Source organism: Spinacia oleracea, chromosome 4 (genome assembly GCF_020520425.1).
Source record: "Spinacia oleracea cultivar Varoflay chromosome 4, BTI_SOV_V1, whole genome shotgun sequence".
NCBI lineage: Eukaryota > Viridiplantae > Streptophyta > Magnoliopsida > Caryophyllales > Amaranthaceae > Spinacia > Spinacia oleracea.
This window is the reverse complement of record NC_079490.1, coordinates 11,794,478-11,866,566: the sequence shown is the minus strand read 5'-3', so window position 1 is coordinate 11,866,566 and position 72,089 is coordinate 11,794,478. Positions and strand designations below refer to the sequence as shown.

At 35.6% G+C, this 72,089-nt stretch overlaps 5 protein-coding genes, 1 long non-coding RNA gene and 1 pseudogene across 13 annotated transcripts in view; 3 read left to right on the top strand and 4 right to left on the bottom strand.

Moving 5' to 3' along the window:
* Positions 1–27,867: 27,867 nt before the first annotated feature.
* On the bottom strand, positions 27,868–28,784 carry LOC110801558 (uncharacterized). The gene is made up of 2 exons (XR_002536971.2): positions 28,468–28,784; positions 27,868–28,163 (listed from the first exon to the last, which is right to left on the bottom strand). It is a non-coding gene; the product is annotated as an uncharacterized lncRNA (long non-coding RNA).
* A 457-nt stretch (positions 28,785–29,241) lies between these two features.
* Positions 29,242–30,374, top strand: LOC110776436 (eukaryotic translation initiation factor 5-like; annotated as a pseudogene).
* A 4,236-nt stretch (positions 30,375–34,610) lies between these two features.
* On the top strand, positions 34,611–44,242 carry LOC110792700 (uncharacterized). 2 transcript variants are annotated; one of them, XR_008919105.1, is made up of 5 exons: positions 34,611–34,744; positions 37,815–38,072; positions 39,512–39,575; positions 42,179–42,269; positions 43,947–44,242. XR_008919105.1 is itself a non-coding variant. In XM_056827066.1 (4 exons), the coding sequence occupies exons 2-3, from the start codon at positions 37,839–37,841 to the stop codon at positions 39,566–39,568; spliced, it is 291 nt and encodes a 96-aa protein (XP_056683044.1). In that variant the 5' UTR covers positions 34,611–34,744; positions 37,815–37,838; the 3' UTR covers positions 39,569–39,575; positions 42,179–43,796. The 2 variants fall into 2 exon arrangements, 1 of the variants encoding a protein (XP_056683044.1); XM_056827066.1 differs by lacking the exon at positions 43,947–44,242 and having other exon boundaries at positions 42,179–43,796.
* Positions 44,243–48,199: 3,957 nt separating this feature from the next.
* On the top strand, positions 48,200–50,655 carry LOC110792701 (eukaryotic translation initiation factor 5). 3 transcript variants are annotated; one of them, XM_021997519.2, is made up of 2 exons: positions 48,200–48,450; positions 49,026–50,655. In XM_021997519.2, the coding sequence occupies exon 2, from the start codon at positions 49,124–49,126 to the stop codon at positions 50,405–50,407; it is 1,284 nt and encodes a 427-aa protein (XP_021853211.2). In that variant the 5' UTR covers positions 48,200–48,450; positions 49,026–49,123; the 3' UTR covers positions 50,408–50,655. The 3 variants fall into 3 exon arrangements, with proteins under 3 accessions (XP_021853211.2, XP_056683042.1, XP_021853210.2); XM_056827064.1 differs by having other exon boundaries at positions 49,008–50,655; XM_021997518.2 differs by having other exon boundaries at positions 48,201–48,450; positions 49,023–50,655.
* A 962-nt stretch (positions 50,656–51,617) lies between these two features.
* On the bottom strand, positions 51,618–56,207 carry LOC110792702 (B-box zinc finger protein 18). Of its 3 annotated transcripts, XM_056827065.1 has the most exons (8): positions 56,065–56,207; positions 55,790–55,897; positions 54,157–54,291; positions 53,777–53,876; positions 53,520–53,635; positions 53,243–53,434; positions 52,951–53,094; positions 51,618–51,988 (listed from the first exon to the last, which is right to left on the bottom strand). In XM_056827065.1, the coding sequence occupies exons 3-7, from the start codon at positions 54,247–54,249 to the stop codon at positions 52,951–52,953; spliced, it is 645 nt and encodes a 214-aa protein (XP_056683043.1). In that variant the 5' UTR covers positions 54,250–54,291; positions 55,790–55,897; positions 56,065–56,207; the 3' UTR covers positions 51,618–51,988. The 3 variants fall into 3 exon arrangements, with proteins under 3 accessions (XP_056683043.1, XP_021853214.1, XP_021853213.1); XM_021997522.2 differs by having other exon boundaries at positions 52,951–53,036; positions 54,157–56,149; XM_021997521.2 differs by having other exon boundaries at positions 53,780–53,876; positions 54,157–56,133.
* A 2,088-nt stretch (positions 56,208–58,295) lies between these two features.
* LOC110792703 (eukaryotic translation initiation factor 5) lies at positions 58,296–61,345 on the bottom strand. The gene is made up of 2 exons (XM_021997523.2): positions 61,186–61,345; positions 58,296–60,150 (listed from the first exon to the last, which is right to left on the bottom strand). Exon 2 carries the CDS (start codon positions 59,855–59,857, stop codon positions 58,538–58,540), a length of 1,320 nt encoding a protein of 439 aa, XP_021853215.1. The 5' UTR covers positions 59,858–60,150; positions 61,186–61,345; the 3' UTR covers positions 58,296–58,537.
* A 3,359-nt stretch (positions 61,346–64,704) lies between these two features.
* The window catches only part of LOC110792704 (uncharacterized protein At5g08430), an 11,586-nt gene continuing 4,201 nt past the window's right edge, over positions 64,705–72,089 (bottom strand). For all 3 annotated transcript variants that reach the window (XM_021997524.2, XM_021997525.2, XM_021997526.2), the window contains 3 exons: positions 68,899–68,969; positions 67,879–68,117; positions 64,705–65,629 (listed from right to left, as the gene is read on the bottom strand). In XM_021997524.2, the coding sequence (XP_021853216.2) occupies positions 65,007–65,629; positions 67,879–68,117; positions 68,899–68,969 (933 nt within the window). In that variant the 3' untranslated portion in view covers positions 64,705–65,006. The remainder of the gene's footprint in view (positions 65,630–67,878; positions 68,118–68,898; positions 68,970–72,089) is intronic.

The window sequence follows — 72,089 nt, the reverse complement described above, 5'->3', positions numbered from 1 at the left end:
AGGCATTTTTTAGGCACCCTTAGTGAAGGATTGAATAATGAAGTTAAGGGGTTGCCTCAAATCGATCATTAGACTTGGAAGACCATGAAAATAGGAACTACATAGTCCAGAGGACTTTCTTTGATTGTTTATGTTCATCATGTATATGGATATGCTTAGTTGAATGCCTTAACCATGAAACTAGGTATTTGGTTGGATATTAGGCCAACCTAACTAGCTTAAAAGAGTAGCTAGAGTACCCTTGGATGAACGATTCCCCTCAATTGATCCCCCTTTGTTTCTTTATCATTTTGATTGCTTGGTTTGTGAATTATTTGATTGGTGGATTCCCTTTCCCAAGGTTTTTTTTTATTATTTTTGTTCGTTTTAACCCAAAAATCATCACCCCAAAAAGACTTGGCCTATCTTATCATATGTCAATATTTTATCGGTGCTCCCTTTAGTCCCTGTGGATTGACCCTTGCTTGCCCTTTCTACCCATTAGAGAGACTTTCCACATTTTATAAATAAATAATTATAAATAAATAATTATAATTTTTTCTTCAAAAAAATCATAATTCCAACTTTTAAATGTATATATATATATATGTGTGTGTGTGTGTGTGTGTGTGTGTGTGTGTGTGTGTGTGTGTGTGTGTGTGTGTGTGTGTGTGTGTGTGTGTGTGTGTGTGTGTGATCAGATTCTGGTGAGAACCTCCTTTAAAATGAGAACCTACCTTATAATGAGAACCTCTCACAACCGTTAGATTATGATGAAACAGACGACTGAGATCATCTCATGCATTAATGATGCGCGGTAACTTCTCTCTCTTGATTGAGCTAACAACTTCTCTCTTGATTGAGCTAACAACTTCTCTCTTGATTGAGCTGACAACTTCTCTCTTCAACTAACACACTCCCTCACTCACTCACGTTAATTTCTCTCTCCTCACTTGAATTCAAACGCCCTCATATCTCTCCTCACCAAATTTTCTTCAAAATCACTTGAAAAAACGGAAAGTACATTGTAATTTCGCGAAGATTGTTGAGAATTAGAGGTATGTTTACATAATTCATTCGATTTTGTTGCTTTTTTTTAATGTCGAATTCGCACAAATTTCTGCAAATTCTGCTCAACTTTCTACGAATTTTGCTCTAATTTGTGCAAATTATACCACATCATATTAATCCTACTGTTTTGAAGATTTTGCAGCTTGAAAATTGCATTTTCTTCCGGAGCTTCGATTTCTATGGCGAATGAATTACTGAGGTATTTTCTCTCTCCTGCCTTTGTTTCAGAACTTTTGTTGTTTGTTTTGAATTTTTTTGGACTCTTTTTTTTTTTGTAAATTTCTGTTGTGAAATTTTTCGATGTAATTTGTTGTGTTTGATTTTTCCTGCTTATTTATTTTAACGGGGAAAATGTCGAAAAATGAGAAAAATCCAAAACAAGGTAATGTAGCCTAATTTTTGTTTACTTTTGATAATATTAAGTTTACCATTAAAATAATGTTTTTTTTACTTTTGAAAACTGAGATGATCTAATTTTTCTTATGTTACGTTTTCTGCTGTTATGTTTATTTGCTGAGAAAATTGCTTCTATGTAGCTATAAGTTATCACTTATTTTTTATGGTACATTATTACTGTTTTTAGACCTTAATTGATGATATTGCCGAGAATAATTGATTCTAGATTTTAGGTTTAATATTTTTAGCCCTGAATAGTTGGTTAAGTTTGGTGAGCTCTTCATATTAATGTTACATGTTTTTTTAGTGTCAGATTTTGATTTCTATTATTAGTATGTTGATATGTCTGCTTAGATTTTTCTAATTTGGTTACTGTTCAGATGTTACATTGTCTATTGTTCTGCTTATTTGCTTCACTTTGATGTGTCAATGCAGTGACCATTATCTTTTTGTTGAAGATTCGAGTAAATAAATCATCGATTTACTTTCCTATTTTGCTTCCATGAATTTTGATTGAAACTCCCACATGTTGAGTATCTTGCCCTGTCCAGTAGCTTTTGTTTATAAGCTTTACTTTTAAATTAGTTCCATTTACTTTTTTTTTTAGTTATTTATCTACTTTTAAGCAAATTGAGATTTTGTTTATAAGCTTTACTTTTAAATTACTTTTAACCCTGTTAGTGCCCTTTAATTTAGAGTCGTAATTCATATTTCCTTCCTCTAATCATGTAAGATGGACAGTGCCATAACCTTGGTGCTTATTTGGTGTTAGTAATTGTTTTTCTCTAATTTTAAAAACTTGATAGATTTTTGGTTAAAGTAAGTCAATTAGACTTAGAAGTAAATTGCAAATGATAAAATCCAGCCGAAAATGTTAACTTCTTTGCAATGTTTTTCTACTAAGCATTGGAGAATCTTGTATGTTGGTTTGTGTCTGGCAGTGGTTGTGTTTGGTTTAGAGGGACTGGCCTGCTGTTAGAGCTTCAGTTTTGGTTGTTAGCTGATGTAACATGTGCAGGAAGTTGCAGTTGAGCTATTGTTTGGCCAGTAGTTAATTTTAGGAAGTAGGCCAGAGGGTTCAACTAGTATGCAGTGGATATTTTTTGGTTTTGTAGTTGCTCTTGTTTGTTTAGTTTAGTTTTGTTCTTCTGGGTATGGTTTTTTTGTTGGGTGAATGCATAGCTTAGTAGGCCTTAGCATTTTTGTTTTGGGCTTGAAGTTTGTGGGTTAGGACTGGTGCATGACTGCAGGCCTAGGAGTTTAGTCAGCAGCAGTATGCTTAGAGTAGCGGTGTTGGTCCGTTGGTTCTCGATGTATAATACTATAGTGTTTATGTAAGTAATCGCTTCAAGTCCATAGGAAGGCAAAAACACAGTTATGCAATACCGCCAATTCCTTCTCTTATTTTAAAAGTAGATCAAAACTAGGTAAAAGTAAATAAATTAGGCTCAGTTGTGAATTCATTTGTAAGTCTGGATATGAATTCTTTTGAGCTTTTTCCATAAATTTCACATTTGACATCTTTGAATTTAATTGATATGGTGTTTTGACCAAATTACACCAAACATATAAAGTGACTAAATTGTGCAAGAGTAAACTAAATCTCTCTAAAAGTAAAGTAAATCTCTGTAAAAGTAAACTAAATGATAATGGAACTTTGGTGTAATTTTTTTCTTAAATACGAAGCCAAAACTGAAGGAAATAATGCCCTTGGTCCAAGTATGCATTCTATGTTAAGTCTAATAAATGCGGTTCAGTATTAATTAACAAGTTAATAATTCAGTGAGATCAAGTGAGCTGAATGCCTAGCTAGAGGCCGCTTCAGTTCAAGTGGAATTAATGATATTAATCCACAGCTTACTCTTGACTGAACCCGTAGGGTCACACAAATAGTACGTAAACGGATCAAGTATTTAATGGCATTAAATACTCCATCTATGAATATTCGGAACCGACGGATCTTGGTTTCAGTGGGAGCTAAGATCGTCACAGGCAAGAAATGAATACTCCGGAAACGATGATATTGCCGGAAACGGAAATATGGATCGTATCGGAAATATGAATATTATCCAAGTCGTAGATGTTGCCGGAAACGGAAACATGGTACGTATCGGAAAATATTATTGGAAATGGAAATATTACCAGAATCGGAAATATTGCCGGAAACGGAAATATTGTCGGAATCGGAAATATTACCGGAATCGGAAAATAATTCCGGAAACGGAAATATTAAATATTTGTTCGAAACGGAAATTAATTCCGGAATCGGAAATATTAAATATTGTTCGTAATCGGAAATAGATTCCGGAAATGGAAATTTAATCGGAAGCGTATCGTACGAATTAGCATCGGACGAGGTTGCCGGACGAAGGCCCAGCACGAAGCCGGGGCCATCGCCCAGCAAGCATGCGCGCCACAAGCCCAGCCAAGGCAGCGCCCAGGCCTACCGCAAGGCAGGCCCAGCGCGCGCCAAGGGCCACGGATGCGTGGGCCGTGCTGCGCGGGCTGCTGCTCGCACGCGCATGGGCAGCCCTTGTGGCTGCCGTGTGTGTGTGAGTTTGTGCTCATGCGTGATTCCTAAATCTACAAGAGTCAGTGTATGATTAAATTTCTATTCCTAATTGGATAAATTAATTAAATAGAATTCATGTAGGATTCTAATTTCAATTAATTCGTATCCTACTAGGATTACGATTCCTTTTCCATAACTCTATAAATAAAGGCCTAGGGGTCATAATTTATACATAAGTTTCAAAGTATTCAAAAGTGAGTTTTTTGAGAGAAAATTAAAACACACATCTTGCTCATAAAGTGCCGAAATTTTCTAGTACCTTAAGGGCGATTCTAGTTGGTCAATCTTAAGGCGGATCCGGACGTGCTGTGGACTATCTACGGAGGGACGACACTTGGAGTCCTAAAGACTTGTTCTTGTTCGGTTCGGGCGCAGCTAGGGAGGGCACGCAACAAAGAGTATGCATCTAAATTATGCTATATGATTATGTGTAAATAATATGTTGTCCTGGGTTAATGGTTGTTTCCGCATGATCTATGTAATGTCATATGTATCATAACCTAACAGTGGTATCACGAGCCCCTTATTATTTTCATAATCTAAATTGCATGAACATGGTTAAATATTACAAATTTGCAAGAATTAAAAGGGGTGATTAATTTTCGTAATTGTTAATTAATTGCAAATTGCGTTTATTTAATTATATGTACGCAGTTTTTCGGCAGTTTCTTCATTACTCATCCGAATTGAGTGATTTTTGTGTCAATTCCGCATGTAAAAGGCATTCTAAAATTTTGACAAAAATAGTTTTTTTCTGCCGAACCCAGAATTCTCAAATTCGAAGCCTAACTATGACTTTTCGAAGGTTTTAGTTTTTCGAATGCAAAATTTCGTAAATTTAAGATGTTAAATTAAATATTTGCGATTCTTGTTGATAAATCTTGAATTTTTGATTGACCTACTGCATATGTTTAACAAGTTTGAATGCCTAGTCTTGTTAATTATGCAATCTAATTCGTAATTATGATTAATTTGTTGAAAATTAGAACAATTTAGAATTAATTTGATTTTCATAATTAATTGTAATTTAATTAGAAACCTATGATTAAAAACCACCATAAAAATTGTAAATTTACGATAAATTTTAAATTTTTATGACCTAGACTTGAATCCATAACAATCGGAAATCAATTGGATAATAAATTTTCGATTTTTTCGCCCTAAAATTATGAAATTAATAATATTTATTAATTTGTCATTAATTTTAAATATAAATTTTAAATTTTATGCGATTCGTTCATATAACTTGCACGCACGAAGCAATGGACGCTTCGTGTTACCCTTAAGGGGTGTTGTATAATGCGGGCATGCGACGACGAGTAAGGGAGCTCGTCGCCCGTGCGGCACGAATGCAATGAGCAAGGGCGTAGTGCACGAGCACAAGGCAGCAGCCCTGCCTTGTGTCGTGTGCCACGAGCTATGAACGAATGGGCATGGGCGAAGAGCGAGCCAAGGCAGTCGCGTGTGGGCAGCAAGCGAGCTGCGCCACAACGCGCGCTGCCTCGCACAAGAGCGCGCAGCCTCGCGCGCAGCGAGCGCAAGCTCGCGTGCCACGAGCGCTGCGCCCAGCATTACTCGCGCGCACAACGCGCGATGTCGCCCGCCCAGCGAGCGATGTCGCGCCCCAGCGAGCGATGGCTCGCGCGCGCAGCGAGCGATGTCGCGCGCCCAGCGAGCGATGTCGCGCGCCCAGCGAGCGATGGCTCGCGCGCCCAGCGAGCGATGTCGCGCGCCCAGCGAGCGATGTCGCGCGCGCGCACTGCGAGCGATAGCTCGCGTGCGATGAGCGCTGGCGCGCGCAGCGAGCACAATGTGTGCGGAGGCTTGCGATAGGGAAGCAGCAGCTATGCGACGAGCGCATGGGCTGCGCGCACATGGCCAGCAATGGCTGTGTGCGTACGGTCCATGGGCGTGCAACGCGTAGGGTGTTTGCGTTACGATTAGATCGTTTTGAATGTTTAATTTGAAAATTTCAGTTCACGTAATTTTAATTGATTTTAAAATTAATAATTTGAATTATTTTCTTGGATTTTAATTTTGAATATTATAATTATAATAAATGTTATTTATTCTAATTATTTTACTAAAATTAAAATCATGAATTAATTTAAATGCGACTGAAATTAAATTAAACTTTTTGGATTCAATTATAAATTTATATGAGCTTTAAATTTTAATTAAATTTGTATGTTTCCGGTTAGACTAGAAATACATTTTTATGTTTAAAATTGGTAAAGCATATGAATTTATTGGTTTAAGTGGGAGCGTTTTTTAGTCATAAACTCTTGATTAGGTCTACAAATCCTTAAGGTTAAAACAACTTGATTATAATTAATAAGGACTGAATAATTGGTAGATTATTGGTGCCCTTGATTAATTGCTGCAAATGTTTACGTGATGCATAATGTGTTTTACTAACCAGCTATGTGGGCCATTCATGATAATGAATGGGTGAATGGTATATATTGTATATGTACTGTTTTGCAGGTTATGAAGTGACTAGTATGGCCCAAATAGGATAGAAAATATGGTCTGCGTACCATTAATTTGAATGTAATTGGTCTGAAGTACCAAAGTTATTTTTCAATTCAAATATGGTATGCGTACCATCAAATAGTTGTAATTAGTTATAGCTTATCCTATTTGAAGAAAATGGTGCCTCCCACGGAGATTTTCAAGACGGACTTTGAAGTCAAAGCTTCAAGATGAAGTCGGGCCATACTAGATCACAAATATCTTATGCATGTTTTAAGTTATTTATTGTTTTAAATATGTCTTAAAATGCATGAGATCAAAAGCTTGATTATGTTGCATGATTAAGGATTTTTAGTTCACTTAAAATCTAACCAACATAGTAAGAGCCTTAAGTTCCAAACTTAAAAATTGAGTTAAAAGGTGCCATGCCAAAATATACACTTGCTTGGATATCCTTTACATCAATCTAGTAATAGTTTTCGCTCAGCGAGGTGTTACTTATTGGTCCTAAAGGGGCAAGGTACACAAATAATTGTGAGTACATGTTAGTTTTGGTGAAACTCAACGATATAAGTAAGGAGTCCTTTTATGTCGTGGCAAATTCGATAGGTTTACCTAATAAGTTCTTAGACGTACCTATCAACCAAGAGTAGTTTCTAGACTATTAGCAAAAGGCTTTTGCTTACCTAAAATGTTTTAGAATTGAGTCGACAAACTGTGCTTAATTCTTCAATGGTTTTAGGATCTTGGAATCATTTTATTCACACCTGCCGGAACACATAATTCGAATAAAATGCTAATAACTTGTTTTGCATGGTTGCTTTAATTTCAAGTTATTATTCATGATAAATGTTTAGACTTTGCATGCTTCAATGTATGTTTTAATTATTGTTTATAATTAAATATCTTGCACTGCAATAGATCCTTTTAGAAAGGTAACAGTAAATTTCCTCGATTGGTAGTGAATCCAAGAACGATTCACGGAAAAGAGAGAAAGTGAGCAATTTAAAATGTACGTTTCTTATAGCGACTTTTATGGTTGTTTTCGAATATCAAAATCGAATGGCAAACCAATTGGTGCTTGTGAATTCAAAATACACTGTAGTTTTGAGATCATAAAGCATTGAGTTTAATACGCTCAGCTTTACCAATGGTTAACAACCTAATATCTTTGTCCATTTAATTCTCGAATGAGTCTAGTCCCTAGACATTCGAATAGATCGATGCTTAGAGAACTTTAGAAGCTTCTGGTAAGATCATCTAGTTGAAACAGAATATTCAACATAAAATGGTAAAGAACCTTGTTGATGACATTGGACATGTCTAACAAAGTATAAAAGTCAACACTAAAGAATTCAATTCTTAAGACTATAAGAAAGGGTACAAGAAATAGGAAAACGAGGAACAATGAAAGGAATTTACGATTCCGTTTCTACCTATAAGTTTATGTTTAAAGAGAAGTGACCTAGCAATCAAACTTCCTTGGTATCATATACCGCTTGAGGTTCTTACTTTGGTAATAACTCAAACAATGGAAGCTAGGATACACTAATGACCTACAAGTGGGAAATGAAGCATGGCAATGCTACATTAATTGTAGGGTCATCTAAGTTTGTTTTAAGTCCTTTCAAAGGCTGGAACTAAATGGCTATTTTGTTCCATAATCAACATACCTAAATTTCTGTTTTCAAACACAGAAAGACTCACATTCAAGAAAAACAAAAACAATGGTTGTTTGTTTATTTGAATGAAATGGTCAATTACAGGTTGAGTCAATATGCTTGATTAAAACAAACAACTCTTAAATAAAAACTTTACTAGGTTCAAATCAAACCCTTGATTTGAGTTCCACTAATCTTTGGCATTGTTGCTTAGACCATATCAACAAGTTAACATTCATAAGCTCTATTTTGATGAACCTTTTGAAAGTTGGTTGATTTCTAGATCAACTTAAGACAAGCTAGTCTTACTCGTTGAAAGTAACAAAGAATATGAACTATTGTTAGAACGCCTAGACGATAGAGTTCAAAGCTAAAGAAAGGTTTTATGACTTTATTATTTCACATGGATTTGAGTGAATATAGGTTTATTTACTCAAAGTGATATAAGTTTGAATCTGTTTGACTAGTTCAAAGATTCAGAAGTATAAAATCCACTTGGCAAGAAATCATAAAGATCTAGGTTAGATCATGTTGATGATTACTTGAGACCAAATATGATCATCAATGATTGTGTGTTGTAATTTCACAATCTAGGTCCATAAGATATGGCATATCTTAGTTGGAATAATCGAAGTCAATTAGCACTTGATTCGATCAATGATGAATCATAAAGACTTTTCCTATAATTTCTAAAACAAAATGCTCAACTACCACCAAACTAAACCAAATTCGCCAAAGCTATTGAAAAGTAATTTCAGAATAACTTTTCTAAAATATATCTAGAGAGTTGCAAAACTCAGTGGGAGCTTAGTGTTTGTCATTCGACAAACTAAGGCCCAAGTATAGATATATGTTTCATTGTGATTTATTCAAATGAGACACAAGGGTATTGTTTCTACCACGAATTTTTTGAGAACATAATGTTTGTTTGCTCGAAATAATGTCCTTTTGGAGATTCGTTTCCAAAATGACAAGTGGGAGAAAATAGACCTCGAAAGTTTTCGAAGCGAACAACAAACATAAACGGACATTCCGGAGGCTTTTCGAAGTGCTTCAGAAAATCCGAACTTATTCTGAAAGGACTTTAGAAGTAGCTTTTAAAGAATAGACATCTCTTAGAAGACTTTACAAGTGCTTCAAGGAGAATAGAATATTCAAAGGACTCTCAAAGTGCCTGTTGATATTCTATTGTTTGATGTTCTATACCCAAGTAGGCATAGAGTTCAAGTCACTGGAACTATGAGATTCTTCTATTAGATAGTAAGGAAACATAGAGTTCTGGTCAATGAAACTATGAGATTCTTCTATTCGATAGTGAAGAAACCTACAACTTGCAGTCAAACTATTATCATGTAGATTAATGAGTTTATGACTTGTAAGAAAGCTATGACGAAACCTAGATTCCCTAAAATGGTTAGAGGCCATATATAGACTCAAATGTTTTAAATGGTTAGAGGCCATAAAAACTCAATGTTTTGATGACAAAATTGAAATTTTGTTGATTTGCAAGAATAGTTTCACACCTATTGGTTGCAAGTTTGTTTTAAGGATAAAAACCATCAAACATGGAATTGTGTTCACACACAAAGCTAGATTAGTTGCTAAAGGTTACAAGCAAATTCATGGCATGGATTGTGTTGAAACCTCATGCAAAATCGTAATGCTTAAGTCTATAATTCAAGCAATGATTGCATATTGGTACATATGGCAATTGGATGACAAAACGTATTCCTCAATCAAATGTTGGAATAAACTATGTACATGGTATGTCATAGGATTTGTGGATCCAAATAAATGCTTGAAAAGGAAAGCTAGCTTATGAAATCTAAGATTTAAGCAAGCAATTGGGAATTAGAACTGTATTTTAGTGAAGCTAATAAGTATTTTAGTTTCATAAAATATACATGATTCTTATAGATATATAAGAAGTTTAGTGGGAGTACTTAAAACTTAATTGGTCCTATGTGTATTACACACATATCTCTCTATTGTGAAATAACATTCAAATGCTAATGACTTAGATTTGAAATTATTCATCAATGATGGACCATGGCGAAACTTAGTACATACTGGGTATTAAGATCTATTTACAAAGATCTTATGATATTGTTTTGGATTAAGTAATGGCATTTACTAAATCAAACACGAAAGTCTCCATTGGAGATATTCGACCCATGTGAATAAATCTAAGTAAAGGATGTTTGAACTATGTATAAGCATTTACTAAGTTAAACATCAAAGGATCTAAATAAGATCCTTAACCGATATTATATGTCAAAGAATTTAGCTGAATTTAGTATCTACTGAAACTAGATAAGCTAAAGTTACATGAATAGAATTCAATTGGGAATTATTCTGCAAAAGAATTTATCATGTATGATATAATATGAGGATCGCCAAAAATGTATCGTATGACTTTAGGCATGACGAACATATACCAATCTCTATTGATCTAAGTGAAGATCAACTAGATTGAGATCAAGAATACTTATGGTACTTGAAAAGGTACATAGGAATAGTTCTTGATTCAAGGAAATAAAGATATGCTAAATATTGATGCTACACGCATAAACACTGGCAAAGGATCAAGCAAGACCCTTTGGAGTTAACCATTGATAAGGACGAGCTATAGAGCATCGTGTTTTGAAAATGGCAACATGGGTTGGAGACCATGAGTTGTTGCGTGGGAAATTAAAATAATAATTTCTATGTTCCAAGATATAGTTGGAGAATCTTCCACATATCTATGAACTGCCTGGATAGGTAAATCCAAACAAAGCATCACTAGCAACCTATATAGTTGAAGTAAAAGTAATTATTGCCTAAGAAGCAATAAAACAGGGTTGTTTAAAGTTCTTCACTGAACTTGGGTAGATCACCTATCTGCTGGCTTGATGGTTCTTCATTAAAAAATGCGTAGAACCACTCTTGAAGCAAGAAAAACGTCTGCTAACTTGATGGTTAGACGTTCTTCATTGCAAAATGAGTAAAACCACCATCGAAGTAAGAAAGACTAGATCACATAATAAACAAACTCGAAAAGATCTTATCATCATATCTCGAAGAACATTCGATGAAAAGGATATTAAGATTGGCAAAGCATGATAACTAAACCTATGCAACAAGTGAGAAGCAACACTCACGTTGTAGCACTGGAAATCAAGCATAGCTTTGAATTCCATGAATTGTTTTAAAAGATGGGTTAGAGGCCCATGGTTGTAAAACATTGGGGTTGAACATTTATCATATATGAAATGTGTTTTCATATTCCATTTAATCTTGGTTTAGTATTAAATGATGAGTCCCTTCAATTTGACAATATATTCAAGATAGACTGTCAGGACCAGTCCTGTGACTAAGAAATGTCTATCAAGTGAACTTGAATGTCAAAGGTTGAAAATGGTCCCTAATCGGAGTTTTCTATAAAATTGGACGCATAGAAAACGTTAGACGATTAGAGTGCAAGATGACTAGTAGTTCTGTTTCTTGAACTATGTGGACATGGCAATGTCATAATCATTTGCATAGATACTTACTTTGGGAAGACTAGTATCGGACAAGACCTATGAAACTTTACTGTAAGAGATGAAAGTCTGTCATAAGTAAATTTCATTAAATTATTAGACACTAAATCCTCAATACCTGAGTGATTTGAGATTACTTGTTTGAGAACTGGTTGCTTTGACGTTGACCAACCGTCGCACCGTAAAAGGAGGCTATAAAGGCAACGCTCAGGTAATCACCTATCAAACGAAGTCTAATCTCAAGATCGCAAGATTGGGATTGTCCTCCCATAAATCGGGATGAGATGCTTAAAAGTTGTACAAGGCCACTCGGAGAGCTAGAAACTGTGAAATGCATGGCCGTGCTCGGATGAATCATAGGCTATGATTATCTGTTTATTTGATCAGTTGAACTCTGAAACCGAGGAACACCTCTGGACATAATAAGGATGACAACTCTTACCTTATGTTCAAGAGCAAGCATCGAGCGACAAAGGAATTAGGAAATGCACACTTGTCCCTAAGGACAAGTGGGAGACTGAAGGAAATAATGCCCTTGGTCCAAGTATGCATTCTATGTTAAGTCTAATAAATGCGGTTCAGTATTAATTAACAAGTTAATAATTCAGTGAGATCAAGTGAGCTGAATGCCTAGCTAGAGGCCGCTTCAGTTCAAGTGGAATTAATGATATTAATCCACAGCTTACTCTTGACTGAACCCGTAGGGTCACACAAATAGTACGTAAACGGATCAAGTATTTAATGGCATTAAATACTCCATCTATGAATATTCGGAACCGACGGATCTTGGTTTCAGTGGGAGCTAAGATCGTCACAGGCAAGAAATGAATACTCCGGAAACGATGATATTGCCGGAAACGGAAATATGGATCGTATCGGAAATATGAATATTATCCAAGTCGTAGATGTTGCCGGAAACGGAAACATGGTACGTATCGGAAAATATTATTGGAAATGGAAATATTACCAGAATCGGAAATATTGCCGGAAACGGAAATATTGTCGGAATCGGAAATATTACCGGAATCGGAAAATAATTCCGGAAACGGAAATATTAAATATTTGTTCGAAACGGAAATTAATTCCGGAATCGGAAATATTAAATATTGTTCGTAATCGGAAATAGATTCCGGAAATGGAAATTTAATCGGAAGCGTATCGTACGAATTAGCATCGGACGAGGTTGCCGGACGAAGGCCCAGCACGAAGCCGGGGCCATCGCCCAGCAAGCATGCGCGCCACAAGCCCAGCCAAGGCAGCGCCCAGGCCTACCGCAAGGCAGGCCCAGCGCGCGCCAAGGGCCACGGATGCGTGGGCCGTGCTGCGCGGGCTGCTGCTCGCACGCGCATGGGCAGCCCTTGTGGCTGCCGTGTGTGTGTGAGTTTGTGCTCATGCGTGATTCCTAAATCTACAAGAGTCAGTGTATGATTAAATTTCTATTCCTAATTGGATAAATTAATTAAATAGAATTCATGTAGGATTCTAATTTCAATTAATTCGTATCCTACTAGGATTACGATTCCTTTTCCATAACTCTATAAATAAAGGCCTAGGGGTCATAATTTATACATAAGTTTCAAAGTATTCAAAAGTGAGTTTTTTGAGAGAAAATTAAAACACACATCTTGCTCATAAAGTGCCGAAATTTTCTAGTACCTTAAGGGTGATTCTAGTTGGTCAATCTTAAGGCGGATCCGGACGTGCTGTGGACTATCTACGGAGGGACGACACTTGGAGTCCTAAAGACTTGTTCTTGTTCGGTTCGGGCGCAGCTAGGGAGGGCACGCAACAAAGAGTATGCATCTAAATTATGCTATATGATTATGTGTAAATAATATGTTGTCCTGGGTTAATGGTTGTTTCCGCATGATCTATGTAATGTCATATGTATCATAACCTAACAGAAAACCTATTAGCTCAAATGAGAGAGCAATGTGCCATTGCACATGGATGTAGGTTCAACTCCTACATAGGTTGATGAGAACACATAACTAGGATTTTGCATGCATTTATAGGGATGATTTTGGATGTTCCAGATATTAGTCATTCATTTGCTTTTGCTCAAAAGTTCCATGCCGTATAGGTTCATAGAGATAAGTTGTTTGAAATGGAGTCACTCATTAAGTATTTTGCTTCTCCTATTTGAAAACGTAGATCAAAATTTGGTAAAAGTAAATTCGTAAAGTTGGTTATTAATTTGTATACGCCTTTGCCATAAAAGATGTATTTGGCTTCTTAATTGTGATCCAAAACTTTCGCTTGATATGCCCTTTGTGAGGATATATTTAATCTTTTTGTCTAAAATAGATTACATAAATTTTCTTTTGTTCCATCGAAAAGTAGATAGAAACCATGTATAAGTAAGGAGAAGTGATTCAAAAGTAAATAAAAGAGGTAAGCACTTAAGCACTTTGTTTATCATATTCCAGTAACCTACTGACAGGATAAAAGAAGTTCACCTGAGGACAATAGTCAGCTCCAGCAGCAATTGCAGCCTCTCCTACCCGCAATGCGCTTTTCCGGTCACCAATTTTTCGGGCATCAGAACATTTACTTAGATGCTTCTCCACTATTTCAGGGAAATCAATTAAGCAAAGCTAATAAGGCCGACATGGTTAGCCATACAGAAATGTTAGTTTACTACAAAGATAAAGATTATTTGCTCTAGAATAGGTTGACACAATTTTCCTTTAGTTCAATTTATAAGTAAATAAAGAACTAGTAAAAGTAAATATAACTGATTCAAAAGTAAATAAAACAACCCATAGTATATCAGGTTTTTGTGTTCTGGTGGTGTCCTTGAATGGAATTGTCTGTGGTGGCAAACCTCGTGGCTAGATGTAGTGATTTGATGTTGTGAATATGTGCTCTGGGTTGTATGCTCAAAAGTAAACTAAATCGCTTAAAAGGTAAATTAAATCCTTCATAAAGTAAAAAATAATAATAAACTTCAATTCCCGCGAAGCAAGTAGGAAAGGTGCTTTGGTCTTGATTTGCAACATCAGAGTGTTTCTTTCACTCTCCCTGGGGAAGAATCTGTTTGATATCCACCTGCTGCCATAGATTTATTAAAAATCCTACGTTTTTTGTTGTCCCCCCTCAGCTCAAGACTGCTACAACAACAAGAAGATCATAAAAAAAAAAAAAGTAAATAAAAAAATCTCAAAAAGTTTATGGAGGTCAAAGTAAAGGTTTTCAAACTAAGAGTAAATAGAAGAATACAAAAAGTATAAAAATGAACCTACATGGGAATCGAACCCATATATTTGTGCATTCTCACAATGCTCTCCCTATTGAGCTAGTAGGCTAGTGTTATTCATTGTGTTTCTCTTCTCCCTTGGCCAAGACATAAACAAGAAAACAAAAGTCGTTGAGAAACAAAAGTCAGTGAGTCAACTTTGATAATAAGTTGACTCTGACCACAACTACTAACACATTATGCCAAAAACATTGATCATGCTACCGTAAGCTACTGCTAGGATAGAACCCACCCCAAGTAACCAAGCTTTCAAAACCCAACACAACAAACTACTGCCATTTACGTAAATGACAACAATTGAGGAATTTATATCTACGATAGAGGAACTGCAGGTGCATCAGGAAAAAAAACAGTCGAAACCGCTACATACTTCGAGATATGATACATCAAAAAGCTCGGCAAGAATCAAACAAAAACAACAAAGTCAACTTTGGTCAACAATGGCCAAAATGACAAAAACAACTCCTAATAAAACCACTAAGCATCAAGCAACATCCTGCTTAAAATGCCCAACAGAATTGCAGCACCAACAACGCAATAGCATAACAAAGGCGAAAGTCAACTAAGAGCCAAGTTCACCAGTACAGACCTAGTAGGTTACCAACTGTCTGAATATAACATACATAAAAAACACAACAACTAGTGTTTTGCCTCGGATCAAATCCCTCAATCTTCAACTCCAAACTACGGGAATGATGACTTGTGATAAATAGCACACAATATCACAGTGTGTAAACAAAAGAAACGCATTTAATAACCTATAAATAGAACAACACTAATTCAACAAAAAATCAAAACAAAACGTATGAGTTTATAGGAATATCTATTGCATTAATCTTATTACCTTGGACAGTTGGCCCGGTATTTCAGGAGAGTTTGTTAGCTTTTCTTTGTAATAAAGCATCTCTTTGTACACATAATTAATTAACAAAAATAGATTTTAATTGTGTGATTCTTCCTATCTCCACTTTTGTCTTACTCATTTCCCCTCTCTCTCTAAGAATCAGATGGTTGATTCTTCATATGGTATCGGAGCTAGTTGATCGATTTTGCTCGCATGGCTGATTTAAGTTCCTGATTTGTTGGAATCAAACAAAATAAAAAACATTTAATTTTTGTTTTTGGTTGGATTAATTTTCGAGTTCCGCAAAATTTCTCGGTTCAACCAAATTTTGTGGAAAATTGGTTTGAGCTTTACAATTTTGATTTCGTACAATTGATTGATTGATCGTATTGGTTTTGATTCTAGTTTTGGATACGAATTTTTTGATTTAATTCGATTTCCATGATTTTTTTTTTTGGGGGGGGGGGGTTTCAAATTCTTTCTGGTGATTCTTGAAAAAGTGTGTGAGCTCTTCAATGGCAATTTCTGCTTCTGAAGAGGAATCGGTACTGCATCAGCAAATTACGCAATCCAATGGAGGTAATTGTTTCAACGATCCTCTATTCTTAGCGTCTTCTGATAACTCTATTGCACCTTTAGTCTCTATTTTTATTAATGGAGATAATTACATAGGGTGGTGTAAGAATGTGAAAATATCTCTTGGAGCTAAGAATAAACTAGGTTTTATTGAAGGATTTGTGAAGAAACCGGAGGTTACAGATCCTAATTACCATAGATGGATACGTTGTGATATATGGTGATAGGATGGATTTTGAGTTCAATGAAACCTGATATTTCAGAGAACTTTAATCTTGTGAATCTTCTGAGTGCTTGTGGACTGACATTCAAGAAAGGTTTGGTCGGAGTAACGGACCACAAGTGTATTAACTTAAGAAGGAATTAGATGGTTTGAGACAACAAAATCTGACCACTTTATTGTATTACAATAAATTGAAGAATTTGTGGGATAAACTGAAGGAGTTAAGGAGTTTTCCTGAATGTAGTTGTGGTATTTTGAAGAATTGTAGCTGTAATTTCTTGAATAGGTTGGCTGACTTTGAATCTGAGGAGAAGGTCATGCAACTATTGTTGGGACTCAATAGTGGTTTTGATAACACTGTCACTAATGTTCTTTCTATGGATCCAATGCCATCTGTTAATAGAACTTTCTCTATTCTACAACAAGTAGAGAAGCATAAGGAAATCAGTGGTATGGCTGATTTTACTACCGAAGTGAGTGCTTTGGAAGCACAAAGGTTTCAAAAGTCTGGTACACAAACGTTCAATCGAGCTCTTTTTCTCCTGGTGGGAAAAAGGACTGGAAGAAGGAGAAAATGGATAGGTATTGTGACTATTGAAGGAACAAAGGCCATACAAAGGATAAATGCTTCAAATTAGTCGGTTATCCTGACTGGTATCCTAAGAATTCGAGAACTAGTCCTAATGGGAATGCTAAAGTTGTTGCACATGTTAGTTCTGGTATCTTGGAGGATCCTCTTGCTGATGATGGAGATGGACATGGTAACTCTTCATCATTTCAATTAGACCCCGGGATTTTGAATGCCATACGCCAAGAAGTCTTCAAGGCGATGAAGGGAAAACAACCCATGGGTGAGAGTGGTGCTCATTCTGCAACTTCTGTTAGCAGTGCAGGTATCCACTCTAGTTAATTACTTTATATCTTGAAATATGACATATGGTGATGATAATTGGATTATCGATACAGGGGCCACTGACCATATGACTTATAATGCTGATTTGTTTAAAACTAAACAAACTCTTCCTAATCTTATACCTGTTTGTTTACCTGATGGGACTTACAAGTATGTGAAAGAATTAAGTAGTATTGTTTTGAACAATGGTTTGATTCTTAAAGATGTGATGCTAATTGAGTATCTTAAATAAAATATACTTTTGGTGGGGAAGTTTATTGAACACAACAAGTTGTTAGTGACTTTCAATAATACTAAATGTGTTTTCCAAGACCGTATTACTAACGAATGTCGCGAAGTGGGAAAGAAAGTTGGTCAGTTGTACTATCTGAAGATGGAAGGTACTTCTGATTCTATTCATACTCAAATAAGTGATCACGATAGGAAAACTAATGCTGCTATAGTCGGTTCTGATTCTACTAATAATTAACCAGACTATGAATGTAGTGAAGAAATGTGTTAATTTTCATGTTGTTCATGCTAGAATAGGTCCTGCTTCTCTTTCTAGAATGAAACATATTGATGTATGTAACTGTAAAGGAATGGATCATTTTGGTTGTGATATTTGCTACAAGTCCAAATTTCACAAACTACCCTTCCCTAGAAGTGAGACTAGAGCTGCAAATACTTTTGATCTTGTTCAATTTGATCTTTGGGGTCCATTTAGGGTTTGTCCTTTGAATGGGGCCTCGTATTTTCTTACTATTTTAGATGATCACAGTAGAACTACGTGGACTTTTATGCTTCATAATAAGAGTCAAGTATTAAAAACTATCAAAGATTTCCTTAGTCTAGTAGAAAACCAGTTTGGAAAAACTGTCAAATGTATTAGATCTGATAATGGCACTGAAATTATTAGGGAAGAGTGTAGTGAATTAAATTCTAGTAAGGGCATAATTCATCAGAAGAGTATTGTTGGTGTTCCTCAAAAAAAGGGAAGGTTGAGAGGAAATATGTGCATCTAACCGAGGTGGCTAGGGCTCTGAGGATACATGTTAATCTGCCAAAAAGTTTTGGGGTGAGTGTATTCTTACTGCTACATATCTTATCAACAAAATTCCCACTCCTGTACTCGGGTGGAAGTCTCCTTATGAAGTTCTGATTGGTAAGAAACCAGCTTATGACCATCTTAGAGTCTTTGGAAGCCAGTGTTATGTGTCAAACACTGACAGAAGTAAGGATAAATTTGATTCTAGGGGGAAGAGATGTGTGTTCATTGTTTACCCCTATGGACAAAAGGTTACAAAGTTTATTATATTGAAACTCACAAAATTCTTATTTCTAGAGATATTGTCTTTAAAGAAAATATTTTCCCTTTTCAGTTGTCTAGATCTCAAAATTCCACTTCTATTCCCATTATATCAGGAAATGATGAAAATTCTTTCCTTGATTTCAATGATCCTCTGGATCCTATCTCTTTGAACATCTAAACACAAATACTAATCTTGAAGTACATGATAGTATTCAGGATCACATTTCTAATCTTGATCTGAGTAATGATATTCTCTCTTCTCGTACACCTCTCGTTTCTTCTTCTCCCAATTTTAATTTAGGCAACACTCAATCCACTCGTACCCATTCTGATATTCTACCTCCTATTATTCCAAATGTTGGAAGACACACATCTAGAAACATCAAAGCACCTCTGAAGTTTAAGGACTATGATTGTAAACTTCCCGGTGCCTCTTTCAAACACTTTTCCAGTGCAGTTATATCTATAACTGATCACTCTTTCGTATCATTCATAGCAAATATTATGAAAAATCTTGAACCCGCCTCGTATAATGAGGCTAAAAATCATTCAGGTTGGGTTGCAGCAATGACTAAAGAAATTGAAGCTCTCGAGGCTAATGATACATGGGATATCACAGATCTTCCTAAAGGAAAGAAAGCTATAGGGTCAAAGTGGGTTTATAAAGCCAAGTTGGATGCAGATGGAAACCTTGACAGACTCAAAGGTATAGTTGTTGCTATTGGATATCAACAGGTGGCTGGAAAAGATTATAAAGACACTTCCTCACCTGTTGCAAAGCTTGCTACAGTGAGGATTGTAATAGCCTTGGCTACTGTCAAGGGTTGGCCTTATGTCAAGTTGACATTAATAACGCATTCCTCCATGGGTACATTGACAAAGAACTTTACATGAAACCTCCAGCGGGGTACACTAAATGTAAACCCGGTCAGGTTTGTAAACTGAAGAGGTCACTATATGGTCTGAAGCAAGCTTCCCGACAGTGGAATAAAGAGTTATGCAAGCTTTAAGTTTCTCATGGGTTTATACAATCTACAGGAGATTACTCTTTGTTCACTCGCGAATTAGAAGGCCAATGCACTACCGTCTTGATCTATGTTGATGATATGTTGTTAACAGGCACTAGTCAACAACAAATCGATGAAGTGAAAGGCAAGCTTGATCAAGCCTTTACCATAAAAGACTTGGGAACTCTGAAGTACTTTATGGGAATAGAAGTGATGAGAACATCTTCTGGCACTCTTTTATCTCAAAGGAAATACATTAAGGATATTGTTAAATCAGTTGGCTTGGAGGACGTCAAAGGTGCTTCTATACCTCTCCCAACAGGTTTAAAACTTTCCACAGATCTTGGCACCCCTTTAGCTCAACCCGACACTCATAGAAGGCTGGTGGGTAAGCTTCTATATCTTGGTATTACTAGGCCTGATCTCTCATACTCTATACAACATCTCTCTCAGTTCCTTAGTGAACCAAGAGAACCACATTTCCAAGCTGCTCTTCATGTTGTTAAGTACCTGAAAAATACTTCAGATATTGGTTTGTTTTATGCAGCAGATTCTCCTTTATCCTTGAATGCATATTCAGATGCCGACTGGAGCACTTGTCAATTCTCCAGTAGCTAGATCTCTTAGTGCTTATTGTATATATCTTGTATACAATCTGGTAAGTTGGAAGACTAAAAAGCAAAAAGACCGTAAGTAAATCCTCTGCAGAAGTTGAATACAGAAGTATGTCCAACACTGCTAGTGAACTTGTTTGGGTCGATGGATTATTAGAAGATCTAAAGGTTAATGTTCCTAAACCGGTTCTGATGAACCGTGACAATATATAGATCAGCAAAGTTCATTGCTCATAATCCTTCTTTTCATGAAAAAAAACCAAGCACATAAAAAGAGATTATCATTATGTGAGAGAACAAATTGACGAGGGGTTTCTCGAAACTGTGCATGTTCCCAGCTCAATGCAAACTGCTGAACTCCTCACCAAAGCTCTTCCCATACAACAACATCATCTCTTGACTTCCAAGCTTGGCCGTGTCTTCAAAGTCCAACTTGAGGGGGGAGTATGAGTTTATAGGAATATCTATTGTATTAATCTTATTACCTTGGATAGATGGCCCGGTATTTCAGGAGAGTTTGTTAGCTTTGCTTTGTACGTAATAAAACATCTCTTTGTACACATAATTAATTAACAAAAATAGATGTTAATTTTGTGATTCTTCCTCTCTCTACTTTTGTCTTGCTCCTTTTCTCTCTCTCTAAGAATCATATGGTTGATTCTTCATAAAACGAGACTACTAATTTACTTCTTTAATTAAATCTAAAGCAGCCTGCACACACTTAATTACCTAGTAGCACAAAATCAACCATCCACTCGACTACCTCGTGACTAGAAGAATTATGGATCATCAGGTCCTAATCGTCATTTTCTATAAAAAAAATTGATTACTAAAATTTGAAAATCCCTAATTTTAGTAATCAAATCGCAAATTATAACGCTGAAACAAAGGATTCGTGAAACCCTGACTTAAAAAATTGCGAAGGAATCAAAATAGCGATAAACGAAACAAAATTGAATAATTGAATAAGTACCTGGTGAATTGAATGAGGGATAATCGCAAAGAAGGTGAAGGAATTAGGGGAATCGAAAATGTTGAAGAAGAGAATCGATCTCAGAGAGGATTGGCAGAAGGAGAGAGAAAATTGGCGGAAGAGAGAGAATGGATTCAATATATTGATGTTGGGAGTATAGGTCATTCAACGCGGACAATTACCTTTTTACCCTTATGTGTTTTGATTTGTCGGGTAGAATATGGGCTGTTGGATTGAATAGATCAACAGTTGAGATTGGTTCTCAGTTCTCACCTTAAGAGGTGGTTCTCACCGGATCCTGATTCTATCTATCTATCTATTACTATATTACTATATATATTAAAAGAGACATCAGGAATGACACGTGTCAATTCCTGGTGCGATTTTTTCCCGCCAAAAACCACTTTCCCAAAAAGAGTATTTGTTTTATTTTATTTTTATTCTCCACCTTTTTTATAACTATTTATGTATGGAAACAAATTTTAGTTTATAAATTATGGAAATAATAGAAACTACGTATTAATAATTATTCTAAATTTGTAATATTTTAGTCAAATCGCTATATTAATAATGGAAAATATATCACTCAATATTTTGGTCAAATTATTATATTAGCATTTTAAATATGCATATTAGATGCATGAATAAATTTAAACGAGTATGTTATAATGTTATAACTATGCAGTAGTTTGGGAGATATTCAGTTAAATATTTTGTGAAAAAAATATCAAAATCCGTGGCCCCCTCCAATGTGAAGATCACTAAAATGAGAAGAATGAGAAGCCATCATGGTCGTTCAATTGAACAAAATCTAAAGGCTAAGATGCACGCGTGAATATGGAAAAACATAACCAAATTCAACGAAACAATTCGCGACAAAAACCCCCCAAAACCCCGACTTTCTCTTCCTTCTTCCAAAGAGTTCTTCCATGGCGGAAACCCAGAAAACACGAATTTCTCTTCCTTCTTCCTAAGCTATTTTGATACTGGTTCTCGCTAAAAGTACTCATAAGCTATTCGTCCATGGCGGAAGGTACTTTGTTCTTTTTTGTTGAAATCAATAACCTTTAATTTTCAAATTAGGCTTTCGAAATTATTGAACCAATTACAAATTGATAGTGAAATTGATTTGATTGATATTTTTGAATGAAAATTGCGTAAATTTTGAATGAAAATTGCAAAAATTTTGATTGTGAATTTGGTTATTCATGTGGGATTTTGTGGGGGTTAAAGCCCCTGTTGTTGTGCGATAATATTGAAATTAATGAAACAAATACAAATTGATAGTGAAATTGAATTGATTAGTAATTTAAAATGAAACTTGCGTAAATTTTGAATTTGAAATTGCATAAATTTTGATCTGCTCGTGTTGAGTTTTGTGGGTGTTTAAGCCCCTATTGATGGCTTTTTTGAAGTGTGGGTTTAAGCAATAAAAAGGGAGCGCATTCTTAGCAAAAAAATACTGAAAAATTATTGAAATTTAAAATTTGCTCATGTTGTTTTATAAATAATATAATTTACTTTTTTTTTTGCGTAAATGAGCAATTAAAATAATGAGCAAAAACCAGAAATCTGCCTGGGAATGAAGAAATATCAAAAGCCTACAATCTCTAAAACACCAATTCAAATATGTGCAAATGAGCAACATATTAGTCTAATCTTAGCTTTAAGCCTAGCCGAATTACGAGTAAAGTACATTAAAAGAGAATACAGCAGTTGTCGTTGTGGTGCTTCTTTCTCTAACTTTACATAGAGAGATTTGTTGGACTTTGTAGACGTATACAACAGTAGGGATACATATGTTTGCTAGTGGTTTGTTGTATAAGGTTTGGAAAAAGAATTAAAACATGATTTTCTTTATTTTCAGTCTTTTCACTTTATTTTCTGTTGTATGAACTTCTAAACTCGCGATAATGGTTTAACATCAGACACTCTAGTGACCGTGAAATTGTTGTTATGTTTCTGATGCCTACAAGGTTTAAAACTTTCTTTTTACATGTACAGATGAGCAAACTATAAATCTAATCTTTAACTTTCTGCCCGCATATATGATTATTGTTAGTTTGTGCAGGTGCTAGTTCAGTCCCTACAACAGGGCCTACGGAGCCTACAAGAGTACCTATGGAGCGTACAACAGTACTTACGGTGCCTACAGAACAACCTACACCAATCCAATATATCCGAAATTCTAGAGTCGGGTCATATTTGACTCAAGATAGAACTAGGGAATGGATTCCTTATTGTGCTAAAGATAAGAAGCCACATGAAGGGATGATATTCAAAACTTTAGAGAATGATATCCAATTTTATAAGGACTATGTTGAGATATGTGGTTTTGACGTTCGTTCATCTTCGGTATACAAGAATAGCAAAGGTATCATTTTTCAAAAGTATGTTCTTTGCAGTAGAGAAGGTGTCTTAGAATCTGAAGGTAAATATGATGCAAATGGTAAGCGACGCCGTAGAAGAAATTCAAAGCGAGTTGGTTGCACAGCTAGAATAATTTGGAATATTAATAATGAAGACGAGGCATACATAGTTACTAAATTTCTTGAGAGCCATAACCATTGTCTTGCCTCCCCTACATCCAGGTCATATTTAAGAAGTTCAAGGAAGATGACGATTAAGAATTTTGTGAATAATAATACAAGAATGAACATTGGACCCAAAAAAATCCTTTAGGCTATTCAAAGAAAATGTAGGCAGTTACGACAATGTTGGTGCCACAATGAAAGACTTCCTGAAATTCTAGCTTTGGGATTTGAAAGAGAAAATAAAAGGTGATGATGCAAAGATGTTGATTGAAAATTTCATAAGAAAAAATGATGTTTTTAATGAATTTTACTTTGACTATGCCCTCGTTGAACAAAATCATGTTTCTCACTTGTTTTGGGCAGATGCAACTTGCCGTAAGAATTATGCATTGTTTGGTGAGATGATATCTTTTAATTGCACTTATGAGTTATGACTCGAACACATATTCAATGGTTTTAGCGCCTTTCACAGGAGTGGACCATCACAAGTCTTGCATCACATTTGAGGTTGGCTTACTTTCTAAAGAAGATGCTCAATCATTTGAATGGTTGTTTAAGACTTTTCTCAATGCTATGGGAAATTGTGAAGCTAGATATTTGATAACAGATCAAGATCCGGCAATGGACATTGCCATAAACGATGTGTTTGTCACCACTCGCCACCGACTTTGTATGTGGAATATAATGAAAAAAGTGCCTGAAAAAGTAGGCCCCGAGCTCAAACAAGATGAAGATTTCCTTACTTATTGAATGCTTGTGCATGGGACATGGAACAATATTCAGAAAAAGTAGCTACTTGGAACTCTCTTATGGTTCAATATAACCTCGTGGGGAATGGTTGGTTCCAACATATGTTTTCAATAAGAGATCATTGGATACCTTGCTACTTTAGAGATCCCAGGTTAGGGGGCATTTTCACTCTTTTAAAGAAAAATCATTTTATTCGTTTATTTTGTACACCGTAAACATTTTTATGTAAAATCGTTTCTTCAAAAAATCAATTTGTAATTGACTTTTTTTTAGTATCCGTAAATAATTTAATGTAAAATTGTTTCTTTAAAAATCAATTTGTAATTGACTTTTTTTTTTGGTATCTGTAAATAATTTTATGTAAAATTGTTTCTTAAAAGATCAATTTATAATTGACTTTTTTTTTTGGGATCCGTAAATAACTTTATGTAATTGTTTTCTTGTAAATTTTGATTTCACAAATGAATATAATGCGAAATTTTCTCACGGTATCCGGTTTGAGGATAACCCTAACCATGGTCAACTTGATCCGGTACGGGTTTCGAGACCACTAAAACCGGACTCGGCTACTGACGTCAACAACCGGTATGGTGGACAACCGTTGACTCGACGTCAATAACCGAGTCCGGTTTCAGTGGTCTCGAAACCCGTACCGGATCGAATTGACCCCGTTCCTAAATATATATAGAGGAAAGTTCATGTGAGAACACCCCTCTATATAAGAACATTAACTTATGTGAGAATAAATCTTTGGCCTCTAGATCGTTTCTAATCTAACAGCTGAAAAGCAAGGGGTTAGTAATGAATTTTTTGAAGATAAACTCAGTCATCTCACGCTGATTTGCTTTCTTTTTCACGTTGATTTCTATCTTTCTCTATAAACTATGTTTCTCCTTATTTTCTCTCTTCTCTATCTTCAACTTGACTCCATTGTAGGACATCAATCAAGGTCGATTTGATCTTCAAATTTGCTTTAGAGTTCAATCATATTCTCAAATATATTCATCTAATTACTTATTTAAAGGCATTTTATCAATTTTTGATCAATTTTGCAATTTTGTTTTTCATATTTATCTAACTATTTGCTGATTTTCGGCCTAGTAGATAATAAAAAAAAGTTACTGGGTTCATAGTGCCATTTAAGAAAGTCTGGAAATTATATTGGAATTGACGTAAAAGAAAGTTATGATGATTAAATTTCTACAAGGATTATTCCTGGGTGGACCTAGTCCACAATAATATTAGTGTGGACCTAAAACCAATAATTTTCGCTAGCACCTTTTTACATATATGCATAGGGACTTTTATTGTTCATATAGTTACTTTAATTAATTATACACCAAATTTCTTGGATACATCAACCATTTTTTGTATCATAGTAACTTATGTTTTTAAAAGTTAATTGTGACTTAAAATCATATTGTTCAAGCACAATATGTATCAACGACACCAATTTGGTACTTTTTGTCATAATAATCTTAATAAATTTGCCAAAATAAATTAGGAACAAGTTGTTGACCTTAAAAAATAAGCATGTCAACGTACGTTGCGTCGTTAGCGGCCACCCTTATTAACTTTAAGAGATTTTTGTTAATTGCTTAAAAAATAAGCATGACGACGTACATGGCAACCCGTCGTGTTGGTTTCAGGCTCATGAAAATTTTCTAAAATAATGTCCATGCAATGGCCCATCAATATGCCTTTCGTGTAGTGTTAGGTTTACAACGAGTTCATATCGTACTGGACCGAACTCGAACAACCTGTGTACTGGTCTGGCCGATGCCCAACTCTACCATTAGAGATTAGACCAAGAAGCTTAGCCTTTTGTATACTAACATTAACGTAATACTCCTTATGTGATACTTTGGCGTTATACAATCCTAACAAAACTAAAACTCCTACGGAGTAAAACATAAACCTACGCATATTAGGAAACTTCCATATTACATACACCGGAATAGGTTTGGATTAAAATAAGTACTCCGTAAAGCCCAAGGGAAATCGGTTTTACAACATAAACTATAAATACCCTAGATATGTCTCCACAATCTTCTACTCAAGCAAACCCAATTCCAGTGGCTTCAACTTTCTCCTCTCTCTCTGCTGATTGTTAGACTTTTGGTAAGAATTCCACTCAACTTGATTTGCAAATCATATTCAATTTACTTTTTTGTGTGAACTATTTCTTTGTATAAGCAATTGTTCATAGATTTGTTTGTACCATGATGTCCCTTTTTAATAAATTTGTGTGTTTTTGTTATTTTTGTGACTTTTTGAACAATTTTATTGTAAAATCGTAGATTCGTGCTTGTGAAGTTATTTTCTATCTCTTTTCTTTTTCTTGGAGTCTTGAGAAAATTAAAGTCTGGTATTATAATGGTGAAGTTTTTGGTTATGGAGGTATTATTAGGTCTCATAATAATGGTATATTATTATTTAATCTAGGGTAAGGAATCTATTAAAATAACTATAGTTTGTGGGATGGTGATGATGGATGCATGATTCGTGATGTTAGTAATTTATAAGGATTGTGTTACTATGACGGTATGATCTGATATGCTCCAATGTTTTCTGGTCTACTTCGTCCTTATGTTTTTTTAAGGCCCTCCGTTTGGTTTGGTATAAAGCGTTTTCAGAGTAAAATATTTTTTCATGGAAAACATTTTTCAAGGAAAACACAATTCCAAACTAGTTTTTTTTTTTTTGGTTTCTTAAAGGAAAATGAGAGAAAATGGGGGAAATGGTGAAGGGAGAGGGAGGTAAGGAGGAAAAGAGGAAAGTTGAAAAATTGGTTTCCCTCCCTTTCAAACGGAAATAGTTTTTGATCTTTGAGGGAGTTATGGAAATTTGTTTTCCATCCATTGCAAAACCAAACAACATAAAATGATTGAAAAGGGGAAAATCATTTTGCATGAAAACGTTTTACACCATACCAAACAGAGCCTTAGTGATTGATTGATTGTAAATTTGTAATGGTGGATGATAGAGCTGGCAATGGGTCGGGTTGGGTCGAAATCAGGTCGACCTATTTATAAACGGGTTGAAAATTCCCCGACCTGAACCCAACCTGTTTAGTTAAACGGGTTGAAAATTTCAACCCAACCCAACCTGAAATTAAACGGGTCAACCTGATTTCAACCCGCTGACCCATTTATTTATTTTTCTTTGTAAACAACATGCACTGTAATCTGTTAAATAAAAAATGTGAATCGAATTGGCAATATTTGCAATTAATGAATGCATTGTTACAAGTCATTAAGTCTTAATAAGTCACCAAATCCGAAATTAAGGCTTACTACATTACCAAATCCGAAATTCTTGACATAAAACTAAAATTCAAATACAAACTCATATATGTAATTGTTCAATGCTAGTTTATAATACGCTAGCCCTATCTAAGCATCAAACTTGTTGGAGTTCCTGGTGAAGCAGGGTGAGGGTTGAGTATCCACAGTCACAAAGCACATCAACTTGATCTTCCACCTTCAACAATGTACTGCACTTCAATTTAAATTGGCAATAAATCAGTAACATAATAAAATCAACATTCCACTAGCTCACATATATAAAAATTAACCGGTAAACTACCATGAACTACTAATTTCATATTGAAGTTTCCTACAAAGACCAAATCTAGTACAAATCCAACTTACAAAAAGCACAAACTTCTTAATGTTACTAAAACAAAGCCATATTTGATATTTAGCATGGTAATCCTACATTTTACAAGAAAACAGCAAGACCCATGCTTATTACTCAAAATTACGAATGGTTCAACATACAAAAAATTACGAAAATTACTCACTTGAATTAGAGTGACTGAGTGAGTGAGAGAGCGGCGCGGTGAGCGGAGAGCCGGAGACCGACGAGGGGCGTGGTGGGTGAGTGGAAACCAACAAGCGGCGGCGCGGTGGGTTTAAGTCATAGTGAGAGAATGAGTGAGTGCGAGAGTTAGAGAGGAGAGACTGAGAGAGGGGAGACCGTGAGAGTGAATTTGTGAGAGATTTTTAGGGTTTTTCTTTATATATGAGTAGAGAAGAAGAGAAGCCCAAACCATAAAGCCCAAAATGATTTAGGATATCCAGTAATTTTTCTTTAAAATTTTAAACGGGTTGGCGGATTGGCCGGGTTGGCGGGTTAACCTATGACCCAATAATTAAACGGGTTAGGCGGGTTGTCTTCGGGTTGAAATTTTCAACCTGACCCAACCCATTTAATAAACGGGTTGGGTTGGGTCGACCTATTTAACTAAACGGGTTGAAAAATCTTGACCCAACCCTTTAATAACGGGTTGGGTTCGGGTCGGGTTAGTGGGTTGGGTAAGCTTTTGCCAGCTCTAGTGGATGATAACAATTGATTTCCATTGTCTTTGTGACTTAATTCTCTTAGTTTTCCTGTTGTAGGACTGGGATTAGCAGCGTTGTAGCAGCAATCTCTGAAGAGTGGAGTTCGAATCTTTTTTTATGTCTGAACAATTTCTTCTCCTTTTACCAACAATCTACTTAATTACTTGAAGAATATTGTCAACCTCCCACAAAAAAGAATAATATATAAACCTCAGAAAAATTAACTTGTCTAAATGGCGCTGCAGAACATTGGTGATAAAAACCGAGATGATGCCTTCTACAGGTATATAATGCCTAAGATGGTAACAAAAATTGAAGGTAGAGGAAATTGAATCAAAACCAACATTGTAAACATGGTTGATATAGCAAAAGCCTTAGCTCGTCCTGCTTCCTACACCACAAAGTACTTTGGTTGTCAACTTGGAGCTCAATCTAAATTCGACGAAAAGACAGGGGTTGCAGTTGTTAATGGTGCTCATGAAACAACACAACTTGCTGCTTTTCTGGAGACTTTTATCAAGAAATATGTTCAGTGTTACAGGTGTGGCAACCCTGAAACTAAAATCCTGATAACTAAAACTCAAATGTTACAACTTAAATGTGCTGCTTGTGGGTTTGTTTCTGATGTTGATATGAGGGATAAGCTTTCTGCCTTCATTATTAAGAACCCACCTGAAGTTAAGAAATTTAAGGATAAGAAGTCTTTGAGAAGGGCTGAGAAGGAACGTCTCAGGGATGGTACCGATAAGGTAGCAACAACTAAGCAGAAGAAGTTAACCAAGAAGAACACTCATAGGTCGTCTGATGAGGACCGTTCGATTACTGAGAGCCATTCAGATGATGATGAGGATGATGTCCAATGGGTAACTGACACGTCAATGGAGGCGGCTAAGATGAGGATGAAAGAGCAACTTAGTGATGTGGCAGCTGGTTTGGTAGTCCTCACTACTGAAGAGAAGCCTACTAAGAAGAAATCCTCACCTCGTAAATCAGAGTCTCTTGTCAAGGAGTTGAGAAATACTTGAAAAAGACTCCAACTGCAAACCAGTTGAAAACCCAGTTATCATCATACTCAGGAACACCCCAAGAGGTAGTTGATGTTGTATTTGAGGCTATATTTGATGGTATACAGAAGGGATTTGCAAAGGAGGTTAACAAGAAGAAGAATTATATTGTTGCTGCGCTAGCTTATGCTGAAGGTTCACAGGCTGTCTTGTTGCATGCCATTGAGTGTTTATGTAAGAAAGCAAGTCCTAATGTTGTCAAGGAGGTAGTAGTTGTTCTGAAGTTTCTGTATGATTCTGACTTGTTGGAGGAAGAAGCTATTGCTGAATGGTACGAGAAGGGATTAATTATGAACAATTAATTCAATGAGATCAAGTGATAGGAACAGCTGTCTGGAGCAATGATTCCGATCAGTGAGTACTAATCCTAATTAGGCTCACAACTTACTCTTGACTGAACCTATAAGGTCACACCATTGGCATGTAACAGATCATCGGATTAAATGAATAGGAAATTCATTTAATAGCTTTTCGGGAAATCATTTCGAAAAACATAATTATACGATTTAACATTGGATCGTGAAATCGTATATCGTATTGCGTATATTCGTAAGATAGGCAAAACGAATATTCGTATAGTACGGCATTGGATCGTTAAGTACGAAACAATAAATAAATTGTCGAATGATAATTTAATCGCAACACGAAAACAACCCACGAGCAGGAGCGCACAAGCGCAAGGCCCATAGGCGCATCGCGCATGACAATGCAGCACTGGCCCATAGGGCTCGCTGCTGTGTGGCGCGCGTGGACAAAGCACAAGGAAAGCAACAACAGCTAGCGGCCCAGCTAGCTGTGTGCGCGTCTAATGCCCTTCGTGGGCTTGTTGGACGGCCTATGGCCTTAGGCCTTGGTCGGTTGGCTTGCTTAATGTCTAGGTTATTAAAATAACCTAAGTACATGTTTTTCCAACATACAATCCAGATTGTACACACAACCCTAGGAGAAAAGAGAAACCCTAATTCTCTCTTTGCCTCCATGAGTGTGTTCTTCCCTAAAGGCAAAAATATCTTGAATGACGTCTAAGCCATCAATCTCAAGACGGATCTGAACGTGTCGGTGAACCAAGTAGAGGAACGACATTTGGAGTTCTTGTTCGTGTTCGTGGTTCGTTGACTAAGGGAAAACACGCTACAAACGTAAGTAATGCTTGATCTGTACTTTATACGTGCTTCTTGGCTTTGGGGTTATTCCGCTATCATGTTATGTATTTAACTGTAAACCACTACAACATCAATGTGGAGCTAACAAGTGACACTCTCTAATTGTATTGCTTTGTTGTTGGAAATTTAGAAAAGAAAAAAATAGGAATGCTAAATAAAATTTCAGAGTCCATTTTCATACTTGTAGCTTATTAATCTATTAATGTAGACATTTTCACTATTATTCAGTAAGTAGATTTATTTTAAATTAGTGCATAAATTGATATTAAATTTTATAAATCGTGAATCGCACAAGTGTTATACTATCCTCGCAATAATGAACTATTTGACATATGTAACATAGTTATATGATGCGGTAATGGAGAAAAATTTTAAACCCCTACATCGGCTCCAACATGGTTGACCCCTATCGTTGGCCCCACGTGAGCGGGGATGGAGATGATTTTTGTGTGTTATGGGGATACATAAATGTATTTGACGCGGGTGACGGGTTATCCAATGTGGGTAATGTGGCATGATGAATTTTAGATTGGACATGACCGCCTCGCTTATTCTTTATCTAATTGATTATGAGTATATCAATATTTTTTTAATATTGACCCACATATTATAGCTTTATTATTTACTCAATCACCCTAATCAGACAAATGAGTTTACAAACACTCTAGAATAATGTTGTTTTAGAATTCAAAACTCTCATACCAAAAATAAAATAAAATAAAATTGTGGGACCTAGGGTTGAGCTTAAGGGAGTGTGGATGTGAGAGATGGAGAAGGGAAGAGTTTTTTTTTTTGGTAACCTACGAGGATAGGATTTAGATTGAGTTTGAGATGAGGATGCGTACCGTACCTATCGTGGGTGGCGGGATGAGGACAAGATAGACATGTACGGTTATGAGGGACCAATCCTCCGCATCTGCCCCGCCTCGAAGTCATCTCTAGCTGAATAAAGTAATCCTTCCGTTCCTTTTTTATCTTCATGTTTACATAATTAAATAGCGTTCCTATTTGTTCTTCATGTTTATAATTTTAGACATGATTTTTTTTACCCAAATACCTTTTCTTTATCTTCTACTTCCTCCATTTCTTTTTGTTCTTTACGTTTTCCTTTTTGGGTGTTTTAAAATGTTATTTACATTTCCTTTTATATTATCACATAAATGTTTTAATATTCTATCAAAATTTGTGTCGAATAATTATTTTAACCAATTAAATTTATTGGGTCATTTAATCTCTCAAACTTTTCTATTGGGACATCAGATTTTTCTCATTTTCCCAATATCAGATTTTTGTTAAGAGTGAAAAAATTATAAATAAATGTAATTTTCCTTGTTTAAATAAAAAAATAGATGAATCTCAATGCACGTTAATTAGTGGTTAATAAACGCGTAAAGGTCAAACGTAAATAACAGAAAGAGTAATTACCAAAAATACATAAGAATCTCTACATATTCTATCATAAATTTACCCACCATCCCTTATTTAATTAACTAGATTAGGTCCCGTGCCCGCACGGATATTCAAAAATTATTATTTGACCATCTTTTTAATAAAAAATTTAATTGAATTATTTATCCCTTAAATCTATTGCGTAATTAATAATCTCGAATGTACTCATTTTATCATATTTTAACTTACTACGTATTATATATTTTATATGTTTAATATGATGATTTGACTAAAATATTTGATATATTTAATATGCTAATTTGACCAAAATATAGAGTAAGAATATTTTCTATTATTTATATATATGACAGTTTGACTAAAATTTTACCAAAATTTTAATAATTGCATATTCCACAATCCTATATTTTTTTCCATATATAAACATGTATACAAAAGGAAAGAAAATAAAAAAAGAATAAAATAAATATGTCATTTTAGGAAAGAGTTTTTGGCGGGAAAATTTTTCACCAGGAAGTGACACGTGTCATTCCTGGTGTCTCTTTTAAATAACAGAAAGAGTGATTACCAAAAATACATAAGAATCTCTACATATTCTATCATAAATTTACCCACCATCCCTTATTTAATTAACTAGATTAGGTCCCGTGCCCGCACGGATATTCAAAAATTATTATTTGACCATATTTTTAATAAAAAATTCAATTGAATTATTTATCCCTTAAATCTATTGCGTAATTAATAATCTCGAATGTACTCATTTTATCATATTTTAACTTACTACGTATTATATATTTTATATGTTTAATATGATGATCTGACTAAAATATTTGATATATTTAATATGCTAATTTGACCAAAATATCGAGTAAGAATATTTTCTATTATTGATATATATGACAGTTTGACTAAAATTTTACCAAAATTTTAATAATTGCATATTCCATAATCCTATATTTTTTTTCCATATATAAACATGTATACAAAAGGAAAGAAAATAAAAAAAGAATAAAATAAATATGTCATTTTAGGAAAGAGTTTTTGGCGGGAAAATTTTTCACCAGGAAGTGACACGTGTCATTCCTGGTGTCTCTTTTAGTATATAGTAATAGATAGATAGATTCACTTTTCCCCACTCAACCACCCAACCCCACTTTTATGATTTTTTATTATTTTAATAAAAATATCATCTATTCCCTTCATTTCTTTATTATTTTATTTTACACCAATTCATTACAAAATTCCATTTGTCTTACTTTCCACCCTAATTTTCAAATAGGAAGATAATTTAGAAATGCAAGAGTAATAGATATGTTTATTTAAAACAAAAGGTCTTTTGCGCACAAGGTGTACAATAAATTTATTGTACACCAAGATAACTTTTATTCATTTTTTTGTAACTTTAACCTACTTTTGATTAACTTTTATATTAGTAAAAAAAAAAGTTGATAGATAAACATTTTAAAGGGTTAAATGATTAATTTTATACTACGTACATTATTAGTGATTTGAAGAAATAAGTTTTATTAAAATGAAAAATTTTTATCACTAAAAGTATATAACTTTTACATATATAAGCTTAAATTTTAAGTAGTTTGAGTTAACTTTTACTCCGGTATATAATATTTATTGTACACACATTGTAAATAAGAATTTGTGTATTTAAAAACAGTGAGCATTATTCACCTATGTGCATAAGCCACATTTTGCTGACCCACTCCCAGGGAATGAAATTTGTTGGAAAATACTTCCTCTGTTCTTATTTATATGACACAATGGGGTTTTAGATACTATTTACACAAACACCTTTGACTTTCTTTTGTGGTTTATACATAAGAAAAAACATAGTCGTGTGGAGTCGTATCAGTAAATATTATTTAAATGTCAACTTTATATAATTTTTTTCGATCCATAATTAGATATATTAATGTTTGAAATCGTGTAATAATTGTGTCATTTAAAAAACAAAAAAGAACGGAGGAAGTAATATCCTATTCCCTTGCAAACAAACAGGTCTAGTATCATTCGAAGGTGGCGATTTCGAATAAAATTAAGCTTCTACATTTTGCCGTTGTTATTCTCCCTCAGTTCTTCATCAACTGGTGCGATCTCTCTCTCTCTCTCTCGTTTACATCTTATTCACATTCTCAATTTCATTCAACCATGCGGTCTTCTGACTTTTTTTTTTGTTATTTTTGTTGTTGGTGGTTTAATTGGATGTTAATCTAGTGATTAAGTGCTAATTGAAACTCAATTTCATTAACCTAGTTCGATTATAATGTGAAAAATAGAATAAATTTTGTTATTTGCAGTTATAAATGGTTTGAATTTTAGGAATGATTTGATTTTTTGGGAGTGTCTTTAATGATCAAATTAGAGTTTGTTAATTCACTTTTGGCTGTTTATGCAATCGTGAAGTTTCTGAGGAGTTATATGCAGTGCAATCGAGACTTGAGAGACTTCTAAAGTTGAGTTGCGGGGTTGGGATACATGTATATGGGTTGGGCTGTGTATAAAAGAGCTCGATTATGATAAAGTATGCTGGATTTTGCGAATTCTGTTATGGAGTAAAAGTTTCGTCTGAATTCAGGTCTGTACATGAAAGTATGCTGTAAAAGTTTTTTGGAGAGTCTAAAACTCTGGATTCAGGTCTGTACATGAAAGTGGAGGTTATCTAGCATGAATTTTTAGTTTAAACTATGAGACTTAGAGCCCGTTCGGTATCGCTGTCAATTTTCGGTATTTGATTTTATGATTTTGAGAGTAATATGATTTAGATATGAACTAAAAACCAATCAGACCTATAATAATCGTGCTAATTTTGAAAACTGACAACAAAAATCCGGAAATTAATTTTTGTGAATATTTCTTTTTTTAGTTTTATAAAAATACATATTATTGGGAAAAAAATACCGAACGGGGACTTAGCTACTGGTTGTCGGTTGAAGTTTTTTCGACGTTTGGTGTCTGAAGGTTTGTGCTTTATGAACAATCTCTGCTAAACCTATGAGTGAAGGAGAGTGAGCAAGAAATGGATACTTGTGGGTTCTGTTGCTTACTAGGTGGAAGTTTCTATTGTGTATCCTAATTCCCAGAATGTAATCTCTAAGCGTGTTGACCGTTGATGGTGTTTGGATGTAAACTACTCATACGGAGTATGATTTTTTTGTGCCATCGGAAACAGTAAGTTAGAAATATAGGCCTGTTTCGCAAACTAGCGGTTGCGGTAGCTGTTAGCTGCAGCCTGCAGGATACGCTGTGTACTAGAGCTGAATAGCTGTATGATGCTAGCTGGTAACAATTAGCTATCAAAGTAACGATTCAAAATATGAGAGTTTATATTTGTTTAACAAATGATATTATTTCCGTGACGCAAAAAATTTCAATCGATTGTTAAACCAATTATGGGAATTTGGCCATTATCTCTTACATGCCACGTGTTTCCTTTTTCCCCGAGTCAGCAATTTCATCCGGACACAAAACTTCCGCAGTTCCTTTCTTCTATCCATACCTTGCCTTTTCAACTTTGTACCTTGAGTTTTTTTTTTTTAATTTTTTTTGGCAAATAAAGGAATTTATTAATTACCAAAAAAAGGTGTGACAAAGCTACAAGGCAACAAGCCAAAACAAATAGCAAACCAGTATTGCATCAATGATCAATCTTTCCCACCTTCTAGGAAGGATTGAAAGATCAAACTCTTCATGCGCACAAGTGAGCTTACACCACCAACCTACAACAGAAAGGTTCTCATTACATCTGAGTTATGACAAGAAACTCCGATGAAGAGGGAGGGAGCTTTTGGATAAGGAGCAAGATAAAAGTTTCTAAAGAATTTATTTTTCAAATTCAATTTTAGTTCTATGAAAGTTCTTTTTATTTCCTTTACCGTTACTTCAATTTCTAAAACGTTAGAAGTTTCAACTATTTATACCACTAGTTTGCCAATCACTTTTTCTTTTGTTCCTACTAGGGTTTTTATTTGGTCAAAACTCTAACCGCAACATAAAAAGCTAGTGCTGGACAGGGCCTTACTCTATGAGAAATAAAAGAAATACTCGTTTTAAATTAATCCTGCACTCCACTTGGTACTTCATAGTTGGACCAAAACCATAAAAAAAAAATTACAAGGATAAACAGGTATTCCATATTTCCATGTATGACCTGCAATCACGATTTGCCAAGTCTAAGAAATGTAGCCTATTGCAATGACGTGCTTTGGCCATGTATATGTATCTTCATCTGTATTATGCAGTATTATGTTTTCATTGATCACTCTAGCCCAACCCATTGTTGATTGAATAAGGGTGTGAATAGATGATTGGGAAACTTAAATACTTTAATATTAAAGTTCTGTGATTTATTTATTTATTTTTCTTTTTTTGGTCAAAACGGCTAACTGCATTAATTTAACTCATGTCATGGCATTAAGCCTATTATAATTATCCGAATAAAAGTCAAGACATTAACTAGGGGGTTGGGGAAACTAAAGTTCTGTGATTGAATGAGCTATTTGTTTCATAAATCATACTTCGTATAATGTTGTTCAGCACAGATTAAAAAACACCGGAATATTAAAAAAGAAATGTAAATTGGCCGAAAGACCCTTCTTAAACATAGGATTATGTGGTGATAATGGAGCTGATAGTTTGAAAGAGGAAGGTACTGCATTGCTTTTCTAAAATGGCTTCCGTTATGGAAAAAAATGTTTTTGTCCAGTGACGCCAGTCGCAATAGACATTGGGAAAAAAATATGTTATTGACTCTATTCTATGGAACAGGGGGAGTAAATTTTAGTGGTGGCATTGCTTAGACACCATTACTGGCAGAATATAAGGGAAGAAGAAGGTGATTGAGATTACAACTAGAATTACAGAATAGAAAGAATATTCATGCTTTTGAGAGGCTTTATTTTCTCTCAATTAACAATCTACTACGTAACAGCTAAGAAAAACTCTCATCAATATTTAACTTCGTCCTCCATCCCTATCTCCTCTATTTATCGAGCTTCTCCTATAGATAGCTATCTTCTTCTTCTTTAAGCTACTAATAACTAACTTGTGATGCTACTACCTAAAGGCCCCTCCCTTTTGTTGGTGCTCAGCAGTTAGCAGCATTATATTGTTTCATCAAGCTACCATTTGTTCATTCTATTTTATATGTGATTTTTGTAGTCAACTAGTTTCTGTCATCATTAAATGATGGAACTAGATCACCAAACTGACTTTAAAGATCAAAAGTCCCCCGCTATGCTCGAGAGTGGAGGAGCTACTGCTGATTCCAGAAACCAGTGGAAGCAAATGGGGGAAGACAAGAGAAAGATTGCAGTTCAAGAAGAGATGCACAGGATGCATCAATTGCCTGCCAATAGTAGCTATGCTATTCATCGTCGCCGTGTTCTTAATAAAATATTTCAGCTCATGACTATTCAGGTAAGTATAGTTTTATAAGCTTCTCATTTGTTTGACATTGATGTTTACTTTAATGACATATTGTAGAGTATCTTACGCCAGAAGATTTTGATTCATTTGCTTATAGTAGTTTTCTCCTATTGTTCCCAGAATTACATGTTAATTTACGTTTTGTGTATGCCTTTAATGTTAAGATATTTTTGACAACAGCTAGCTCACTTTTGAAATGTTGATATGCTGTAAAGTTTTAGAGTTCAGTCGATTTGATACACGCACATTATCAAGAAAGTGAAACAGTCATGTACCTGATTCATATAGTTTCGTTCTACAATGACATTAACTTCGTCTTTCCTGATAACGTCTTTTCTAATAACTTTGTTGAATTTGTATTATTGTACTTATCATGTTTCATTTGGCTTTTGCTCGCTCATCTTTTGAACTAGATCAATGTTCATTGACAAATATTTATATCTTCTTCTCTTGATACTTTTGGTACTGGACATAACTTCTATTTTTATTCTTTGTGTTGAGCCTTTGACATGATTCAGTGTGCAAAACATCATCCTCTTTAGTTTTGCATAAACTCCGAAAGCAATATCGTTTACAGAGCTTAAACTAGAAAAATTCCTATAAAAGAATGGCTGAAGTGTTATTTTATGGAGATTAGTGGTATAAGGTCTGACACTATACTTGGAAAACTAGATTTAGGCTCTGAGGTTTATTCATGCAAGATGTTGGGGGAGCTTTGTTTGTTGGAACTCCCCACTGCAACCGATGAGTTCATAGGTTTGATTTTTATGTAACCCACGCCCCACCTTTATTTTTGAGGAACAATGATGGCATTTGACCCTTGCACTCCCTATCTCTCAATTAGTTTTAGGGTAGGCTTGGTGAAAGAATTTAACAAGAAATTTGTGAAGTTTCAAAATTTCTGTAAATAACAGTTTTGTTCAAGGAAGAAATTTGCTCCTTTTGGTTTTCTTTTGTGTTGATTTCAGCTCTATGGGGTGCTTCAAATCTCTAGGGATTATAACCTAGTACATGTACGGATGCACATATTTATATGCAAATTTGGCCATAATGTGAGCACATCTCGTGCTACAGCTGTGAAATACAACAAGCACAAACAGACAAAGAAAAAAGAATAAAAAACCAATGTGCTAAGCTAAACTATAAGGACTAGTGTCATTCTAGACTTAGCTGCCGCTGTTAATGTGCATATTTCTTCACTTGGTCATCCTCTTCAGTCAAACTATGAAGTGTTCATAACTTAGTGTGATTCTCTGAGATGCTTAGATTTATGAACTATTAAGTGTTCATAACTTAGCGTAATTCTTGGTTGCATATTTACATTGCTTTAAACCCTTATCTTTTATTTAGTGGCATAGGCTCGTTAGAGACATGAAAGATCCTGATGCCTAATTAATTTAATTAATTAATTGCTGATTGGTTTCTTTCAGAGATCTGTATCTGAGGATGAGGAGCTTGAGCTGCTTTTTTCTGGGCTGGCCATTTAAGCAAAAGGTAATGGCCGTGTGATGTTCTTTTTACTGGTACAAATATGAATGCTACTTTTCGATACTGGTTCTGAAGTAAAAAATGTCATCGGGGTAGAGTGGTTCTTCTAGATGTCGACTGTAGTTGCTTCCTAAGCCAAGTTACACCTTGCATATTAACACGCATGCTAATGCTATCGATTTATCATTAATTAATTGGCTTCTTGCTTGAATTTTTGAGCTTCTTTCCATGACGAATGGGCTACGCATACTACGGAACCATTTCAAATGTTCTTTGTTGATCATTGCAGTCATCTTGCATAATTTAAATTCATAATCATGATGATGGGACTGATACTATTGCGCTATATGACAGAAATATAATAAGTCTTGTTGATTTTTGGTTCTCTGTGTTAATGAGGTCTTATGAACATCCCGAAGTTAAATTTGTATAGGACTATAAGTGTTTTGTCCACATGTGGTCACTAAAAAGAAGGCAAGTCATGTTAGTGATGCGACTTTCCACTGGTGACAAGGGCTCATTTTTTATGGTTTTTGTGGGTGGGCTCATCGTGCTACTGTTTGACGGAGTCGAGTGATCCAACCACGATGCTGGCCACTTGGTTGTTTTTTCTTCTTAGGCACTGTCTTTTTTTTTTTTCCAGTGCGAAGCAGATTTTATTATCTGTACAGTTTAGAATAATAGGTTGGTCATTCTTGACTGATGACATCCCTTATGAGAGTACCAGAAACCGTGCATATTTTCTTTGCTGTTCGTTTGATTGTTATGTGAATGTAATATACAATCAGTTAATTACATTACTTGATCAACTAAAGAAATCCTCTTTTACTATTCTATGTTTGAAAATGAATCTGTATTCACTTTTACGAGATGTTAGCAATAATTATCTTGTAAAATAATTCATTTAATTTTTCTGTATTTTTTCTTAAAGTGCGCTGTATATGAATGAGGCAACATTTGGGGCCGACAGTATATAGTATTATTTGTCCTAGTTCTTACCGTATCCCTCTCCTCCCCAAATCCTCTTCTGTACGACAATCATTTTTATATATCCTGGTTCCTTTGTCTAAACTCTCTTAAATATCCTCATAGTCACTAATATTTTTCTTGCTTTACCTTCCTTTTGCTAGCTGCTCCATAGATTGCCATTTTCCATATGGAATTTCATGGAAAGTTGCCTGCTGCTCTTCTTTCTTCTATTTTTGTAATTTTTTTTTTTATCTTATGTGATGACATTATTCATATTTATTCTTGTGCTTTGTCATCCTTCCTCTTTAAGTCATAAAACAACATTGCAGTTGAATTTTGTGTTTATGGTAGGGTTTGATTTGAGGATTCTTCTCATGGGCGCTAAAACAATAAGTCGGAGTTGGGTATCATATTTGGAAATTTCAATATCAGTACTAGTAAGTTCCTCCATGTGACTTAATTTTAGTGTAATTAAAAATTCAGAAAGCTAATATACAAGTCAATGATCTTCCTACAAGTGAGATTCAATAACTTTGGGAGGTGTAGTGGACTTAGTGACTAATGAATGCAGTTATGTAGCGCCCCATAACAGCATTGCAGCGTGATTTAGCAACCACTTATTACTTGATGGGAAGTTGCCACATTGTCCACGTTTAAGCCTGATCGAAAGAACTAGTTGCTGTGTTCAACTAGCTGTTAGCTAATGTTGTTGGCTGTCAGTGGTTAATGAAGGGTTTCAAATAACAAGTGGCTGGTACACCTAGCTGTTAAGTTTGCAAAAATGACATGGAATTATTGCATTACAGTTCATTGGTAATTATATTTAGCATTAGATACTTTCAAGTATTTTCAAGTATATCAGAGTATTACTTTCCTTTGAATGTGTAATGAACTAGCCTAGTAGAAATTAGGAAGGGGTAGTGTAGGTATTGCATAATTAGTCTGTTAAGGGTAGCTTGAGGAATATCATAGTCGGTTAGTAGAGGGGAAGAATCAGAAAGTGCAATAGATAAGGGAGAGTAGGAAAAGAGAACGGCATCCAGAATATTGACTTGTTATCTTAGTTTTGTTTAGCATTTGGGAGTGATACAAGCCACTCGAAAGCTTGTATCTATCAATCGATTGTTCTGATTTCAGAATATTAATCATAATTATCATCTTTTTTTTTATTTAATTCTTCCACTGAATATACTCCGGTTATTATAGTTCTTAACAGAATGCCGGGAAGAACAAATAATTATCGGAGCTTTTAGTTTGTGATGCAGATGGTCTTCTTGAGCATCGCTTTGTGAACTCATAGTGTTTTTGAAGTAACTATAATGAGTGGCAAATATGATCTTTCTGCTGTTTTATTTATAATTTGTTCATAAGATTTCCCCAATCTAGATCCCAATTTGTTATCATTGAATATTGATTCAGCATCATCTATCTACCTCTTCCCTGATGGGGAGAGGGAGAAGGGCCGGGGGTTTTCATCTTGATTATATTGGACATGGAAGTTCATGTTTCTGTTGCTACTTTTCATCTTGATTATATTTCAGTTTACATAGACAAAAGCCACAGCCATGAGTTTTCTCTCCTGTTTGATTCGATCGTACTCTAATATTCTTCCTTAATTTGTCTGTTTTGCCCCACTACAGGATGTATCTGAAATTGTACTGTCACATCCTGCCTGCGGATATGAATCGCTTAACACTGTCCTTTGGAAGCTGCATCTGTTTATGATATAAAGTAAGGGAGTTCTAACACACTATTCTGATTTCATGTCCACAAGTGCAAATATCACTGACAAGTGACAATGGTTAAATGTATATAAAAAAATTGTGATGTTTCATGCTCTGATACGCACATTTGTTGTTGGATCGATGATGCTCAATGTTCTTCATTGGAATGGATTTTGTCTATGCGTTGTTAGAATCTCGGGGTTTTATGTTGTAATAAAATGTCAAGTGTTAGCAATAAGGTAACCTACCTTACAGAGTACATACGTATTCACCCAGAATCACATAGTAAATATTACAAAGGGGTGATTGTTATGGAGTATTTGAGAATTGAGATGGCTGAACTTGAGTGCAGTAAGTAAAAAAGAAAAAGGTGGGATTATAATGTGAAAATATTGTGTGTGAAATTGGCTAGAACAAGGTGGTTCTTGCATTATTTGGCTACTCGTGCAATTGAAATTGAATGTAAGTTGTGTTTTGGTTATACAGATTAAGAGTACTAATTGTTTAGCATTCATTAACTTATACTCCGTACTTTTTTAGCCCAATGAATATTTGACTATCTTGCGATTAATTGCATGTTGTGGAAAATGATTGATTTTAGATTAATTTTGTTTCAAATGAACCTTTCAACAATATAAAGTTCGTCGCATAAGGAAAATATCTATTACTCCGTAGATCAATTTTATAGTATTGATTATTACACAATATTAGAACTTATGCATCGCATGAACTTACAACCTAGTGGAGTATTATTTGTACTTTAGAGTTTTAATCTTTTTTCATAATATTGTTATGAGTTATGACACTATTGGGAAGATAAATACAATGTGAAAAACTTTGGTTTGGTTTTGAAGTAGTAGAATGTTTGAGTGTGGTGATTGAAATAGTAGGAAACGTAATTAATTTGGGGTGTGACAAGTTGGACCACATCGCCAATTAATTAAAGAAAATTAAGTTGAAAGTAGATGATTAAAACATAAATAATACGGGGAGTGAAAAGTGCGTCCCACATCGGAAGTTAAGTTGAAAGTTGATTTCGTCCTAGTTAATAAAACGGAGGGGAGGCTTAATGTTTGAGTTGCCATACTATGAACAATGTTTATGATGAAAGGGTGAGAGAATTGTTAGTTTATTTTAATTATTCATCATTGTTAATAGGGTCCCTCCCATATTGGTAAGTAAATAGAAAGTTGTTTAGTATATTAATAATTGTTAATTTGGTCGTCCCATATCGGTAAGTAAATATATAGAAGTTGCTTAGTATATTAATATTGTTAGTTTGGTCCCTCCCATATTGGTAATTAAACAGAAAGTTGGTTAGTATATTAATAATTGTGTTAAGTAGATGTGACACCGAGCTTGGTCGTGTAAGCTCCTTGGATCATTGGCGATTTAGCGGCACCATACTGAATGGTGGGTCCATGCCTAGCGGGGTACTTGGATTTCTGAAAGTGGGCTGCCTTGGTTTGGTGGGTTCTTAATTTGAATGAATCTTACACCCCTGGCAGGTCCTGCGGCGTCAGGAATCCATTTTGCTATTTTTTTTTATAAAACCTAAATTTATCCACATTCTCAATTCTCCTTATTATAGAGTTTTAGAAATATATCTACTTCTTCCGTTTCGGAAATATCGCATCATTTGTTTTCTTTACACTAATCACACTATTACTTTGTCAATTTTTAGAGAAATAATATTGATGGAATCAGATTCACCAAATAGGAGAGAAAGTACGTCGGTAAATACTTTCGGTGAAGGTTAAGTTATTGTTAACATTGTGAGGACGAAGTGGTTTTGATCATTTGTAAGTAGTAACAATAACAAGGATTGATATTTTTTGCTTTTTAAATTTCATTGTTTTTGTATTTAACACCTTATAAATGTAACTACTATTTGAATTCGGACGATGCCCAGATTATTATGTAAATAGCAATTAATTATTATATGCTTTAATATAATCATGTTTTAATATTTTCACTGCATTATATTAATATTAATTTTGCAAAGACTATATGTAAAAGGTCATAACTCAATTGGATAATGTTTTAGTGTTGAAACATGAGATCACATGTTCGAATGCAAACTATGTTTCTCACCTTTTTAAATTAAAGTTGATTGATAGTTTGGATTGAGGGAGATCACAACATGGCATGTAGATGTTTGTAAAAAGTTGGTTAAGTGGAGCTCACATTAATGAAAAATCAGATGAAATTCGTTAAAAAGTGGTGAATACGAAACTTTTTATAAACTTAAGGTGGTAAATATGAAATCACTGTTTATAAGGTGGTAAATACAAAAACTTGAAACTTAAAAGGTGATAAATATGAAAATTCCCAATAACAATTAATGGCAATTCATCTCCTCTGTAATAATTACAGATGATTACATTCGTAATTGTTGGGTGTCAAAATGGACCTATCTATTTTGGCCCAAAGTAACCACATCCCACATAAGCCCAATATAATGATAGGACCATAAAAGAGTCTCATATGCTCAAATAGGCCCACTTACACAATTTGGGCCCAAATACTACTACTACTATAAATACCTTCCGTGGAGGTAAGAGAAAGGATGTAAAAAACTCTCACAAACAACCATTCTTCCTACATACTCATTCCCCTAAATACTCTCAAATATACATTGTTTATACATTAATTTGGGCGTCGGAGGCTCCGTCTCGGGTTCAACCCGAGGGCCCGGAGTTAATCTTGCAGGACCGCACACAGCCCGGAGCCCAGACTTGGAGCAAGCCCGAGACGCTCACATCATCATCGAGGTAACTAGAAATTCTCGAAACAATTTGGCGCGGTCTGTGGACCCCGAGTGCAACAACCCACGAAGATCCACGTACTACTCCTTGGCCACCTTGTTAAGCCACAAAAGATATCCAATTAATTATCTTCTCGGTCAAACCTTTATTCTGAGATTTTGCCAAAGATGCAGACCAAGCTTAAAATGCACATCACCATTGTATAGATAATTGGTGGTAGCTCCTTTTTGACAGAGGCACATTATGGGTCACGCCATACATGATTATAAATCCATAAATGAGCTTTGATCACCCACAAAAATCAACACAAGCATTTCGAAGGCTCACAAAAAACGAAAGTTGGTAGTCTGCTGTTATAAAATTGGAGTAATCAGTATACGGTGCAGACACGAGGTAATGCAGTGCAGACCCGTGGTAATGCAGACCCAAATTGGTGCAGACCCAAAGTCGTCAAGGAGTGCAAACCCGACGTAAGTCACAATAATAGTTTCGGTGATTCATCATTCATCATTATCATTATGCCATTGCCTCAAAGAGGCTCCCGTAAAAAGCGGGGTAAGAGGGGTCGGGTGTACGCAACCTTACCCCCTGCAAATGCAGAGAGGTTGTTTCCAATTGACCCAAAAGCGATAACGGGACGACAACGGACGACCATCTTCTACTTCATGGAAAGGAAGCGAAGTATAAATAATAGTTTCGGTGATTCATATGGTGGAAAATTAAATCAAACAATTCAATTTGATATCCAGACCGAGGAAAAATAAATTCCGAAGAAGATAACTGGCTTCGAGTTTACCTCAGAAAACCTGAATGAAGTTTTGCTGCGACCGGATTCAAGGATACGAAGGTTTGAACAACTTCATGTTGCCCTCGGAAGAAAGCAGAAAACTATGAACCTCAGTTACCCCATCAAAATAAGAAATACTTTTTCACGTATTACGTAAAAGTCAGATCAATGCCAAAGAAAGAATATTCTAAGGCAAAAATATGGTGTGTTGCAGAAAAGTCAAACCCAATAGACGCATAGATAGTCTGGGTCTGATAAAAAAATTCAAAAACAACGCTGATAGTCTGGGTCTGATAAAAAATTTCCAAAAACAACGCAGATCAATGCCAAATAAAGAATATTCTAACGCAAAAAGTGGTACAATGCAGGGAAATCAAACCCAACATACTCATAGTCTGGGTATGATAAAATTTCCCCAAAACAAAATCAAACCAAGGCCAAAAAAAAAAGAATATCCTAAGGCAAAAATAGGGAAGACTCAAATATAGTCTAGGTTGACCATATTTCCCACATATCACAACAATGCCAAAGAAAGAATATTATAAGGCAAAATTAGGGAAGTCAAAACTCAATAGACTCAAAGGTAGTCCGGATTTGACGATATTTCCCACACTACGCATCAATGCCAAATAAAAGATATTCTAAGGAAAAAATAGGGAAGTCAAACCCAACAGACTCAAGGATAGTCTGGGTCTGACCATATTTCCCACATATCACACCAATGCCAAAGAAAGAATATTCTAAGGCAAAAAGTGGTACAATATAGAGAAAGTAAGCATGCGCAATATGAAGATGAAGATGGTGGACTCTATCAGACGACCGACCAGACTCAACTAAGTTTTCTCTATCCATTTAAAGTTCATTTTTTTATCAAATAATAATTGATGTACTCTCGGCATCAAGGTCTGCATAGTGTTGGTCTACCGTTTGGGTCTAACAATCATAGTATATTCAAAATCATTTTTTGCTCAGAGTGCAAGCAAACTTCGAAGTTATGCATATACCATTTTTATGGACATAATAGGCATACTATTTACTTCTTCAAAAACAAAAATTATTTCATTAAAAACTAGCATGAATTATCTCAATTTCGAAAACTCTTCAATCGATACTACTCACGAGCCGACCTAAACTCATCTCATGAGTGGGGCAATGAGAATATAAAGTATGAAAAAATAGTAGTATTTCTTATGTAAGTAAAAAATCGAGTTTATTATTGATAAGCTAAGATTAATGTCCTATTTCATTACGTTTATGATGTCTGCACCATTGAAGTGACAAGCCAATTTTCTTAATAGCAAAATGAACTAAAATTTATGTCAAATTCTCTTTTGTGTACATGAAAAGATGACGGCCTATCAGAAAGGCCATTATGTTGAAGCTGAGGCAGATATCAAAGAGCTTAAAGTGACATCAAAAGGCAAAAGTCTACTACAATTGGATTTGGTAATCTCAAGCAGCATACAAATTGAAGAAATTATTTGTTTCACACGCAAATTAATTTCTATGATAGATAATTAGATACCAAATGAATACTCGTCCTATCTACTTCATTACCCCACCCATATCTTAACTTTGAGGCGGGATTGAGTCTCTACAAACCATAGCGGACTAAAATTCTTATTCTCATCCCCACCACCCACGATAGAAACGGTAACCACCCTTTCCAGTCCTGGTTTTGAGGGGTAAAAAAATCCTCCTGGCCCGCTCCAACCCTCACACATGTATCCACACACGCCTCGAATAGTCAAATCTATCCTTAGAAGCAACATTTTATTTTAGTAACAGAGTTTTGAATTTTAAAAATTTATTAGAGTTTTCGACAATTCGGTTGACCTATTTTAACTTTCTATTATAGATATACTTTATAAAACGCCTATTTTTATATACGATGATATAATAAGACAAAAATGTACGAAAATTGACAAACTCGTGCATCGCACGGGTTTCAATACTAGTATAATATATAGGTTAGTACTAAAAAAATATGATGGTATATCCATACTCAATTAGATTGGACTCATCCGCTTTAGCTAGCTTATCCTTCATCTAATTTATTTATTTTGAGGGGGGAAACAATTTTAAATAAAAATGTCAACTCAAGCGAAAAGATATTTGAACTAAGATACATTGTAGACAAGCTCTCAGTCTTAACAGGCCATTAGGTAAAATCGGACACGTGCCAGACCGTGTAGGCCAACGTGTCATATTGTTCTTCGATAAATGAGGCACATACACAACCGTGTAGGCCTCTCGTGTCGTGTAGGGTTTACAACGGGTTCATATCGTGCCGAAGCTTAGCCTTTTATTAACATTTTTTTTTTACGGGAGCCTTTTATTAACATTAACCTAATACTCCATATATAAATATTGGTGTTACACAATCCTAATTGAACTAAAACTCTAAAAAATAAACCTACACATATTAGGAAACTTCCAAATTACATACCCCGGAATAGATTATGAATTTATGATTAAGGTAAGTACTCCGTAAATCCCACGGAAAGTCGGTTTTACAACATAAACTATAAATACCCTAGACAGGTCTCCATAATCTTCTACTCAACCAAACCCAATTTCGGCGGCTTCAACTTTCTCTCCTCTCTCTCTCACTGCCGATTGTTAGTCTTTTGGTAAGAATTCCACTCAATTTTGATTTGCAAATATCATACTCCGTATTCAATTTACTTTTTCATCTGAATTATTTCTTTGTATAAGCAATTGTTCATAGATTTGTTTGTACTATGATGTCCTTTTTCTAATAAATTTGTGTGTTTTTGTTTATTTTGCAACTTTTTGAACAATTTTATTGTACAATCCTAGTTTCGTGCTTGTCAAGTTAATTATGATCATCTATCCCCCTTTTCTTTTTCTTGGAGTCTTGAAAAAATTAAAGTTTGGTATAATAATGGTGAAGGTTTTGGTTATGGACTTATGGAGGTATTATTAGGTCTCATAATAATGGTCTACTATTTAAGCTAGGGTAAGGAATCTATTAAACTAACTATAGTCTGTGGGATGTTGATGATGAATGCATGAAACTTGATGTTAGTGGTGATAATTGATAAGGATTGTGTTACTCTGATCTGATCTGTTCTGTATCTTTACCTGTTTCTTATAGTGATTGACTTATTGTAATGGTGGATGATACCAATTGATCACCATTGTCTTTCATACTTATTTATCTTAGTCTTTCTGTTTGTAGCAGCAATTCTCTCAGGAGTGGAGTTCGAATCTGTTTTTATGTCTGAACAATTTCCTCTCTTTTTACCAACAATCAAACCTCAGAAAAATCAACTTGTCTAGATGGCGTTGCAGAACATTGGTGACAAAAACCGAGATGATGCCTTTTACAGGTATAAAATGCCTAAGATGGTAACAAAAACAGAAGGTAGAGGAAATGGAATCAAAACCAACATTGTAAACATGGTTGATATAGCAAAAGCCTTGGCTCGTCCTGCTTGCTACACCACAAAGTACTTTGGTTGTCAACTTGGAGCTCAATCCAAATTCGACGAGAAGACTGGGGTTGCAGTTGTTAATGGTGCTCATGAAACAGCACAACTTGCTTCTTTTCTGGAGACTTTTATCAAGAAATATGTTCAGTGTTACAGATGTGGCAACCCTGAAACTGAAATCCTGATAACTAAAACTCAGATGTTACAGCTTAAATGTGCTGCTTGTGGGTTTGTTTCTGATGTTGATATGAGGGATAAGCTTGCTGCCTTCATTCTTAAGAACCCACCTGAAGTTAAGAAATCTAAAGACAAGAAAGCTTTGAGAAGGGCTGAGAAGGAACGTCTCAGGAATGGTGAAGCGGCTGATAAGGTAGCAGCAACGAAGCAGAAGAAGTCCGGTCCATCTAAGTCAACCAAGAAGAAGACCTGTGGGTCGTCTGATGAGGACCGGTCCGTTACTGAGAGCCATTCAGATGATGATGAGGATGAGGATGAGGATGAGGATGAGGATGATGTCCAATGGGTAACTGACACGTCAATGGAGGCGGCTAAGATGAGGATGAAAGAGCAACTTAGTGATGTGGCAGCTGGTATGGTTGTCCTCACTACTGAAGATAAGCCTAAACCTACTAAGAAGAAATCCCCACCTCGTAAATCAGAGTCTGGTAACTCACAAGAGTCTCTTGTCAAGGAGTTGAAGGAATACTTGAAGAAGAGTCCATCTGCAAACCAGTTGAAAACCCAGTTATCATCATACTCAGGAACACCCCAAGAGGTAGTTGATGCTGTATTTGAGGCTGTATTTGATGGTATACAGAAGGGATTTGCAAAGGAGGTTAACAAGAAGAAGAATTATATTGTTGCTGCACTAGCTTACGCTGAAGGTTCACAGACAGTCCTGTTGCATGCTATTGAGTGTTTCTGTAAGAAAGCAAGTCCTGATGCTGTCAAGGAGGTTGCAGTTGCTCTGAAGTTTCTGTATGATGCTGACTTGTTGGAGGAAGAAGATATTGTTGAATGGTACGAGAAGGGGTTAAGTGGTGACAACAAGGGTTCGGGTGTTTGGAAGTTTGTCAAGCCTTTCGTGGAGTGGCTTCAGAGTGCAGAGTCTGAGTCGGAGGAGGAGGAGTGATTTCTAGTATCCAGTTTCATTATAATATTAATCTTACTTAGATGCAAGTTTTTTTCTGTTATTTTCAGTTATCTGGAATACAGTAATTAGCTAGGGATTACTTCAGTAAAATACTTTTTACAGGAGATGTTTCACTCTATTTTAGAAATTTGTTGACAAACTTTTCCATACATCCCAATGTACTATGTAGTTACATGACTACGATTTCCTGTTATAGAAAAATAAACAACGATTGCTTCCTGACTGCAGCTGAGGCGTGCTTATGGTTTCCCTTGTCTGATCTGAAGTGCCCTGTGCATCCCCGTTGATGCAGAGATCAGTTACACCACTCAATTGAAACATTCTCACCAAACTAATCCTATGTGTAGCAAGCAGACTAGCAGCGCGTCTTGGTTAATAAAAATATTAAACACATGATTAGATTTTGAATAATAATAATCTGAACGCGAGCATGACAGAAATCGTATACTTGTTTGTTCGAATTTTTCATTACAGAAATCGTATACTTGTTTTGTTCCATGAAGAGAAAACGAGAGCAATTTGCTCTATTTCTTCAGGTAGTGCAGATGCTGGCAGCCTGCAGCTAGCCTGGTAGGATTTGGTCGGTACTCTGTAGTATGCTAACAAGAGACTTGTTCTCAACAATTGTCCTCTCTATAAATTGTTAAGGAATAGTAATTTCAAGGGAAATCCTTAAAAATGACATCTAATCTATTAAAGTGCCATGGAGGGTCCAAGGTTTTTTTTAAAAAAATTATGCTAATTAAACAACGTTTCCACGACTAATCCCTGAATCAGGATTATACACCGGTCCAAAAGCAGAACGGACAGGAACAGAGAATTTGATGGAAAATCGGACCAGAATAATTCCAGTCTAGACCGGATAGGATCCGATGTTTCCGTACCAGTCAGAGATTAGACCAAATTGGACCTGTTTCTCCAATAAACAATTTTACTTGCATGCTTTTTCTTTTTGAAGGAATAAGATATAACAATAATTTCAAAGTTTTGGCATAAAATACAAATTATCTAAATAACTAATGCTAGTAGTAATTAATTCTTTTGACAAATGTAGTAATTATTGAGTAATATAAAGAAAAAACTACTACGTAGTACTGAAACAAAACAAAAAATGGACCAGAATCAACCGAGCATGTTAAAATTCTGGTTCAGGTCCAAATTTTAGTCTGGACCGGATTAAGAACACCCCTACTAAAGATAACTTTATTGAGACTGAAAACATTTTTATGCACCCGTTCCACCTCTCACGTTTTCTTGCTCACATAGTCACATGAGGTGACGAGCATGTGACACTTTATTTTATGTGAGAGGTGTACCTGATTTTTTTAGTTGATAGTACAAAGTGTAAGAAATTCCAGAAAACATGCAAACTACACATAGCTTTACTACTTGAAAATGGAATAAGGCAACACCAGCATGGTGCTTGTATTATTAAGAGGGTGGCGAGTTCCGGAACAGTCGAATTTATCTGCCGTAGCCTTTTGACAAATAGACGGATAAATTACTGATCGATTGACGATGGATCTGATAGCTCCCAATTTAATGAGTTATTGCTGCACACTGTAAACAAATGAAGTCACATTCCATAACACAAAACAAGTCAAGCAGTACTAACTAAAAATGAATGTAAGCTTAGGAAAGCAACTACTTGTGTCAAATACTGATACTCATGTCTGTTCCGACACTGATATATGGGGTAAAATGAAGAGTCCAAGTAACAATGGTTAAGTACATACGCTCTAGGAATCCCGTGAAAATGAAATTGATATTAAAGCATCAAATCAAATTCCCTTGTTTGATTGGCAAATATCTGTGGACCCATAATCAAAATATCTCAAAATATCTTTAGTCAATTCTGATTTACTCTATAAAGTGAATGACTCCATTCAAAGAGATGTTTGGTTTAGAAATGGGGAGTACAATTACTTGATACCATCTTTTGGTAAATATCTAAAAGTATCTTTCACTACTTTCATGGAGAAGGACCTATGCTGCACATTGTAGTGGACGACCCAAACAAAGTAGGAGGATTCCATAACCCCAAAAAAAACAAAAAATCAATAATTACAAGTACATAAGAGGCTTAAGTTTGATTTCAACACGAAATAACAAAATTAACACGTACGTCAATGAGTTTGCATAATATGAATCCGTACTTGCTTTTGACTCAAGCTTTATTAAAATCCACACACTTGTATGTAAAGAAGAATTGATACACTTGCATGTAAACTGAGTGCAAAGAAATGCCCTTTAGTTCATTAGGTTAAACACTCATAAAAACAAGTCATGGGAGAACGTACATTTGAGGTGCACTCTCTCAATTTTTTTTTTCACATGCGCAGAACATGTGGGGAAAATGTGAGAAGATCCACAAAAGGGCACAAGAATTTGTATGGTTAATACACACAGAATGATCGTCTTATCAATTTGGACAACAAGTGTAATGACACATTTCCGTACCCATGTAATTAAACAATCCAGTAAGCAAAAATGGATGAAGATAATGCTAAGTATATATTTACCTAATTGTTAGAAGAATTTTCGAGTGATCGACGAGGACTTGTGTTTAAATCAATGACCTTGCGATCCGTGTGTTCATTACCAGGAGCTAAAACCGTAGCAGAAGAAGCATGTATGTCAGGATTGGTTTCCCTCCCAACAGTTGTCTGAAGGAGGTGATCCAAGGATAGATAAGCATCCACAATGATCGTTTTATCAAATTGGACAACAAATGCATGCAAAGTATACATTGGAATATATTGTAATCAAATCATCATGTAAGCAAAAATGAATGAAGATAATGATAACATTTACCTGATTGTTGGAAGAATTTTCGATTGAAGGTTGAGGACTTATGTTCAAATCAACGACCTTCCTACATGTAGGTTCGTTAACAAGAGTTGGAGCTAAAATTGAAGAAGACGGTTGTAGGTTATCAGGATTGATTTCCCTCCCAACAATCTGAAGTTCGTTCATGGATGTTGAAGCTATATCATCCATCGGAAACTAGACAAGAAAAACAGAACATATACATGATTGAGCTAGGAATTACATAGAAGAATGATCGAGCTTGAAGAAGTTAAAAACAAACCTCAACTTGCTGCTTGAATAAAAGATACCTTGCATGTACTTGTGTACCACCAACATGCACATCTGTATCACACTGCAAGCAGAGGGAAGTCCCGTCTATCTCACAGTAGAAGAAAGCTACATACACACATACATACATAACACGAGGTAATTAAGTTATAATATATACTGTGTATCATATCCTTTATCTTAATTCAATATAGACAACATTAATATATAGTCAAGAAGAATATATAAAGGTGGAGGGTGAGAGGGTACCACCAGGTGCATTCTCGCAAATGTCACAACGAAGAGCAGCTTTTGGGTCTGCAAGTCTGACTCTGACATGACGACTTGCAAGCTTATTGCAGCTATGTACCTGCCATCAACCACCAATGAACTCATTTGAAATTGGAAGCGGAAACATTAACAAACATATTACCTCTGTTTCATTAAGTTATTTATTCTTTGAAAAATGTGTCCAACAGTTAAAACTTTGACCATAAATTTTCACTATAATATCTATAAAAAGTTATCATGAGATATCTTGTTAGATTCGTCTCGAAATGTATTTTATAAATATCAAATTTTTATATTTTTCTGCCATACAGAAATGGATATATTAACGGTCAAATAGTAAGTGCAGTATCAGTCCGTACCTTTTCATCACAAGAGTTGCAGAGAGCAGCCTCATCAGCAGCACAGAAGAAGGAAGCAGCAGCACTCTCACAAATGTCACAAAGCATCCGCATTTCTTCTTTCTACCCTTACTCTCATTCATTTGGCTCACTTAACTAATTTACTTACCAGAAATATATAGTGAAAATATGAACTTATACTGTTCCAAACAAGAGGTGTTGGCAACTGAGAGGATAGAAACGAATCTGCTTCCGCCGTAATCGTTAAAGTTTTTTTTTTTTTTTGGACAAATCTTCCTACTTTTGCTTTATTCTTTCTTTACCCTTACTTGAAATACTTCAACACATGGATTCACTTCCTCCATGGCTGATGGCTCCATCCCAAAAGATTGTTCTGTTTTATGGGTCACACTTTATATGAGTAATATTTGCTATATTCATTGTTTTTTTAGTGTTACATTTTGAATTTTGCACTGTTCTCATACTCTGATTTTACTATCTTTGGTGATTTATAATTAGGGAAAAACAGATATGTCCATACGTAAAAATGGAGGACCGGAGGTAATGTTTCAAATTAAAATATCAAAATTATTACGAAGTAGAGGTGTTCAAGAAACGGTGCAGACCGGAGAAATAACCCGTCAGGTTTCCGGGTAGGAAAAGTGTACGGTCCAGTCCGGTTCAAAACCCTTTAAAAACCAATTTTGAACCTGGCCTGGTTTTTCTTAAAAAACATGATTTATATGAATACAAAACACGTACTTAAAATTCAATTTCACCTTTAATATTTTTTTTTTTTGAGGTAAGATCAAGGACCCTGCTGAACTAGTGAGGGGAATTATAGGATTTTTCCCATAACCTCGAGGTTATGAGGAAAGTTTTTACCACTCGGCCAATCCTTGCTTGGTAATTTCACCTTTAATATGTTGGAAAGATTAGTACTCCGTATATTGTGAAATGTTTTACTACGTATATTGAGTTTTCAGAAAAGGCGTTGAACCATCCGTTTTAAATTATAAAAATAAGTCTAAAACCGATTTTTCCTGGACCCGAGTCTAGTCTCCAGATGTTAAATTATCAAAATTTTGGTTCATGTCCGGTCCGGATTTGGACCGGTGAACACTAAACACCCCTCCAAGCCAATAGAAGTCCTACTATTTTCGCCAATACTACCGAGTTTGAGCTTGTACTACCTTCAGTAGTTGCACGGCTTGTACCATTCTTAATTTTGACACTATTCATTTATTTGACTTTGACCTTAATTTTCTAATACCAATTAATAAATAAAAATCTGATTATTAGCTAAAATGTTATTGGGTTACTCTCCATGTATATTTTAAATATATAACTTTTTATAATTTTTGCTAATACATAATTATGATGCAAGTTATGCCTTAGCCAAAGTCGAAAGTCAAAATGGTCAACTATTTAAAAATGGAGAAAATATTTATTTATTTATTTTTGTGAGGGGGATTATACTAATACAGTTGTACATTATTTGCTACAATGTCGAATCGAAGGCATTACTAGTTTACTACTCAAAGTTCAATAATCATAACTTTCAACAACAAGAATGGTTCCATAATCATAAAATTGAAATTAAATGGTAAAAAATGAACGATGAACAATGAAAACCGGCATAGAGTAAAATTACCTTCTGACGATTGAGAGCAGCAGCAGCCATGACATTGCCCATAGCTAAATTTCATAGCGTTGGTTTCCACTGAATCGGTCTCCATTTTTTTTAATTAACTCGCTTTTCCTGGCAAAAATCAATGCAATAGGCTTCAATTTTGCGTTTGAAATACTGAAATTCAAGCTCCAATTGTTTTTGTAAATCTAAACCCAATTTCACAAACAAAATCGCGCAAAATTAGAGATAAACCCTAAATTTGGGTTAATTCAAATATCAGATGGAAATATGATTACTGAATACTGATTAATGAAGAGTTCATTAATGAGCAGTTGATGAGCTTCAATTTGCAGTAGCAAATGGCTTTTTCTTTTTTTCTTTTCTCTTTTTTTTTTTTTTTTTTTTTTTTTTTGTAGTTGAGGGGGTTTGTTGGACTGGGCTCGCCTTGCTAATTGCTATAGTAACCAAGCCCGACTTATCAGCAGTCTACTCTCACTAGGGATGTCAGTGGGGCGGGTTTCGCGGGAGACCCGCCCCGCATCCGCCCCAAGTAGGCGGGGATGGAGGTAGGTTTGGCGAGTGATGGGGCGGGGATGGGTATAAAAATCGTACCCGCCATGGGTGATGGGGCGGGTGTGGATTTTGTGTTGAACCCGCCCCATCCCCACCCGCCCCGCCCCATCCCCACCCGCCCCGCCCCATCCCCACTCGCCCCGCTTCATACCCGCCATGGGTGATGAGGTGAGTTTGGATTTATTTGCATCTTTAGGTGATAATATAAATTTAGGTAAGGTTTTTATGTTTTTTGTTTGGATTTTTTTGTTATGAGTTATGACGAGTATTTATTCGATTACATAGGTTACTTTAGTCATAAAGTTTTTTTTTCTATAGTTAACTTTGATTACTCCGTATATATGGCAAATGTTTGCTAAATAAGAAAAATTAGGCGGGTATTAGCGCGGGTATGAAGCGGGGATAAGACTGGGATGGATACCCAGTTGGGTGGCGGGGCGGGGATGGATTTTAGCTTACACCCGTTGGGGCGGGGATGGGGATGAATTTTGTACCCGCCATGGGTGATGGGGCGGGGATAGGGATGAAAATTTTAGGTGGGGATGGGGATGGAGGGACCTACATCCGCATCCGCCCCGCCACATTGACATCCCTTAGTCTCATCTCATTGCTAAAATTTGTGCATTTTAGGGACGTTGTTTTAAATAGGGATGACAGGTGGATACGATTTTATAAATTTTACACCATATTACTATTATCCCATTTAGAGTGGTATGACGGATGAATATGAAGTTATGAACTTTGATATGTAGTGGATGGGTGTGGATATTAAAAGTCTTATCCTCCGATGTCCATGGGCATTGGGCAGTGGTCGTGGACTCGTGGTAGATTTGACACATCATACACGCCCATACTTAACTTTTGTGCTCCGAGTTCACCTATCTGCTTAATCCCCACGGAGAATTTTTGTTTTTGAAAGAAAAAACTCCAAAGTAGGTTATAGGCGGGCCGTTATCTCCTCCTCTCTCCTTTTTTAGGGTTTATTTCTTAGTTGTTATAGGTCGAAAATAAATAAATAATCTAATTTCTTCATTTAATTCAGCTATTGCCTCTTAAAGTCAATAAATTTTCACCATATAAACAGAGTTAGTTTTAGTAGGTTTAGTTTGTCGTTCACTCGTAGTAGATTTATGTGAAATGATTCATTGATAAAGTTTTTATGCAGGATTGCAACAAATATCAATTTTTCGAGTACATTCACATGATCGAATGAAAATCATTCTTGCGGCTAAAGTGTATCGTTTATGAGTTGGCATTAAGTCCATATATGCACTATGTATGCAATAACCGATACATCCATGAACTACTAGCGAACGGCTCAATCAAAACTCATGTGATTAAGTTAATTATTAAATTTGTTAAGCAAATGAGACAAATCTCAAACCTCATGTTCAACATATTTGTGAACAACTTGTTTAAGTTCAAATTTCAAACCTCGTGTTCAACATATTTGTGAATTGTGAACAACTTGTTTAAGTTCATTGCATGCGTGTTCATGTAAACAATACGAAGGACCTTCCAAATTAAAACTATTTAGGCTCTTTTTGCTTTTAGAATACAAATATTTGAATCACTGACCCCTTTTGTAGAGAAACAAAATGTAGTGTTAGCCGCATAGCTTGGAGCTAGATAATTAACTAATAATCATTTGACTACTCCGAAACAGACTCTAATTTAAAATTTTGAATTCAAATTTCCTTCAAGAGGCATTTACAAAAGTTACCCTCACAAAAAGGAACCTAGCGAGAACAATTCAAATAAAATCCACCATAAAGGCAGTCAGAAAAGGTTTTAGGAATAATTGTCGAGCAATTAACCTATGAACAACGAAATCTAACATGGACGCAAACTTAGATCACATTAACAAAGTGTAACATGAACTTCATCAATCAAATACAAATCGATAAATGTCTACAACTCATGATTATACGGATTAAAGTAATTAAAAAGATACTGCAACAAATTGTTCAGAACAATTATATTACCAAAACAGCAATACCATTGACATAATTTAAGACACTACGAACAAAAGCAACATGCAGACACAACCACCACAATGCCACATTTTCCAGCTAGTGGCTGACTCACTTCCAACACCCTATTGTTCAATCACTTTATTCCAGACAATTCAAAATAACTGAAATAAACCTTGCATCTTAATAACAGTAATATTATAATAAAACTGGATATTAGAAATCACTCCTCCTCCTCGGACTCAGACTCTGCACTCTGGAGCCACACAACAAAAGGCTTGACAAACTTCCAAACAGCCGAACCCTGGTTGTCGCCAGTTGACCCCTTCTCGTACCACTCGACAATAGATTCTTCCTCGAGCAAGTCAGCATCGTAGAGAAACTTCAGAGCCACGGCAACCTCCTTGACAGCATCGAGACTTGCTTTCCCACAGAAAGACTCAATGGCATGCAACAGGACTGGCTGTGAACCTTCAGCGTAAGCTAGGGCGGCAATAATATAATTCTTCTTCTTGTTCACCTCCTTCGCAAATCCCTTCTGCAAACCGTCAAAGAGAGCTTCAAATACAGCATCAACTACCTCTTGGGGTGTTCCTGAGCACGAGGATAAGTGGGTTTTCAACTGGTTTGCAGTTGGAACGTTCTTCAGGTATTCCTTCAAGTTCTTGACAAGAGACTCTTGTGGGTCAACAGAGAGAGCACCATTTGATTCTTTGACTTCAGGTTCTGGTTTACGAGGTGGAGATTTCTTCCTAGTGGGTTCCTCTTCAGTCGTGAGGATCACCATGTCAGCTGTCACTGCACTAAGTTGTTCCTTTATCCTCATCTTAGCCGCCTCCATAGATGTGTCAGTTAGCCATTGAACATCGTCCCCATCCTCGTCATCATCATCAACAACTGCAGAAAGATCGTTATCACCTGAGTGGCTCTCAGTAGGGGAATGTTCCTCATCAGACCCGTGGGTCTTCTTCTTGGTTGATTTAGATGCACCTTCTTTGGAGGGCTTCTTCTGCTTCGATGCTTTATCAGCAGCTTCACCATCCCTTAGACGTTCCTTCTCAGCCCTTCTCAAAGCTTTCTTGTCCTTTGATTTCTTTACTTCAGGTGGGTTCTTAAGAATGAAGGTTGTGAGCTTGTCCCTCATATCCACATCAGATACAAATCCACAGGCAGCACACTTAAGCTGTAACATCTGAGTTTTCGTTATCAGAATTTCAGTCTCAGGGTTGCCACACCCATAACACTGAACATATTTCTTGATAAAAATCTCAAGAAGACCAGCCAGTTTTGCTGTGTCGTGGGATCCATTGACAAGTGCGATCCCAGTCTTCTCGTCAAATTTGGATTGAGCTCCGAGCTCACAACCGAAGTACTTTGTAGTGTAGGCAGCAGGCCGAGCCAAGGCTTTTGCTATATCAACCATGTTGACAATGTTGGTTTTGATGCCATTACCCCGACCTTCGATCTTTGTCATCATCCTAGGCATCTTGTACCTGTAGAAGGCGTCATCGCGATTTCCAGCACCAATGTTCTGCAGTGCCATCTTGACTTATGAAGGGTAAGTGATTGGAGTTTGTTAAGAGGCAGTGGGAGTAAGGGCTGATATCTTAAGAAAAGAAGGCTGCATATAAGCGCAATCCCAGCAATTAAGAGAATAGCCTTCAATATGCATACAACTTGATTTTCCTGAGGTATGACTATCCTTTTTTCTGGACGTGGGGCAGTATTCTCCAAGCAATCCGATTGACGACAAAAAGAGAGATGCTCGTTCAGACATAAAAGAAGATTCAAACTCCACTTTATCGAACTGCTACTACAGCGCGGCTATTGCCAGTCCTACAAACAGGAAGGCCAATATAAGTCATATAATACATTAATCAATTGATATCCACCAAAAAAAAGATCAAAACATTGGAGCAGATCAAGTATTAATAGACAAGGCTTCCCTAAGAAAGGAATGACTAATAACAATATCCACACAAAAACAGCACGTCAACAGCAAAACAAAGATTAACACGAATTCGATAGCAGGAAGAGAACAATTACACATTCCTACAACAAATTAACAATGAAACCAACACTGTAGAACACATGTTAACTATTTACAGCACTCATAAAATGAGCTATTCTGAGAGTGTCACAAAATTTTAAGAGAACAGTGAAAAATTAGGGCCAAGGAGAGGCATGGCAATTCATTCCACAAAACATAAAAATCATTCACCAATGAACCAAACGTTCAAACAAATAATGCGCTTTCACATATCATAAAGCTATAGAACAAATTAGGTTAAAAAGTATAGCTACAAATTCTATTGACTCCATACCTAATATGGTAAACAACTACTCCAATTAACGATAATTTGAATAATAACTATGATTCGGCAGCAAACAAATTTCTCTTTGGATCTTAAAAACAATCAACAAAAATACAATACACCACGTAAACAGATTATCTACTTAATAAACAGCTCATAAAAATCTGGCGTTAGTAACTTCAACCGCACAACATCCATATTACTTCATATTCATAATGCGAGCAAAATCAACACTCAACCTACATCTAAAAGTCAACCCTAATTTCATACTCCTGTCAAGATATTCAAAGAGATGAACGAACACATAAAAAATCATCTATTAATCAACACAAACGATGAAAATCAATGCGTACAAAAACTTAGGTCAAATAATCGCAGATCGAAAACGATTAATCGAGCATCGGCCCCAAAAAATCGAAGAAAAAGCAACGAAATCGATAAAGAATGAGCAAATCAGCAGATCTAAAATTAACATGAAAAAATCAGCAGAATTACCAAATAATGATAGAACAATATACAGGATGATAGAAGGAAAGAGAAAGAAGATGATGAATACCTGGAAATCGAGGAAAAGGGAAGAGGAGGGTGAAAGTTGCAGGCAGGGAAAGAGAGGAGAGAGAAATAGGAGGTGGAGTCGGCAGTAACGTAGCGGCGGTACAATAGAAGGGCAAACATATTTGGTCATATTTATATCCACACAATCCACATTATTTTTTCATTTTAGTCCGAATAATATTCTGATAATAAACATAATTATAGAAAGAGAACAAACATAATTAAATTGTGCGTGAGAATTCAAAGTTCAAACCCTAGTTGGTTTGTTTTTTTTGTGATAGCCTAGAATTTTGTAGAATACTCGCCGTTCAAAAATACTCCAATTTTGTATTCCGTATATCATAGTAGGTTACAGTTTTGAATTTCCTTCTTCATTTGTACGAAGTATGAAGTAACTTATACGAAGTATATTGTTCTTTAATTAAAGTTTTGTTAGGGGACTATGTTCCACCGGGTCATTTACGGACATGCGCCCTTGTTAAGTTTTAAGAAATTATTCATTATAGAAGCTAAAATATACACATAACATCTTGGTTACTTTGTATACTTTTTCCGTTTCTGAAAGTTCTTTACGCTTTGGGATATGTGTCCAAAAATGAAAATTTTGACCGTAAATTTTCACTATTATATACTACATCAAAACATTACATGTAAGATTTTGTTAGATTGGTCTTGGTATGTATTTTCAGAATATCAACTTTTTATAATTTTTCCACATACGAAATTGGATATATTAGTAGTTAAATATTGCATTGGAGTTCGTGCAAATAGTAAATGTAAACAATTTTCTGAAACTGAGGTAGTATATGTTACGGAGTAACTGATTACATTGGTATTAGTAAGATGTTAAATTATCAAACCTGACCCCTTACAACTTTCAAAAGGTCTTGCGCGCACAAGGTACACAATAAATTTATTGTATACCAACATAACTTTTATGCAGATTGTTGTAACTTTAACCTAGTTTTTTATAAATTTTTCTTATAAAAAAAAGTTGATAGATATTTAAAAGAGTTAAATGATTAATTTTATACATTTGGTGGTTTTGAAGAAATGATGTTTATTAAAATAAAAAATATTATCACTAAAAAAATACATAACTTTTGCATATATAAATGTAACTTTTAATTATTTAGAGTCAACTTTTACTCCGGTGTACAAAATTTATTGTACACCACATGTAAAAAAAAATTTGTGTATAATTTTTTGGTCAAGATCCGTCACTGCAGTTTCGTTTGCTTTTTTTTAAAAGAAAGATTAAAAGAAAAAGGTAAAATTAAGTTACATACTTACAAGGTTGTACAAAGAATTCAAATTTTATTTTTATAATTAACTTAATGGTCGTTTATTTTGTTAAGCTTCATTTAAGTGCTTTGAAACTCAAGATCAAACTTAAAATACAAATGAGCATGTCTCGTGAACAAAACTCGAAAGCTAAACTCTCAACAACATAAGCTCGGACACAGTGGCGGAGCCACGGTGCTCTTAGGGGGGTCCTTGACCCCACTTGAATTATTTTTTTCCCCTTTTTTATAGTTAAAATTTCAATTTTTTTTTAAAAAAAAATACATAATTTTAGTGAAAGTTTCGTCAATTTTTAAATAGTGACCCCGCTATCTCGAATTTCTGGATCCGCTACTGCTCGGACAACCATTTTTAAAGCTTGTTATAGCTCAATTTATTTTTATTAACAATCGTTTAGCTCACTTTAACTTAAAACCGATTAAAACTCCGTTCACTTCTACTCATTTACACATATGACACACATATGACATGACACATTATATTAGTTGTTGCCGTTCACTAGGGCTTCCATAGTAAATTTCAATATCACCCCAAACAAACATCCGTAGAAAGTATAAATATCACCCAAACAAACATCCATACATAAGCAATCTCATTGACCTCACCTTCACTGCAGTATTTGTTACATGTACAGTTACGGTAATACTCTTAGGTATACGCTACTCCCGTTCAAACAACAAAAAAGCATCACTCTTTATTAATCTATGCAAATAAGCATTAGCCAACTATTACTATGTAGTACGGAACAATTAAAATAATTGATCAAAACAAACTACGTCGTATTAGCTATATTCTGTCCATCTTATTTTCAATTATTGATGTCATTAAATTTTTTTAATTTTTTTTTAAGGTTATTAAGTTCAAATAAGATAAAATAAGTGAAATTAATGTGATTAATACATTGGCTAAACCAATTTTAATCTTCATCAATGCTCTTTTCCTTAAGCATGTGTGAATGTGTGATGTGCCGATATTTGATGCTCTGTATTACAGATAGGGATGTTGATGGGGCAGGGCGGGGCGGATGCGGATGTAGGTCCCTCCATCTCTATCCCCGCTTAAAATTTTCATCTTCATCCCTGTCCCATCACCCATGGCGGGTACAAAATTCATCCCCATCCCCGCCCCAACGCGTACAAACTAAAATCCATCCCCGCCCCACCACTAGGGGTGTGCAAAAATTGGTCCGGACCGAAAAAGTGGACCGGACCGGACGGACCAGACCGGACCGAAGACAATCGGTCCGGTCATCGGGTCGAGAAATATCAATTTCCGGTCTTCGGTCCGGTCCGGTCTGGTCCGGTCCAAAACCCGATTTTGGACCGGACCGAATTTTTCTTAATAAAATATAATATAAACTACTTAAAAAGTTAATTATCTCCTTTAATATGTTGTAAATATTATTATATTGTGATATATTTTATTTTAGCTTCCCAAAAAGGCCTTAAACAATTGATTTTTTTATATATATTTTTTCTTTTTTAACATAATTTTTAGAAAAATAAAAAATATATAGAAATAGGTCTACAACCGGTCCAAATCGGTCCGGTCCGGGTTTTGGACCGATTTTATCGGTCCGGTCCGGGTTCGGTCCAAGCATAATCGGTCCGGTCTTTGGGTCTCAAATTATCAAATTTCGGTCTTCGGTCCGGTCCGGGTTTGGACCGATGAACACCCCTACCCACCACCCGCCTAGGTATCCATCCCCCGTCTCATCCCCGCCCCATACTCGCGCCAATACCCACCTAATTTTTCTTATTTAGTAAATATTTGCCATATATACTGAGTAACTAAAAATTAACTTTAAAAAAAACACCTTATTACTAAAAGTATCATATATAATTGGAAAAAAGTACTCGTACTAACAAACAAAAAATACTTAAAAGTCTCACCTAAATTCATATTATCACCTACAAACAAATAAATCCACACCCGCCCCATCACCCATGACGGGTATGAAGCGGGACGAGTGGGGATGGGGCGGGTTCAAACACAAAATCCACACCCGTCCCATCACACATGGCAGGTACAATTTGTATATCCATCGCCGCCCCATCACCCGCCAAACCTACCTCCATCCCCGCCTATTTGGGACAGATCTTCCACATAATCCGCCCCACTGACATCCCTAATCACAGATCGGCAAAATAGTGCAGTACAGGAACCATGAGTTAATCTCAGCCTTTTGCAAAGAGGAGCCTTGGTAAGAGCAAGGTTATTTGAGAGAAAAGAGAATCAACAATTTATTTCATTATTGCCCAAAAAAAAAAACAATTTAATTTCATATGATGATCCCTTGAGCTACAGTCTAGTACTGTACTAGTACTATGAAATTTAACATGAACTGAAGGCGGCGCATCAGCCGAATAGCTCAATTATCACGGAAAACAAAACTCATAAAACTGAGATTTTTACAGAAGAGCTAAACCTAAGAACTAGTGAAATCTTTACATTAAGTTACAGTTCAAAAAATTGCTCTAGAGACTAGACAGCAATTTATGTACACACACTTCTTGATCAATTTGGAAAAATATGCTGAAGAATAAGACTTAACAGAACTGCTTGCTGTGGGCTTTGACCAATCGACCAGACTCTGAAACCAGGTCCGAAATAGTTTGCATCATTCCACCGCTTTAACGACATCAAAGAGAACGGTCCTTGGATTCTGCCTTGAGGATCCAAGTAATGCCACACCATCTGCTCGGGGTGAGGTTTCGGAATTTGGTTCCCACGACTCGGGATTTCCTGCTCTTCGTCATCATCATCACTCAAATCAATCACCACCGTTGGAGTCTTTTTCGGTTCTTTTGAACTCGAGAGCTGTACGTGGCCATTGCTTTCTTGCCTTGTTTCTTTGACATTAGGGATGTCAACACGACTTGGGTTCAAGGAATATGTGTGACCATTATTTTCTACTCTAATTGTTTCTGCTCTAGGAACTTCTCTTTCCTTCGGTTCTAAGGACTGAGAATACTCAGAATAGTGAGCATGTCCATTATTTACTGGTGTTGAGGGATTTATCCCAGGCTGGTTTCTTTCTTCAAGGCTATAAGGATGTGCATCACCATTGCTTCTGCTGTTGATTTCAGTTTCCGCTGCTGCTGCTGCTGCTGCAAAAGGTTGTGCAGCTCCATTGACAACTGAAAAAGTACAACAGGAAACATTTACCAACATCACTTCAAAGGTGAGAGAAATATATAGTCGATGGCCTGATGGGTACACTGAACGTACTTCATCAAACATGTGTCTCAAGCTGGATTGACCAACTTAAGGCTTACGTAGGCCTTGATAGTTAAGTGCAATGACACATGCAGGTTTTGTTATATTCAAAGAAAATGATTAGGATAGACAATTCATAAATCCTAAGAAATCTTGGTTGTACCAAAAAAGGAGACTAGCTATGACCGAACTCCAATTCTTAAAAGTCAAGGCAATCCTCTTGCAAATTTGCTATGTATACCATATAGTAGTAGATGGTAGAGGGGAAGTTTTCCTTGTATAGCTAACTGTTTGCTATCATTTATTGTCCACAATTGTGTTACCCGGACTCTTCATTTTACATCAAATAATGTGTCGAATCCTCGATACTCGGATATGGGTTGGACATTCAACACTTCATTTTGGACGAAAATCATGCATTTTTTTTCACAAAATAGCCGTGTCGGACACTTGGACATGCACCCTTGTCCGTATGGGTATCCCAGTCCGGCTAACATAGGTCCATAGTCACTGCAATACAGTTCAGCAATGTTCCCAACTAAAAAGGCTTGCTAGTAAACCATTATTTCTTAGGTGAGTGAGCACTAGCTCACCTGCTCCTTATCTAACACAGTTTCTTCTAACCCTAATCAGCAACCTACAACTAGTCTATGGGATTCAGCTATTGTATTATTTCACTAGAACGAAAGCTTCCGTAAGAATAGGATCATGATCCATAGAAAGACAAATTCTTCATCAATATTGGGTCAGGAAGGCTGTGAAATTTGGAACAGCAACAGAGTAAAAGATAAGATAAGAGAATAATCCACAGAAGAAGGTAGTCAACTTTACAGGGCATCATTATATTCCAGAAACTGGTTTTTCAACAAATACATGAGCCAATGTTACTAAATTGTATCTAGGCCGTCCTACAGAAAATGTTAAACATTGGCTTCGGAAATTTTGGTCCATGAAAGAGACACTAAAATGCAAAGATGTAAACAAAATAGGCTAACCTTATCGATTTCTTAACTTCTAAAACAAAAAATTGACATCATAGAAATTGGGAACAATTTGACGTTCAATGGGAAATGTCTGTCATTATTCAAACGCTGGCAATAGTGAGATACATGTAGCAGAATAGTACTCTGTATCTTTTAACACTTCCTGAGATAACAAAATGGACGAGGAACATACTCTGGTGTGAAATTTAACATGATTAATTTAAACAGTTGAAAAGGCAAACTTCAAAAGGGAATCACCAAAAAATTGTGCCACCTTGGCATATCCAGGGTGTCAATTAATTAGAAATATAGAAATAATCCAGAGTGTCAACTGATAGATCATGCACCACATTCAGCATGCACATTTCCTGTTTATTTCTTTCGAATTTTATTAAATAATAACATTACCCACAAATCATTACCAAGTAGTGACCATGTTCATCATCTTAATGTATGTTTACTAAGACACCGCTTTCATATTTAATTTGGCGCTTAAATTTAATTTTTTATTTTTTTCCAATAAGGACACATAGCATAAGCTACAAGGGGAGATCGGGCCAATTACAGAGTTCAAACCCACTAGGCACCAACATGCACCGTATACAGTAAATGATAAAAACTTTAAGCACATTGGCCAAGTGCAAATGATAAAACAGCTAGAAACAATCACATCTCACAGCAAATGATGCGTAATAACTAACCCCAAAAGGAAGAAAAACGAAATTCACAGAACTATCATGGAAGAAGGTTTTAGGACTTGGAATTTCTACTCATAACATCATGCTGCCAATTATTCACCCAGCAAAATAAAATTCAACAAGATCCTCAACATGCAGAATAAGAAAAGTTTTACTCTTGGGATGGAAATCACATCATCACAATTATTTAATTCCACAATCCCTTAACACATAAGTGCCAGGAACCGGTTTAGGAAATCTTTGGTCTAGCAATAACCAGGACAAGAAGTTTCAAAACCCATAAGATCATACTAACTAATCACTAATAAATTAAATGTTAGTCACTATAGCTTCAAAAGTTTTAAACAATCTTTGCAGAAACCATACCGAGTTTTTAATGATTTCAGAATTCAGATACACTGCAAGTGCAGGCAAGAGCTTCAAAGGAGGACATTAGGCATGCCCTATTGCCGATTTTGGAAAGACACAAGGACTAAAGTAAGTGCATACCTTGACCATACTGCTTATCTAAGACCTCTGGCTTTGTCATATCTACTTTAGTTGATGAGACATCGTAAGGGTCCCATTCCCAGTCCCATTCAGCAGCTTTTGGCGAATCATCAGGAGCAGAGTCAGGAATTAATTCTGGCTTCACTTCTTCGGCTATCACCTTAGGAATCTCATCGAGCAGGCGATCCTGTTCATCAGATGACTGAAGCAGCTTCCTTCTGTCCAGGAGCTCTCTCACTGTAATATTAGTAAAGGATAACCAATTTGTTCCACCTTGCACCTAGGTGCGTAACCGAGCCGAGACTCTCAATAAACTACTCGGGATCAGCTAAAGCTCGTTCATGTTTGTTTATACAATAAATGAGCCGAGCTTGGACAACTTTTGAAGCTCGTTTAATAAACGAGAGTGAATGTGAACATATATATGCTCGTTCATTTAAGTTCATGAACAACCTCGTCTATTCATATTCACAATGAAATTTTCCGTACATAACTTTTTTATTAAGATAAAAATCATATTTTGACTTAACATCCACAAACATACTCCGTATATCATAGAATAAAAAAAAATTAAAAACAGAATTTAAATTGGTTAATTAGTGCACATTCATGATAATGTTTTTAAATGGTTAAAATCTAAAGTGCAAAGCTCGTTTATAAAAAGCTCGCTATTAACTCGGCTCGATTAATAAACGAAACGTTCATGAACACAAAATCTCGTAAACGAACCGAGCTTGATCAAATTTTTGAGCTCGGTTGAAAGCTCGAGCAGAGTCTCGCCTAAAATTAAATGAACATGAACAGGATAGTACTCGGCTCGGCTCGTTTGCACCCCTACTTGCAACATTAATTTGAAACTTTGCAGGAAGTACCCCCCCCCCCCCCCCACGAGTTGTTGAAGACAAAAAAATGGTTATGATTGGTATACAAGATTCAAAATCAATATGGTAGGTCTAGCATCCATGATACTTTTAAGTTATAACCATAAGTAACAGTTAGCAAAACAGCAGTAAAGGATATCTGTGTCGCCATCCCTTCTCATTTGCACGATCTATAAGATTCTTGATGAGTACAAGTTCTTTTGCAAGCCACTGCAATCAAGAAAGGACTCAAATATGTCATGTTAACAAAAATATTGTCAACACTTGAAGCACAATAAGATTTAGATAGAGATCTAATAACTACATTTTCCCTACTATCTATAGTCGAAAAATAGGCTTGATACAGACTCAAAAGTTTCACACTCAATCATGATACAAACAAAGCAACTCACACACATTGCAGAGCCTTTGGAGACGATGATTCAAAAACTTCAAAGTCTTACCATCCATTTGGGCACCAGCCACTGAATATTTAACTAAGAATATAAGAGTTGAAACTGTGATTTTACACAATATAAACAATCTGTAGAACAACTAAATATTGATTCGTAGTACGTGAAGTAGTATAGTACAAGTGCGATGCACGATTTATAATCTAAATATTAATTTTGAATGAAAACTTAACTATAGTTACTGACAATTATCATCAATAGAGCTAATAGATATTTTTCTAATTAAAATTAATGATGGATAGATATGTTATTCAGTATCTTACTTAATTTTAGTTTAAAATGTAAAACCACTAAGGGTGCGTATATAAAATTATTTTCACCTTGTTCATCACCCTTGTCAAAAATAAAGTCATTTTGCATCCATCATATACTTCCATAATCATATCCACCTAACACTCACCAAGACAATCTACTTTATTCAGCTAGAGATGGCTTCGAGGTGGGACGGGTGCACCTCCATAACCGTACGTGTTTATCTTGTCCCCATCTCCGCCACCCACGATAGGTATGGTACCCATCCTCATCTCAAAATCAATCCCAATCCCACCCTCGTAGGGGACAAATGAACTCATCCCGGCTCCATCCCCCCGGGATCCACACCCGCCTCAAGCTCAACCCTAGGTCCGACTATTATAAGAGACGCAAATCAAAGAGTGACCCTTGTCAGCTTCACATTTATTTCCTCTCTTTAGTATAGTATATAGATAGATTATCACATATGAAGAAATGAGAAACATAACAAGCCAATTATCTAATCTAAGTTTCTCAACATCATCTGAATTGTAATTTTTTTTCTTAAACTCACATTTTAATGAGTTTAAAATGAAACTCGGATCTGAAAGATCCAAGTGTTTCAATTGACTAATCAGCCCAATAACTAACCAGGGCACTTCAAGAGAGAAGATAGCAGCGACCAAGTACAGATTATGTTTCATGAAGGAGCAAAAAGTTACATCACTGTATTCTATTCGTCAAATATTTTATATCTTTATTGTCAAAATGATTGTCATCACTTGTAAGTTGTAGCTTCCAGTCCAACTTTGAGATACCATGGCAATTAACCATTGACTAAGTTGCATAAGGAACAGAAATGTTATATATCTATGCATAAAATATGTTTTTTTTAAGGATATCTGATCCTTGCTTCCACCTACGGCAAGTAATAAGCCACCATACACAGAGGAAACATTATCGTCTATACACTTAAGATTGTCTGTGTATATACACTTAAGATTGTCCATTTATTTCAGAATTATGTCAGTATATACACTTAAGATTGTCCATGTGCCCTCGACTCCTTTTCCAATTCATTCAACCAATCACTAATCAGACTAAAGCAATACGGAAAAAAGGGCATTCTTGGTGATTCTCCTTAAACTTCATATGTGAACAATTAACTTTCATTCGTCTTTTAGAGAGAGTGTCGAGAAAAGGGATCGTTAAGAATCCTCAAAGATGAACCCTGGCAGGAGATAAAATGGGTGGAGTGGGATTTCCCTTTGGGACATAAGCCTGATACATTCTTTCTGACTATCCTAACGAAACTATGCATTTTGGTCTCTCACCGTAGAATTAAGTGATCATAAATCGTTATATTTGTTGGCATCCTGATGGACGTAATACAAATTGGGAAGGATTTGATACGTTAAGGTAGACCTATCAAATGTCTCAGCACATTATGAAATCATTAGACATCGGCGTCATCAAAATGATTGACTTGAATCCCTGTTAAACTTTGAGGAACAATATCAGACTAAAAGGAAAAAGGAAACATAAGGAACGTCGAGAAAATACAAGGGGCACAAAAGGAGTGAAAAATGGAAGGAAACAAAAATGATCCAAAACAAGTTTTGCACAAATTTGTACAAGGAATTGAAAATCAGTACACCAAGGTAAAATCCAATTTTCTCTTCCAAATTCCAGAAACTTAGTTTGGAAACTAATTACGCATAGTTGAAGGCTATTCTACATGGACCCTTCATTTCACCTTCGGACCACGAGAATTCATGTTGGGTACTCAATACCATAACTTAGGTTTGAACAGTTGAACAATTAATTCAATTTGGACTAAAAGCTTACAATTTTTACGTGGCAAGACTCTGACACTTAAGTACATACCCAGGCCCGGTGGTGGCACTGTGCATCCTGGTCAACAGCACAGGGCCACCCAAAAAATAAAGGCCCGTTTTCGAAAAGCCCAACCTACATTAAAAAAAAAAAAAAAAATGAGAATGCTCATGGAAATCACCGCATCAGCAGCCCACCAACTTCCCAAATTAGTTTCCACTTTCCTTCCCCAAGATTCATGAATCACGCTCCATATTCCATAATAACTCCGTTCAATATTTCAATCACTCACATTCATCTCCCATAAATTACTTTTGTTTCCTATTCCAAATTCCCAATTCCAAAAATTTTATTTTCAAATTTCAACTGTTTTACATCAGATATTCAGATTATTTAGATATTCAAATTTACCGAAGAACAAAAGATTTTGTTATCAATGGAACCGTTTTTCGCAAATTACAGGCTACTTTCATATCAAATGGCTAGATTTTTACCCCTTAAATACTTCTACTATTCTCAAACAAATCATCAAATTCATTCCAAGAAAAAAAATCAGATTGGGGATTTAGGGAATTAGGGATTTGTTAAAGATGAAGAACAAGAGTCAGAGGCAAAGGTATTTTCGATTTTCGAATTTATCAAATCAACGAAATTACAATTGTTGTTTTGAATGTTTTCTTCTTGATTTAGTTAGTTTGTGGTTTAGGTTTTAATTTCTTGTTAATTACAATTTTACAATTTCTTTTCTTAATTCGTGATTATCTCATAATTTTTGTGCTTATCAAGTTCTTAATTTAGTGAATTCGTGCTT

Excerpts from the sequence above, each read along its gene's own strand:
- LOC110792703 (XM_021997523.2), bottom strand. The coding sequence starts at position 59,857 with ATGGCACTGCAGAACATTGGTGCTGGAAATCGCGATGACGCCTTCTAC.
- LOC110792701 (XM_021997519.2), top strand. The coding sequence starts at position 49,124 with ATGGCGTTGCAGAACATTGGTGACAAAAACCGAGATGATGCCTTTTAC.
- LOC110792702 (XM_056827065.1), bottom strand. The coding sequence starts at position 54,249 with ATGCGGATGCTTTGTGACATTTGTGAGAGTGCTGCTGCTTCCTTCTTC. Across the intron at positions 53,435-53,519 it reads TATTCAAGCAGCAAGTTGAG|TTTCCGATGGATGATATAGC; the intron begins GTTTGTTTTTAA and ends TTTCTTGTCTAG. Across the intron at positions 53,095-53,242 it reads AAAATTCTTCCAACAATCAG|ACAACTGTTGGGAGGGAAAC; the intron begins GTAAATGTTATC and ends CACCTCCTTCAG.
- LOC110792700 (XM_056827066.1), top strand. The coding sequence starts at position 37,839 with ATGATGGAACTAGATCACCAAACTGACTTTAAAGATCAAAAGTCCCCC. Across the intron at positions 38,073-39,511 it reads TTCAGCTCATGACTATTCAG|AGATCTGTATCTGAGGATGA; the intron begins GTAAGTATAGTT and ends GGTTTCTTTCAG.